Genomic DNA, 72,089 nt, shown 5'->3' on the forward strand with positions numbered 1-72,089 from the left:
GTAATGAATCACCTGATTCGTTATCTGGTTCGTCAGCTTATTCGTGATTTTGGTTCACTATCTAGTTCGTTATTTGAGCATAACGAATGGGTGAACTGATTAGTTGTTTGGATATAACGAATTGACGAACTGATTCCTTATCTTGCCTTAACGAATTGGTTAGTTGATTCGCTACCTTACACCAATCTTATCTGGACTTTGACTCAGGGTCAAAGTCAAAATCGCCAAGAACACCAATTGGTCAACGTTTCTTAAATCTGCAATTAAACCTTCGTTTCTTAACGAAACATCACGATTTTGGGATCAATGGATTCAGAATTACAGCGCCTACAAACCCTAATCGTCCATTCATCCAAATATTCACGTTTATTTGGTGTGATTTATGCATCTTTACTACGGGTCCTTTTAGGTTAACAATTAACCTATCAAATGGTAATCAATTTCAGAAATCTTTGTTTCGTTAGATTCGTTTTTGCCAAACTCAAACAGATCTATGATTTTCTACATGAATCCGAACCTAAATGAAAGATTTCTAATTATAAACGTACCTTGAACGAGTCGAACTACGAACACGGTCAAGTCTTGATGTAGGTTCGATTCGTGTCAACTTTCTAGCACTAATAATCTCGGATTTCGCCTTCTGATCTTGACTCGGGATATAGGATAGTGTTTGTGTGTGTTTTTGATGGTGTAGGTTATGGTGTAGAGATGGATCAAAATGGAAAGGATTAGGGTTTAAGGGATATTTATACTCTCTTAAGCCCATGAACCTAAGGCCCATTCCATCTCTTATTTCATCATTTTAAGGTCCAAGCCCATCATCTGATAGTTTATTTATCTAAACCGACACACGACACTTTATCGAATAAACAAAATTTCATTTATTTATTATAATCAAAAGTAGGATGTTACACATTTAGTTTTGGATTTATCTTTTGATTGAAGTTACATTAACAGGAAATTATAAGGTAAACTATTTAACTGGTTGAACCTCCTGGTATAACCACGTTCAACCGGTTGAACCATTTTTTAGCCCAATCCGGTACAAGTAAAATACCGGTTTTTAAAACATTGTTGTATACCGATTATTCTATGTAAAGAAGTTAATGCTATTAATAAAAACTATCTAATATCAATGTAAATTAGTTAATTTTTTTAAGAACATAGAGGTGTATTTAATATGTGTAATGTTAATGGGTTGGTGATGGAGTGACAAGGGAGAGACTTGTTGTTTCAAGTTACCTCGGTGTAACAACTCGGATTTTCAAATTAATATTATAACCATTACCCGACCCAATTTATGTTTGGGAAATTTGTATCGATAAAATATCACGTCTATCGAGTACCTATTATTTTATTAATATTTGTTTATTATATTTATTTAATATATAGTAAATAACTTTGATTTATATACATTTTAAACCCTAACCTAAACTTTAATCTCAATTTGTTTCCACTTCTATAGTACAAGGATTGTTTTGCAAAACCTGCACATTATAACCCATTAACCAAATAACCCGTTAACCATGTTCAAACACCGGCCCACATAGCAACCGGATACCCAATTAGGATTTCTTGTACCTTAAACCTCGCTCTAAACTAGGAATTTGTTTGTGGGTTTTAATCTTCTTGCTATAATCGGCCTACCGACTAATTTAATTAGGAAACAATGATCTTCACATTTCATTTGATGGTAAGAGGAGAATTGAAAGCTAAGCAATGCGTAACCTCATCATTCAATGTGTATTCCTGAATAATCTCATTTTTCAACATCTGTACTCAGCCACTAAATTTATTTTGTACACGACGGGGAGTAATATTTTTCTCTTAATGGGAGTTTTGGGTATCGGTGTATTTGCAATTCGTATTAACGTAATATACAAACTGTCTTTCAACATATTGGGATTATACACTTATAGGTCACATAAATCAAATTAGTTTCACCGGTGCAGCCTCATAACCAACACCAATCTACCTCCCTTAGAGAATTGGATTGATTGTACTTGATGTATCGATTATTCGCTTGCTCGTTGTCAGCCACTATATCCATCACTTAACATGTTGTTCATCATCGTTTAAGGTATCATGATACACATATTTGATCGTCATTGAACGCTCGTCAATAACCTCAGGTTAATTGAATTAAAAGTTAACAGATTATTCAATTGGATATCTAGGGTTTCTTAATCAATTGGGGTCTTATCAGTTCTTGTATATAATATATTGTTTTCAAGTATAAACCAATTGACACCCTAACACAGTTGGCCAGTGTGTATGTGTTAAAACCCTTGAGCCGGCCAATGACGCGGGTTCGAATCCCGGCCATGGCATTTTTGTTTTTGTTTTTATTTTTGTTTTTGAATGTTTTATGAAATTCAAAAGGTTTTATTAATTTAATATAGTTAGTATTAAATATTTAATAAACGTTATTCTATTAAAAATGACATATAAACCGATCATTTTTTTGAATTTTGTTTAAACGCTATATATATATATATGTATATGTAATATATTATTAAAGGTTTTAATATTTAAAAAGGATTTTAATTTGTATATTTAAAAGTTTATTGTTAATTCACGTATTAAAAATATAGTTCAATTATTTTATATAAAAGATCATATTATATACAAGTTTTATTAATTAAGTCCCCGTCTTGTCGTTGATCGATACGAGATCTACACTAAGTTTAGTAGTGCGGAATCCTCATAGACTCGTTTATGGTGTTGAAACGAAGAACACGATTATACACAAACATACACACGAATGGGATAAACAGATTTGTAGATCGCTTTATATATATTAATCAAAACACATTACATATTGAAAGAAAAAACATATTATGGCCAATCTGAGGTGAGCTCTACCTCTGGTCTACTCCACGAAACTATTCCAATCTGCTTCTTTCGTGTAAATTGAACAACTTAACAACTAACTAGAAACCCTAAACATGACACACATATATATAGATAAAAATCTTCGTGGGCTTGGGCTTGGGCCTAAAGGTGAAGTTGTTCTAACTTCACCTATGGTGAAGTTGTTCTAACTTCTCCTATGGCGAAGTTGGCTCCATCCCCAACTTCGCACCAGCCGGTCGGAATTGCATAGTGACGGTCAAAAAATGCACCAACAGACTCCTTCTTGACCGTTGCTCTCAATTCTAACAATAAAGCTCATCATTTACAAAACATGCACTAACATTATTTAATATTTATTACTTATTATTTATTATATGTTATTTACAATATGTATTTAAAAGAAATCGTTATTAAATAATAAAGTATACATAGATACATACAACGTATTTTTGGGTTAAATTAAACATTTAAAATATATCTCTTTACGTAAACTATAAAAACCTTTATAAATATTGGTTAAGTATTTTTATGTATTTTAATCAAATTATTTTTTATAAATCTTGGTTAAATAAAAGTGATAATAAAACTGATAAGAAATTAACATAATATATAACTTTCGCAAGAGCAGACTCGATCTTCAATTTCCAAATCCCTACAAGTTTTTAGACTCATATTTATTTCCGCAGTTATTGTAATTAGGATTCTCGTCGGTAAATCCCGACGAGCTTGACTTACTGTTCTTACCTATTCATTAGCTCTTTACTTAATCGCTAAGGTGAGTAATCACTCCACTTTTTACTTATTTTAAATCTTTTGGGGACATATGCGTAGTTTTATTTACCTATTATTTAATACTCAACTTGCATATGTTAGTCTTGTGTGTTTAACAATTTATACCTAACGTGTTATATTCTTATATGCTTTACTTGAATACATGTCGGAGAGGTCAACATATTCTCAGTCTAGTATGATCATACACCCGTCGTGTTAACCATCGTTTAGTTTCATCTGTTTCATCTGACATCGAGCTTACCGACAACATTATTTAATTGCTTATTGGTTAAATTGCTTATCTCACTTAACACAGTTTGCATTTTTTTTTATTATATATTATTACTGTTGCGTCTTAAACTGGTGTTTTACTCACTCAACATGTGTTGTTGACAAACATTTATATTTTATACGCATATGCAGGTTATTGTTTGAACTAGTTGCAAGATTTTGTGAAGACTTAGTGAAGAATTTAAGTTAGAAAAATTATAATCAAGATCATTTGTGATATAAGTTGTATAGTTGAATGGTTATGGATTTTGTACTTTGTACTTGAATTATTTGAATCATTTAATCAAAGTAAATAGATATGGTCACTTTTAAATATCGCATGATAGTACCTTGAGAGCTGTGAGCAATCAGCTCACGCCCCAACATTTCTGTCTTAGGTTGCGGTGTGGCACTAGGTTATTCTTGCCCCAGCCATTTAGTTTTAGCAACAGCCGGTGATGATGGGAGATTATATGAAAATGCAGCGATCGATATTTCAATCTTTGAACCGAACGAGTTACATCTCACAGCATTGTTATGCCTTCAAAAGATTATTCATAGGCATTGGCCTTAGTTGATGGTTTCAGTTGGAAGGTGAGTGTATATAGATGTGGTGCACGTAGCCCATTTGGAGGATTCGTTGGCTGTTAAAAAAATGATATGTGTAGTTCATGTCACACCACAACCTACGGCGGAACATGCCGAGTAGCGACATAATTTATATCATAGGTTAAAAGACACTAAATAAATAAACTTACAATAAATAATTATATTATCCCAATTAAAGTATACATTGTCTCAACAAAAAGAAAACAAATCCAACAATTACAACATCTCAGAATCAAACATTGTTATTTAGCGGGATCAACATGAATACCCTTGTCGTTCATGATATGGCCCAAAATGGAACTTGTTTTAGCCAAAATTTACATTTCGAGAATTTAGCATAAAGTTGCTCTTTCCGCAAAAAGTCAAGGATCGAGCTCGAATGATTTTTGTGTTCAATTTCGGATTTGAAATATATCAAGATGTCGTCAATGAAAACAATCACTAACTTGTAATGGTAGGGTTGTAAACTCGTTCATAAGATCTATGAAACTGCAGGTGCATTGCTTAACCCAAATGACATGAATCAAAATTCAAAGTGCCCGTATCGAGTTCAGAAGGCGATCTTGGGTATGTCATCTTCGTTGGCACAAAGTTGCTGATAACCCGAACGAAGATCTGGAAGAGCATGCGGTTATTTGAAGTTGGGAAAAAATATCACGATGCACGGGAGAGGATAACGGTTCTTAATGGTGAGCTTATGAGCTCGTGGTAATCAATGAACGTTTGCAACGTACCATCCTTCTTCTTGACAAATAAGACTGGTGCGCCCCATGGAGATGAATTCGAGTGAATAAAACCCTTGTCAGTGAGTTATTGAATTTGTTTGAGAGTTCTTTCATCTCAGAGGGTGCAAGATAGTAGGGTTCATAGGCCATGGGGTTTGCTTCGGGCACAAGGTCGATGTGGAACTCCACTTGGTGAACAAGAGGGAGTCGAAACATTATTGGAAAGACTTCAAGGAAGTCGCGGACGATCAGGATATCAGAAATCTTCTCTTCTACGCGGGCTTTTGTGGTGACATGGCTAAGAATGCGACAAACGTTTTGCGTAACATTGTGCTTCAAGGAGATACATGAGGATAAACTTTAGGAAGGGTCTTTCATAGGGAACGTTTAGGATCACTCCTTATCAATAGGAATCCGAATGAGATTTTCAATCGGTGGCGGTTAGGTGGGGTGGTTGTGGTGGTGGGGGTGGCGGTATTATCATTGGTAGTGCGATGATAGGGTGGCGACGACGGTGGTGGTGGCGGTTATGGTCATGTGGCGGTGGTTGTACCGCTGGTGGTAAGGTGGTGGTGGCGGAGGTGACGGTGACGGTCATGTGGTGGTGGTGGTGATTGTTGTTAGGTGGTGGTGGTGTTGAGAAAGTAGGGTGAGAGAGGAATGGAATAAAAAAAAGAAGGGAGTGGAAATGAATGGTTTTGATGGAATGGATTCCATGTGTAATGGATGATTTTGTTCCATTGAGTAACCAAACACCACTTTCTTCATTTTCATGTAATGAATCATTCCATTCCCCCTGTCATTTCTGCATACCAAACGCTACCTAAGAGTTTACAAGAGTTAAAGCCTAGGGTACAATTATCCTTTGCGTTGAGTGTCAGATCTAGGGTTTCCTTTTCAATCCCGCCCATATCCCACCAACCGATATACTCATACCTATTTGGCATATTAATACAAAATTCAAAATCCGGTATCCCCAATGATGTCTTATGTGGTAAATCCCGCTCACAACTCTTCCTTCAATTTTTGGCTCCAATTCACGGTTAAAATATTCAATTTTCTGATTAATAGTTTCAAGATTTAAGTTATGTACTTCAGGTTTGTTTTTGTATATTCATTTAAGAAATCATAGTTAAAATTTTTAGAACACAAAGCTATTGATGACAATTGAGGTTTAATTTATCATTAGTATTGTTTGCTGATTATCAGGTGTATATAAACCCTAGCAATGGTTGTAGATTTCTTCACTCTTATTGTGTATCTTGCTATTGATTCCAACACCACAACATCGATTCTGGGGTCGCCACATGTAGGTACGGGTTCACGTATATTTTATTATGTTCATGATTGTTTTGGTTTGTTTATATTTAGTATGATTCAGAGAAATCTCTGGGATTTTTTGTTTAAGGGTTCATGGTTTTTAGTTTGTATATTTTGAATGTGCGTTATGATTTTGTGTGATTATTTGTATCATTATATCTAATTACGAAACTTTCTGGTTCGTGAATATTTTTCTAAAAGAATGATATTTAATAGACATTACTAAGAAACTGTGTCTTGCAAAGCCGATATGAAAATTAGGTACTTAATACAAAGTTTAATTTGATAATGTCAAGGTTAAAAATATTGGTTACAATCTCAACTTTTTTACTTACGAACGAATAATCTGTGTTTAGTATGTGTGCACAATTTTAATCTTATTGGAATCACCCATGTTGACTTGTTGGTAAGTTAGACCATGCTGAGTTTATTACATGCGTTGATAGATTGTTATTGTGCCTACAGAAAGGGGAACTTGTTGGTTGCAAGCACCGAGAACTTGCAGAGCACTTCTGGCAGGTTCTTTCTCTTTCACACCTACGTTTGTATGTAAAGATGTTATTTTGTAAAAGCTTACGATGGCTTCACTTAAGGATGCAGGAAAGTGATGCTACGAAAATATTATATGGACTCATGATATTGAAGGAGCATGTGATTTCATCATTGTAATACAATCGTTTGTGTTTTTTTTTTTAATTTATGATTCTCGGTTTAGGTTACTGGATGTTTGTTGTCTTTATTTGTAAAGCATTGTTGTACAAGGACAGTAAAGTTGATTCAGGTTGTTATTGATGGCATAAGCTATACGCCTATACTAGTCTAAGGTAAAGTTGATTCAGGTTGTTATTGATGACATCAGCTATGTCATATTGTGATTGTATATTTAAGTTAAAGTTATTGATTTCTTTTCCTTGTTTATGTAGAGATATTCAGTCGGAACTGACAAGGATTGCTACGGCCAATTTGATTTCAAATATTCTCTTAGAGGATGAGGGAACTCTTTGCAAAATTGGATGTTGATGAAACAAAGAAGTTGCAGCAGTTAAACGTGAGGATGATAAAGTGCTTTTTGACAACGCTGCGCTTACGAAACAAAGAAGGGAAGTTGGTGAACGTGAGGTATGCCTCAATAGTTGGGCTCGATGGCTTGGTTTTATATTTTTTTAATGAACAAATTTTCAGTTTGGTTTGCGTTACAATATATTTTTTTGGTTCAGTTTTGATTTTTCTCACTAAAAAACCAAACTGGACTAAACTAAAAAAATCAAAAGCTGATTTTAAGTAATTTATAATGTATTAGTTATTGGCACATGGCTTTAGAATTCCTTTCATTATTAAATTACAAAAAAGTTTTAGACCTGGTATTATGTTCAAAATGAATTTCAATATTTGGGTCTTTTTTTTTCTTTCTTTTTAGGCCCTAATATTTCAAGCTCAAATGGTAAAAATCGAAACCGAATTGAGCTCTTTGTTAAAACCGAAAAAAAACCTAGTGGTTATTATGTTATCGTGAATTTTAGGCCTATAAACGAACCAAACGAACACGAACAAGGGCATGTTCGTGTTCGTACATTTAACTTTAAACCAACATGAACACTTATTCGAACAAATATTTGTGTTCATGTTCATGTTCATTTATGTTCGTTTGTTTAAATCTGAATGAACAGTTAACGAACATAGCTGAAAAAGATAAATGAACATATATGAGCACAAACAAACATAAAAGAACATAAATGAACACAAATGAACAAATATATGAGCGGCTTTTGGGTTGGAAAGTGAAAACACTCTCTGTCGGAGGTCGGGTTACCTTAATCAAGGCGGTCTTAGATAGTCCGGGAATTCGGAAAATCAAAAGATACATTGGGTCTCATGGGATCGCATTACTTTGAGCAAGAAGGCAGGTGGTCTAGGCGTCCCAAGGTTAAAGGAGTTGAATGAGTCATTGCTTTTCAAATGGGTTGTTCGTTTCAGAAAGGAATATGGTACCTTTTGGACGAAGGTGATTTTAGGCTGCCACATGTCTCGATCCAGATTATATTATTTGTCGGTTAATGCCCAACTTTGTAGTTCTTGGAAGACGATAGCTAAGGTTATTGATGGGTTATTAGTTGAAGATCGGCCTCTTAATTGGAATGGCCGAACCTCTATATTATGGAAAAGAAGAAGTTTTGCTTGGTTACAGAAAGACTGCAGCGAGAGAGCCATAGTTGGCGTCTTGAAAGGAAACACTGTATGGGCCCGTTAGATGAAAGTTGTACTTGGAATCTGACAGAACTGCAAGAGGCGATCTCGGATCTGCAATTACGGAATGGGATCGAGGATCAATGGACCTGGACCAACGGAGAAGTTGAGTGTTTCAGCGTCAAAGCTGGGAGACAACTTCTACAGAAAAACCAGCAGGGCTCGGTATTTGTGCCGAGATGGGTCAACTAGATTCTTTTGAAATTCATGATTTTAGCTTGGAGGGCGGCCATGGGTCGGCTTCCAGTTAAAAGCTTCCTTTAGGTCTAACGAAACTTCACATGATGCAACCCCTGGTAAAATGATGGTTTAGGTATAATGCAAAATTTTCAAGGTCTAATGCAACATTTTTAAGGTATAACGTGATATTTTTTCTTGGTTGCGTTAGCTTCATTTTATTATAGTGCTAGTTCCATGGTAGAAGCTTTGCTTATCAGTAACAAGTGAGCTGTGCTAGCAAGTTAGCAACTGAGATACAGTAGCATCTTGTTCTTCAGTAGGCACTTAGAACTTCAAAAGTAATTAAGTTTCTAACGTTGAAGCTTCTGATAGCACTTTACCTGTACTTTGAGTTGATTTGGGCTAATCATAAGTTTGTATGTACTTTGGTATTACACAGCTGTTACTAAACGATAAATGCTTATTTATAATCTAATTTTTGGATTTGAATTGTGTTGTTTTATTTTTGGATCAGACGTTGTTTCCATTCCTAAGACCAATATAAGTTGCCAACTTGCTTATGACAAAAGGTGAATTCACGCTGCACTCGATCAGAGACCAGGATTTTAAGGTTTGTAATCTTATTCTGAAAATTCTTCATTTGATATGAAAATTTTGTTTATTGCCACATCCACCCATGGTTACATGAAGAAGTGAATTTTACCTAAATTTCATGAATAAGTGAGATGGTTTATTATTACCTTTTTGTTTAATATTCTTCTCATATTAGCTGCTATTGTTTGTCAATTAGTGTACCATTTGGAGTTAGCCGTTTTCTTTTGGGCACCGGCACACTGTATCACTGATCCAACCATCAGCAATTCAACATGAGATAATAATTTCTTATGCAGATATATAAATATCTGGTGATGCAACTTTTTTGTGGTCATAGTTTTTTTATGTTTTAGTATGATGATAGATTTAAGTTTTATTTGAAGATGTATTTAACTATAATTTAAGTTTTATTATACATTGTAAAATATAACTTAAGAAAAAGAAATGATGCTTTCAAAATTATAATATGAACTTTTAGACATAATACTTATCTCAATTATAAACAATGACACTAATTTAAGTTATCTCAGTTTTCATGTCTTAATACATAATTTTAATGAGATGTTTTCATAAATCATAGCATACAATCCAGTTTTTTAAGTTTAACTTTCTTTACTGAAAACCGGAACACAATTTTGAGGAAATTTGCCTTTGTATATATAAGTCAAAGGGCAGTGCAGATGTCGGTTCCAAGCAAGATTTGCTAGTTGCACAAATCAGGTTCAATACTAGCAAACGGTTCCATGATCCGAGAGATCAACTAGTATCCGAACCGTTTATAAGCATTATGGTTGGTCAGCGGGTCTAATTTTTTCCATTAATTGGGTCTGGGTTGGTTTTAGTGGGTAAGACCCGTTTGATCACCCTTAATGATTTGAATGAGAACTTTGAATATAATAAAATGGCTGAGTTGACTCTTGATTTCTTTGACCTTTATACATTGGTTGTTTTGTAGATTGAAAATAAATTGGTTGTTTTGTAGTTTGAAAGGTAAATATGGTTATCAAGGAACTCGTCAAGGAAAAGAAAGAATAGAAACAACGTTAAAATGGAATTTTTGAGGAGTTGCGACTAAAAAGGACAAAAGATAAGGCGGAGAAAGATGTTATGCACAATAGGATGACAAAGATTGAAGTTATGTTAGTAACTATGGCTAAAAGATAGAATATAAACACTTAAATTTGAATGTTCGGATGTTTGGTATATTATTTGACATTTTAATTTGTAATTTTAAGTTGAATGTTTTATATAGAAACTTAATAAATGCTTAATAATTAAAATATGAGCATTATTAGCACAGCTGAAACGGAATAATATATATATTAAAAAAACATTTTGGCCATAAATTTGTGATCGCTTTTACGGTAGCAAGATTTGTGACTGCATTTAAGGTAGCAATTTTTGCGACCTCTTTTGTGGTAGCAATATTTGCGACAGTTTTTACTGTGGCTATTTTTGTGACCGCGTTTTTGGTAGCAGCTTTTGCAACCGCTCTCATGGTAGCAAAACATGTCTGATTTGCGACCGTTTTTAAGGTAGCAAAATCTGGTCGCAAACGTGTAGAATCGGTCGCAAGTTGGTCGCAATAGGCTATTTGCGACGTGTGTTTTCGGACTACAGTTTTGGTCGCAAAATGGTCGCAAAAGGGCAGTTGCTACCGTTTTTGCCACCGAAAATGCCGTCGCAAAAGTTCATTTTTTTAGTAGTGATATGCAATGCTTTAATTAAACCATCGTAATGGTTCGATTCTATATTGAAAAGGAAAATCACCTGGCCTGGTCTAATATGCGATTAATACGAAAGACCACCTATTTTCACAAAGAAGAAAATCTCGTTCTTGTGGAAACACTTTAGGTCTTATTAGATTTTTTGTAGCTTTTGACATAGCGTAAAACCGCAGTGTAAAACACTCGGAAGCTTGAAACATGTTACATTCCCAAATATGGAAATTATTATTAGTGTGGAATAGTAATAATGGTATTTGGTGACCGGAGGGCTACAAAAGGAAGCTCATCTGTATTGCAACAAAAGCTAAAGGATTAGGTGAAAATGGAGATCAAACATTCAAGACTAAAAATGAAGTTATGCGCGCATGTCAAGGTCTTGCTGCCCAACGAGGATGATATTGAGGTAGAAGCTTTAGTCTAGTAATTTGTCAGTAAACGTGTCATGCTTTCTTCTAAGACCATCTCTATGGTGGGGGGCATCGAAGCCCCTCCACAGTGCCACATCAGCGTCACGTAAGCACCGGGGGCATCAAAACCCCAACCAATAATGTCCTCCCGTATTATATATACACACACACATATATGTATGTGTGTGAGAGATTGAGAGAGAAAGGCGTCCGACGTTGTGAAGCCCCTACCCACCGCGCCCCCCTCCCAACAGTGTTTCGCGCCCCAAGGCCGCCCTCCACCACGCCCATAGCATGTGGTCTAAATAAAGATTGCATCTTTTTCTCATGTTTTATCTCATTTAATGGACAATGTAAAGATCTTAAATTATCTTGAAGCGAACAAGGTGAAGATTGTTACATATCAAACCTACTAGATAAAAATTCAATATATTCATTGTTTTGATAACCTAACATCCTATTAGCTCGATCATGATGGGTTATATTCCTAATAACATATAAAACGTCAAAAACATTTTTCAAGTTTCTAACTTGAAAATGTTTGAGTCATGCAACAATCGATCAACATTATTACTTGCTACAGGTACGGCGTAAGAATTAAATGCACGTACGATGAAGTTTTCTAGTCATATTTAGATATACACGCACTACAAAACTGATGGCTTTGACCGATTAACGCATCTTTTAAATTCCGTCGGTGAAGTGGGTATCCATTGGTTTTTCTTTAGAAATATGAAATGGGATTGATTACTCACGAAGAGTAACGAGTCTAATTGCGGTTACCATGACGGTTAATCGATGTGAATATTTATGTGTATTAGATAGGGTCTATATACCTTACAATAATGCATTAAAGTACGATAGGTACGCAAGACGTTCAAAGGCAAAACGCTCAACAAAAAATCTAAAACGCTCAACCGAAAACTAAAACGCTCAAAAACTGTTTTCGTGAAAAAGAGTAATAAATTGATCGATTAACGATCCAAAATTGTTTATTTCGGTGAACCAATGATTAATTGGATATATATTGACGATTTGAAGATCTTGTGATGTGATTTCATGAATCGATTTCATGAAATATAAGTATTCTTGTATTCTTGTACGTTAAGCAAATTATTGTATTGCATCTTGTCTCTACATTTGTAAAGAGATTTATTTTTAATTTTCACTTCTGGTGTCCATCCAACATGTAGAGATAAAGTAAAGGGTTTTTGGACTGATTTTTATCTTTTTTTAATTTTGTCATCTATAAGATTTGAATTCTCACCATTTAGAAAAGTATTGACTTATGTAATATTGGGCTTTAGTAAATTAATATAATTATGTTGTACTTTTTCACCTATAAATAGAAGCCCTCAGGTGAAGTTATTTTTATGCCAAAAGGAACAAGTGGATAAAAAGTGAGTGTATTTACAAGCCTTTAAATGTTTAGTATGGATTTTCTTTTTTTAATTTTTAAATTCTAATTGTGTTTTATGTTTTCTCTTATATTTGGTAAGTAAAAAAAGAGAAAATGGAAGAAGAAAGTGTCGAATACAAGCGTGAATTGGTCAAAAACAAAATGCTTGACCTAGAAGAAAAACACTTGCAGTTCTTGGCGGATATGAACAAGAAGATTTCAGAATTGGCTAATGTGGGAAAAACTATGGCAAGCGACAACAAAAAGATGAAAGAGCTTGAGGAAAAGCGTTCACAGGTTGAGTCACAGAAGAACAAGTCCCTTTTAGAAATTGATGCTTTGGAAAAAGAAATCACTGGAATTAATGAGGAAATGCTCGAATGTGAGCGCGAGTTCTATCGTAAAGCTACTGCACCCTTTTAGGCAGTTACAATTAGGCAGTTACAAGCAACACACCCGATCTGTTCTTTCTTTCTTTTTTATTGTTTGATTTATGCTTTTCCCTATGTATTAACGAGACCCAATTAGATTGGACTAAGAGATTTATGTGTTTCTTAGCCGTTAATTTTTCATGTTTTAATATGCGTAATTCAACTAGATGAGGAAATAACCAGCGAAATGCTAAAAGTGAGTACATGCCGGAATGAATTGTTTGATTATTACATATTAAGAGTAAACTTCTTGTTTTCGCAATTAGTTGTCCTAAAACTCATTAATTACTTAAGTGATATGATGGTAGTGATTTGCCATGTTTATCATGTTGCAATTGTTATAAATCCATATTCTAATTTAACACAACCCAACCTTGGCTTGTAACATATACATATACACACATATATATATACACATCTCTCTCTCTATATATCTATATCTATTATATATATATATATAATACACATATATAGCTTTATTTATGATCTTTTTCACTTGGATTAATAATAAATGTAATAAGGTGTTTTTATTTTCTGGATCCACACCAATAACATAGGATAATTGATAATTGTTGAAAACATTTTTCTTTGCTTAAGTGCTTGATTTTGATATGATTTCTTTTTCTTAATAGCACACATGTGGTTCAAAGAAAATGTTAATGATTTTATTTAAGTAGTTAGTTTCAACACAATCCATACAAAAACTAATAAAATAATGTGAAATAATGTTATATAATTTAATGTAATTTAATGCAATACGATATGATTTGTTAATATACGATATAATAAAATATAAGTTAATTTATTAAAGTTTTTTTAAGTTAAAAAATTATAATAAAACATAAAATAAAGAGACATTTAATTTTCTTAATTTCTTTTAAATTAACTATGAAGTTTACTATGTCATAATAATAAATACATTAACTTCATTAATGTGCATTATTAATTATTACAAAAAGAAGTTAAAAACTATAATTGTTACACTCTCTCTCTCTCTCTCTCTCTCATCTAATATTATAGGACACGTTAGGAATTGTTTTTATTTTAAAAGTTTTATAAATATTAATGCATACGAGGAAACACTTATGCATTCACTTTAAGTAATAAAAACGTTCTAACTAGGTAAAATTATCTTTTGAAACCACTAATAAATAGTATACTTTATTTATTAATGCATATTTAATTTACTATGTTAACGTCATACACTAATTCACATTTATTAATAATAATATTCATTATTATTTATATAATAATGCACATACATAATATACTGGTTTAAGACAAGTCAGATTAGGTTTAAATCTTACAAACTCGCTATAATACGCAGGTCACTAACTAGTTTGTGTGTGTATATATATACATATATAAAGCACTTTAGATGGTACGTTAAGAATTTTTGAATATCAAGAATCTTACAAATTAAATGCATATATGATACAACATTTATTCATTTACTTTAAGTAATTATTTTTAAGGGCTTAAATTGTCTTTTGTAACCACTAATAATTAGTATAGATTATTTGTTAATGCATATGTAATTCACTATATTATTATATACATAAAATAATGAACATTTAACTTTATTATATATATAACAATTTGAAAGGTTTACTTGCATTATATAGTGTACAATATGCTGTTGATATAGTACTCACCTTAATTGCTCCTTGCTGAATTCTATACACCTCTACCAATAATTCCCTTATGAGTTTTGGCCATTTGTGTTCATGCACTATTACTTTTATTCAATTTTAAATATAAAAATAAAGACTTTAATCAACTTAAAAAAAAACATGTATTAACTTTGATATTTATATAGTGATTATTTTACATTTAGTTTCGGTAACTGGGTATGACTCAATTTACGTCTACTCGCTGTCATAACGTCCGGTATTACCGACTGGTGTTTTTTGTTTTATTTTCGGTACGGTAACAAACGTAAATAAAATCGGCCCAGTGTAACATCGTGAAAGTTTCGAGTTGAAAATACCAAGTTCCAAAAGATGAAGGACAAAAATGTAAAAATCCAAACTCAAAGGTTTAAAATAAAATTATGATTTTCTGTCCCATAGCGATACGCGACGGGAAAAGGGACAAGCCCATCGCATATCGCTAAGGGCTTGGTCAAAATTCAAGAAAAAAGGTCAATGGCGATACGTGATCGTCAAAGAACCAACGTCATCGCGTATCGCGATGACGTGGTCTGACAGGCCAAGACACGTGTTGCCACGTGTCAGTTGGTGGTACATGGTCACGCCACGTGTCACCACGACCGCCATGTGGCACCACGTGGCAAGCCTATATGGCAGCGCAACAAGCTACGTCACGATACGCGATGGGCTTAACATAGGCCATCGCGTATCGCGATGAGTCTGCTGACTTGCTATATCCCACACCCAATTCAGCTCTCATTCATCTCCCTCACATCTCTCTGAACCCTTGGGAAGCGTGCCCTCGATCACCTCGTAAAACGTGTCCATATTCCTCGTTTTCCGTGCGCGTTTCCTCGAAGTGTTGCCACATATCGACGACGTTTCAACAAAGAAAGTGTTGCCATCCCAACTTTCCAACGAACCGCCTCGTGAAGCGTGCCGAGACGTAAAGAAGTATCGGTGTCCCTCTTTTGCGTCCCAAGGTGGTGTGTTGATCAAGAAAGCTTTGAAAGGGTAAAAGACGTCGAAGTGCTGCTCGATTGTCTAGGGTTATTATAAGCCAAGAAAGGTAGGCATAATGCCCGAATAAAATATTAACAGAATATTGAAAAGGCTTAAAACTCAAAGTCGAGGAAATACTCGATATCTCGATAATATAAAAGAAAATATAACAAAGAAAAGAAAGTAATATGAATATATATATATATATATGTGTGTGTGTGTATCAATGTGATATTTATATAATTCTTTGTTATAGATATTATTTAAGTAATAATGAATATTCTTAAATAATAAGGAAAAGATAAAGAATACGTTTCTTAGAGAAGAAGAAACGTAGAGTTTAAAAAAAATAAGATTTAACTAAAGGTTTATCTTATAAAAGAATATAAGTTAAAAGAAAGACTTTTAATTTATAAAAGAAAGAAAGAATACTTTTTAACCAAGGTTTTAAAGTCAATTTAAATATTATAAAGTCTGACTAAATGTCTTAAGTCAGATTGCATATCCGACTAACAAAAGGTTATACTCGTACCATAGGTGCTAGATAGCAACGGGAAAGATCCTCGGACAGTGTTTGAAGCTGATCCAAATCGAAAAAGGTGAATACTCCCCAAACTTTTAATCTTGTTTAATCGAGTCGAAAATGCTAAATTAAAAGGTTTACATGGGACTATGTGTCTCTAAAACATTATAAATAAAAGTATAAGCACTAGCCCTCATGCTATCGTGTACGTTTTTTTGGATCTTTACATATGTGGTAAATGTGGTGGGCACACCACACCACACCTGATCATATTACGCTTACCTGCGAGAAGTAATGACCATGTGTATACGAATAGGTATATAACTATGTCGAACGCTGCGGTGTTTAATGGGGTATTTAGTGTAGAGACTTGAGTTTATAATTGTGTTGTTTTAAATCTTGATTATTCCTAAGCCACGTTGGGCCGAGGCATACGTAGTCTCGAGGGGTGATTAAGTGAAAGAAAATATTTTTAGCGTCAGCATATTCACCAGCATGTGTTGCGGACGTATTTTCTAAACATTTTGCAGGTAATCAAGATTAGGACTTGGAAGTGCTCAAGATATCCGATGGCTCGGATCTTCTTGTCAAACTTTAAACTTATAAATGGTGGTTTTGTAATTAAACAAGTAATCTTTTGTAAACATTAAAAACGGGAAACTCTAAATCCCGTCTTTTGATAATATAAATATTCTAAATCCACATATTATAAACACTTCCGCTTTTATACCGCAACTCTGATATATTAACAGATATGGTACCAACATATGTGTCATACGCCTAGGCCGTGGTCTGGGTGTGACACCACGTCTACTCGCCTCCGACCAATTAATGTCTACTCGTCGTTATTATGCCCGGTGTTACCAATCAGTGTTTTAGTTATGGTACAATAACGAATGCAACCAAAACCAGTCCAATTCACGTCTACTCGCCTTCGTAATGCCCCTGCGAACATATGTCGATTAATTTTACATATGTTAGTTTTTATATCTCGAGTACTCTAGACCACATGTTGACTAATTTTTAAGTTTGATTATAAATTTCTTTGTTACATTTATGTTTTAAGTCGTGTTAGCACTTTTGAATGTTCACGGGTTTGTTTACTTTGTCACAAACCTAAACAACAAACAAATCGAAACACCCCCCCCCCCCACCCACACCCCCGCAACGTGGGGTTCAAAGTTCCAGTTTATTACTATTGTTAAATAATAACATTCAATTATAATCAGTATATAAGTCAAGTTGGGTTAGAGGTTCGGTTAGAAATAACTCTTATAAACCCGTCATGAAATGTGAGTCACGAACTAGTGTGTGTGTATATACAGGGGAGGGATATTTTGATAACTTGATGAGTTGTAAGAACTTTAAGAACTCAATATGGATCACACATTTAATTAAATGAGTATGGAATATATGGTTGAGAATAAATCTGATTAAAAAATTAATCAAGAGAGAGAATAAAGATTTTTGATAATTACATAAGTTTAAATGTTAGTTACACATGTGTAATAAGTCGATTCTGTATGTAAAAAAATACTATAACTTTTTTACGTTACTTACACTTACGTATTACATACTTGTAAAAAAATTCAAAAAAAAAATTTTTATGTTGAGTTTTTTCGAGTTCTTAAAACTTAAAGTGGTTCTCAAAATAAATCAATCACACACACACACACACACATATATATATATATGAGTATCATTACATAATTGTTAGTATATATTGTGGATAACTCAATCAGAAAGAGCTCGTGAAAACTTAAATTAAAAAAAATATTTTTAATTATTTTTTTCATCCTTATGATATGTTTTTATTATTTAACGTATTATATTTTTAATCCACGCCAATATATTTTTCGTATTAACCCATAAATTGACAAAAGTGGTACCGGTCGCACGCCCGGCCCCAAGATGGGATGTGACAGTATCTCTATGAATGATATGAGAAAAGTAATTACACAGTCATACACAGTCATACACGAGACCGTTATTGTCTTGATCACAAAAAATATTGTGCTTATAAGTTTATAAAAAATAAAAAAAAATCTATATAATATTGTGTTATTAAAATTCGTTTTTCAAAAGCTTAAAGGGTCAAACTAGAACTATAAGAGTGGGATATTCAGATAAGTCCTAAACACTCTGAATGTAAGCCGATGGCTTGTAAGTCCAACGTTCAACCTTGAAGCCTAAAATTTTGTTTGTATAAAGAAAATATTTTGATCAAACACTAGGGGATTGGAGTCAAACTGGGGTGATCTAGGGAAAGCCAAATACGCTTTGAGAAGAGATATGAGGCATCACAAGTCCATAAGTGATGTCCATTAAGATTTATGCCTAACTGAACATTACTCGTATCAATGACGCAATGAAAATCATGCTAAGTATCTTTATATCTGCTATCAACATATCTCTCTATGGTAAGATCTTGGATCTTGCGTGTTTGAGTTATCTTCCTTTTATGGTAAGGTTGAGAGGATAAGGTAGAAAGAGAGCTCAAAGAAGAGTTTTTCAAAATGTTAGTTTGTGCATTAGAAGCTTGCAATATTTATACTGCAAGTCTTATGCACCGTTCTTTATTTCCATCGACCCAATGGGCTTGTTTACATGAGGCCTCGGTCACAAACATACAAGCTAACAAAATACAACGGCAAATAAGCCTACAAATACAAAAGACTTAATACATTGAAATGGGCTCTACATTTGTAATTTTAAATGATCACTAATTTGGTAAACTTTTTGTCAAATAAAGAGTGTTGATATGGTTGATTGATCTGTTATGAATTATTTACCAAAAATTATGTTGAAGTGGTATGTAGTGACATGCGTCATAAGAAAACGTATGCTATATAGTGAACTAGATTTTTTTTCCACATGTGTAATTGCTCGAAATTTTTTCAAGTTATTGCACAACATAATAGGCACTATGACGAAATACTCGAAGAAATAGAATAATCGAAGCAATTGGTATTGAATTTTATTCAAGAACAATAAACGAATTACAACATAAAGAGAACTACAAATTTAGTGAATACCTAATGTAATTGATCAATCTTGCTATTTATGAACCCTAATCCCCAATTGTGTCGTTAGTAACTAACAACATATCGTTCCAGTTATGCATAACATGTTCTTCAAGTTACAGAAATATGTCACGTTCTAGCCAAAGTTACTATCACAACTTTAAACACTTTCACATATTGATCGACATCTTAGTTTTTGAACTATTTTTGACTTACTATGGGTAGATTATTAATCAAATCCGAAGTAAGTACATGTTATTTTGTAGAAGAAAATATACATATAAAATTCCTTTACAATTTCTAATGATCACTAATTTAGGAAACTTTCCGCATAGTTAAGAGTGTACGGTTAATTGATCTTTTATGAATAATTGACCAAACAATTATGTTGAATAGGTATGTAATGATATGTGCATTAAGAAAATGTATGTTATATAGTGAACTGAATTTGTTTTACTACATGTGTAATTACTTGAAAATTTTCAAGTTATCGCATACCATAACAGGATTCGTCAATAAGGATACCATGCTACATTTATATGTAGGGATGCAATCGGATATTGTTCCTCATTAAAGTCGGGTTCACTAAATTCCCGGGAATAATGAGTATATCTTCTTATTATAATATTAGTTGAACATAACATCAATGATTGGATCTCGGAACTCTAATGGTATTATGAAACATAATAATTAGGGTTCCATAACGTAGAACTTATGTGCATGTGAATGGTTTACATATCCAATGATGACATAAACATTGTTCTCTTAGTGTAATATCAGAATGTTTAATAACTTTGTTATATTTTTGCCGGTATGATTAAATTTTTTTTATTTGAGCATAATGCCACATGAATAAATCTAACCGCCGAGACACCCTGGGTTCGGGGTGTTTCACATAATTTTATAATTTTATTATGATATTATCAAATATTTTACAAGTTATATGTAATAACCAAAAATTCTAAACTTATTTTTTTTAAAACTCAATGTTACGTTGAAAAAAAAGGAAAAGAAATAATAAATAAACAAAACTTAGTACCTAATAATAAACATCATGAAATCATATTATATTAAAAGAAAAAAAGAGTACGTAGCAAATATGAATATGAATAATATCAAAAGTTTAGGATAAAATTTATAGAATACAGGTACATTGAGTGAGTGAAGTTAAAACAACTTCATCCATATCTCTATCTTAATGGCAAAGTAAGTTGAATATAAATAACATATATAAGTAACATATATCAAAACCTTAAATATCAATGCCCTCAAAACACTAATTCACACCATATGCTAAACTTCAACGGTGGTTCAAGTTTCCGGCAAGTCGTAACAAACCTAGACACCAAATCGTACAGTACTATCGTTCATCATCTCCGCCCTTTGTTTCCAACACGAAATAAGTTCTCGGCAACCACATAACGTACCATCAAATTCATGAATTCTAAACATTTGAAAGCATCGTATTAAACACAAACCAACTTTCCGGCGTACTGCACTTCTTCTGGTGACCCGGAGTGAACCGAAACACCAAAATAGTTTCTTTGTTTACCATCTCAACTCCATAGACAACCCTTGCTACCTCTGAACCACCACGCCACATCACAACGGAACCGACAATAACCGACTTACTTTTTGTTTACTACGACCGGTTGTAAATATTATCTTCACCGTGTTAGTTCGATCACATAGTTACGTTCCAAACTCTCTCTTAGTATTTTCTGGCCAACCTATACTTTTCCGGCGAAATATAAGAAGGAGTCCATTTTCCGGCAAAACTCCGTGATCTCGATCAAGTTGTTTTACTTCAAAAGGGTATAAAGATAATCAAGTACTCATATTTGATTACTTGTATATTATATATTAGAAACTAAATTTCCTATTATTGTCAGACGAACTTGCTTAATAACAATAATAATAATAATAATAATAATAATAATAGAAATGGAATTGGGTGAAATTGATGCTAAAGAAGACATAAATAGAAAACTAATTCAAGTAAATTGATGGGTACTAAAAATAATTAAAATAATAGTTAAACCAATAAATTTATATTTATTTATATTAAAAATCTTATTTTCGGTTGAAGGTTTGTAAACCATAAGAGATATCCAGAAATAAGCATGTATATATTAAGAGAGATCTTAATATAAGAGAAATAAGCATCTATATATTAAGAGAAATAAGCATCTTACCCTCCTCAGACCCTACTATAGCTTTGCTATTGGTGGGATATACTGAGTACGATGATGATGATGATGATATTAAGAGAGATCTTACATTTTTATAGTTATGTACCTCAAAAAACTTTTGTAAAATGAAACATGAGCAAACTCTCATCAACTAACTTTCTTTAAAATATAATTCTAAAAAGAAAATAATTTGTGTGTAGATAACTAGAACGCTTGTAAACAAGTTAGCATCGCTTTGGAACATAAAGGTACGGATCCTTACCCTCACTCATTGTTACTTCATATTCAAGTGATATAAACCCATTAAGTTTATATATATCTTAAAACTCCTCACTTCTTTAGATTATCAATTCATTTGGCTGTCAGTTGGATTACAATTTTGATTATAACATTGGATTTAGATTTTATGTCATGCGATAATATTATAATTAATTATACTCATTTTCGCATGTTCGGATATGCGAATAAGATTTGTATTCCGATACCCTGAGTACCGCTTCTCGTGGAGTGTCCCACGAGTATGTTGTTGCGGCATCGACAACATGTGCACCAACCGTGACGGTGAGATCAGTTCATGGCGTCTCTTAAGTACAAGTGTGGTACATATGGCTATTAGGAGGCATATGGATCGATCCTAGGATTAATATTAAGGAGATGGATAGTGGGTATGCCAACTCGCCATCTCGTGTGATAAATATGCAGCAGTAGCTACCTGTGTATTGTCACGTTTTATGTTCGCTCATGGTATATCCGTATGAAATGATTTACTACTTTATATAATAAGGTTACTTTGCAACGTATCATTTATAGTAAGTTAACTATTAATTTTATTTAATTAAATTATTAATTGTTTGATCCGTACTAAGCATTCGGCTCATTCCGTTATTATTAAAATTTTTACAGTTTCACTGGTTACTTCGGGCGGGATTAAGAGAGAGAAGAATAAAACACCAGTATCTAAACAAAATATTTTTCAAATGTGCTAGTGTGTAAATTACTCTTATGTTTTCTTTGCCTAATGCATTATACCTTTGACAAGTAAATATATGAAATTATGTCTTTTGTTCAGGAACCATGTATTGTGACACGTCAGTCCCTCTGGGCAGGGGTGTTACATTATATAATATGGAACTTTGTTTCCTTGGAATGATATACATATATAGTGATACAAACTATGAAATTTTCGAAAATATGTTAGTTACATACCATGTTTGTATGAGTTTAAATAAATAAATGGGATATATGTTTACTTCAAAGGAAGTGATTTATTGATAAGGGGGAGTAAATGTCATTTTCTCAAAAGATAAATATGGAAATCCTAATAAGAATCTAGCCTAGGTCATTTTTTCAAACCCAAGTTTCTTCCTAGAAGGAAGTAGAGAGAGAAACCAAGAGAAGAATCAAGAAGTTTACTTTTGAGCACAGATTTGGAAGGGCTATGTTTACCTATTGATTTCAAGTAGATTTTTCTGAGGAAATCATCAATGCATATCTTATTCATCTTCATTTTAGCATCAAAGGTTTCAGTTTGGTTTAAGGCTAGTATTACAAATAAAAGCATTGTCTTTCATGAAGATCTTTGGATGGGTCTGCTGCTAATCGAGTCCTTAGAATCAAGAAAGTAATAAATAGATTCGTTTTCATGATTATACAAGAATTAGCCGTAATCGATTAGGGTTTGTTCTTGAAGACCGGATAAATTTTTCTCTTATAGAAGTTTTCACATATAATTTTTTTCGCACAAACTGTGGTTTATGCTTAGGTAAGTATAGTTTTTGCATAAACAGAAAGTTCTCGCATAAGTTATAGTTTTCGCATAAGTTATAGTTTTCTCATACAACCGTATATAGTCTTCGCAAAAACAATTGTTTTCACATAAACAATGGTTTTCGCATTTGTAAAAGTATTTGGGTTTAAGCGGTGACTCTGGCATGCAAATATTAGAACGGTGCAAGCATTGTAGCATGAGTTACTTGACCTAAGCGAGCAGTAAAGCAAGTACTTTTGAATGTGCGTGTTTATTGATCAATAAACAGAAAGTCACAGAAAGAGTCAACATAATTAATTGAGATCAAATTTCGTGTTCGTGTTCTTGACTCGTGTAGGATGTCAAATTCCTATGTGATTGGAGCATCACGGGGTAATATAACGAATTCAGGTAATTGGAGTTACAAAGGACCCGCAAGAGCACATATTGTGTTTTCCAGGTGATTTTTGGAAGCTGGTGTCAGGTATATTGGGATCTAGATGCATGTGTGAACAAGCATCACTAGTGTATGAAGGCACTATAAATTTAACGGAAAGGGGATTTAACGGAAAGGGAGGGTATATTATGGTAAGTGCAGGGAGATAATATAATTACAATATGCATTCAAGCCAGTAACTTTTCTGTTAAATCATGCTTGTAAGATTTTGTTGTCACAACCCCGTCCTAGGTAAACAATTTCTTGTGTTGGAAACACGAAGTTCTTGATCTTTTACCCTTTTCGTGGGCCTCGAACATAAAATTTTATTAGATTAAGGAGTTGTTTTGAGCATCATGAATTGTTACAGAATCAACACGTTTATACCTTCAATTTGTTTTACATGAATTGTTAACTGAATATGGATCCAATCTTATATATAGTAACTAATTAAAATTGATTATAACCTCTAAAAACACTAGGTTTAGGTTTGATTAGGTGGTATGATATAAATTTTATAGGTTGTCAACTATTCGACATAAAATTCTTAAAATGATCAAGTTGGTTTACATAATAAATTGTCTTTTGGTAGTGTAATGGGGCATCCTCGTTCGTTAATGCTTAATGATTCAGTTCAGATTGTGTTAAGTTGGCTTCAAAGATACAAACATGCAACGGATGAGCAGTCTGTTTATGCAATTGCCTTTGTATATACGAAATTAAATAGGAAAACTAATAACAAAAAGTACACAAATCCGATTTCTACTACAGTTCTGAATTATGTTACGATCCACAATATATTGACCAAAAGGATATAATAATCTGTTTATAGAATCATTTAGTTGACCAAAACAATCATCCCAAATGTAGAAAAATAGTTAATCGATACCTAATGAATTGTATTATAGAATCAATTCACTTGAAGTGGTGGTGTGGTACCGATTTAAACATCTGGCAGTGCGTACTTTTGGGAAGGGAGTTTTCTTGCTTAGGGGTGCTCGTTTTAATCAGACGTGCGTAGCGCTTTCGTTTTGGGTTTCTCTTCTGCGCGTTTTAATCAGGCATGGTGCTCTTTTTCAATGAATTATATTTGAATATGGTGAGCATCGGGTTATAAGATGTATGTTAATTGCAGCTGAAAGTTTTAGCCCTTTGTCAGCTGAGCACAAATATCACATTTCTTCCACTATTTGAGAGTTTTAACTGATAAGTGAGATAGATTGCGTATTTTAAGTTGTGAGGTTCTTTTTATATAAAGATAATTTGTGTGTTTAGATGTGATTCTTGATCAGTCAAAGCCAGATGATGCATTTCTTTTACTACTCTACAAGGATGAAGCAGCCTAGTATTTGATCCAAATGCAATATGTAAGGAGATTTTTTATTTTAGTTTATTATTTTGTGTCCATCCCACATCGGTAGTTAACGATTTAAGTATTCTAATTTTTTTTACTTATAAATAGGAGTCCCTAAGTACCCTTATTTTTTGCCATTAGAAACAGCTTGCTAAGAAACGAAAAATGTCAAATCAATTTGTCAAATTACACCTGATAATGCATTTAGAGCTTTTGGTAGAGAAGTTAGAGTTGATTTCTCTGCTTATTCGTATGCTAAAATCTCATGCCCTGCTTCGTGCCCTCTATGAGAGCAGGCTTCAGGAGCTTGCGGAAGACTTTTATCTGACACAAGAGGAAATCTGTGCAACCCTTTGCATCTATAGCAGCCTGGCATCTTTGCCCTGATCTATAGCAGCCTGGTAGCTTATGGTAGAGAAGTTCGATTTGAAGATTCCTTTTATTTCTTTTTCGTTCTTTAATAATTGTAACAAGGGTGCCTGAAAGTTTAGTGTTTAATGAAAATCTTTGTTATATCCTTCCTTTTTTAGTAATTCATTTCTATTTCTAACATGTTTGAGCACAACTTTGTTGTTCCCTTCATGTTTTGGTACAATGTTTCGATCTATTAACCTAACAAACTGAACTTCTATTGAAACCAGTGAAAAGCTGGACGCGGTTACAAGCCAACGTAAACTCTACATAACAAGAAACAAAATAAATTAGTCATTTCTACATAATTTTTAATATATGAAATATGTTAAAAATGTATTGTTTTTTTATCTTTCCTAAACTTATTTCAAAGAAAAAAAACACGAACATGATTTGTTTCTTTTTTACCGTGCATATGTGCCAATCATGTGTAGGTTATATCACTTACACATAATCTAAACATACGTAGGTAAACCTTTATTAATTTCAGAAAACATATGAACAGTCTAAATGGTTTTTATGTAGATAGAATAAACATTTTTAGTACAAATAAATTAAAATTTGTAAAACCATTGATCAAATTTTTTAAATGATTTCATATTTTTTAATTTCTCACAACAATTTATATTCTATAATAAACCTCACCTACATATTAATTATTCTGTGCAAGGAATTTAACACTTTTAAGAAAAGTTAATGTACATTTTTTAATTTGTTTATTAAGTGAACATTTAGGTGAATTTAATGTACATTGTTCAACCATTAATTAAAATTAATAGTAATGAGGTTTACTTAAATTCTAAAATAAGATTACAATGCTAACTCACAAAGTGACTAGCTTATGTGCTTATAACATAACATAATACGAAATAACATGATATTGTGATATATATAATACGATGTCATGTGATATTTATATATATATAATACGATGAAATATGATATAATATAATACAATATATATATATATAGGGGAAAGTTATTTTGAGAATAATGATGAGTTTTAAGAACTTTAAGAACTCAATTTTGAACCACAATTTTAATTAAATAATATGAAATATGTGGCTGAGATTAAATTTAATTAAAAAATGAAGCAGAAGCAGGAGAGAGAATAAGTATTTTTGATAATTACACAAGTTTAAACGTTAGTTACACATGTGTAAAAAGTCGATTCGGTGTGTAAAAAAATACCGTAATTTTTTGTACATCATTTACACTTACGTATTACACATGTGTAAAAAAAATTCGAAAAAAAAATTGTTACGTTGAGTTCTTTTGAGTTCTTAAAACTCAAAGTTTTTTTTAAAAGAAATCAATCATATATATATATGTATGTATATATATAGTCACAAGTTTTTATCCATCGTATTACGAGGATTGTTTTATATTATTTGTTATAATATTTATTTATTTTTTGAATTTATATTTTTTCTATTGTATGAAAGTTAATAATATACTTATGGTTTGATGATAAATTGTTTCACAAATAAATGAGATGTTATAACCCGGTTTAAAAGCTTTATGGTTTTGATGAGACACAAGACCCGTTTATTTTTTTTACTATAAAATTGGTTTTTTTTAATTATAAATAATATATATGAAAGTTAATTATATACTTATGGTTTGATGAAACTCAAGACCCGGTTATTTTTTTAACTATTAAATTGGTTTTTTAATTTAAATAATATATATATATATATATATCTTTTTTAAAATAAATAAAATATTAATTTTGTAGTATATCCTATTTTATAGGATTTTTACATCAATAATTTGGTGTGAATAATTTTTTATTTAATGAGATGTTATAACCCGTTTAAGGAATATCTGGATTTGGTAAGACCCATACCCATGAATTCGGGTTAAATGCATGAGAAGCCTTTATTTAAAAATCAAGCAAATCTGGTGACTCCAAAAAAAAGAGAGCGACCACATCGCGACACGTAGGATTTTTATGTTATCATTTACATATTACATATATATATATAGGGAGAGGATCATGAGAGAACTCAATTTTATAGAGAGAACTAGAGAACTAATAATGAAATATTTTTAATTTAATTAAAAAAATATTTTCCAAATTTTTTTTCTTTCATCCTTCTTATATGTTGTTACTCTTCGTCACAAAAAAATATAAAAATATAAAAAAATTAACGTTGTAATGCATATATGCAATACATCGACTTTTTTTATAATGCATATGTGCAATAGTATGAACTTTGATATTTGAAATAGTGTTGAATAGCATATATATAGTTGTTTGTATCGTATATTTGCAATAGTGTTATATTATATACAAAAATAAAAAAAAATCGATATAGTGCATATGTGCATTAGTGTTGTATTACATATATGCAATAAAGTGTTTTGCATACAATTATTAGTGTTGTATTTGCATATATTCAATAGTGTGTATTAGATAATGTATTTGTGCTGAATTATATGCAATAAAACACTATTTTATATATACAATACACATTAATGCACATATGCACTACAGTACTACACCGACAAAAGTTTTTTTTTTTAGTATCAATGTCTTCTTATTAGAAGGAGGAAAGAAAAAAAAATCACAAAATATTTTTTTAAAAATAGTTAAAAATAATTCTTTACTAGTTCTATAGTTCTCTTTTTAAAAGGAGTTCTCTCTAGATCTCACCTATATATATATATATATGATTGATTTCTTTTGAGAACCACTTTGAGTTTTAAGAACTCGAAAGAACTTAACGTAACAAATTTTTTTCGAATTTTTTTACACATGTGTAATACGTAAGTGTAAGTGATTTACAAAAAATTACGGTATTTTTTTATACACCGAATCGACTTTTTACACATGTGTAACTAACGTTTAACCTTGTGTGATTATCAAAAATACTTATTCTCTCTCCTGCTTCTGCTTCATTTTTAATTAAATTTAATCTCAGCCACATATTTCATATCATTTAATTAAACGTGTGGTTCAAAATTGAGTTCTTAAAGTTCTTAAAACTCACCATGGTTCTCAAAATAACCTTTCCATATATATATATATATATATATATATATATATATATATATATATATATATATATATATATAAGTTAACACAATTCAATATTTGGGTTCTAGACACCACATACTTTGTTATGTGGACAAGAAGAAAAAAGAGAAACTATTAACTTTTTTAATTGTCAAATATAAGAAAATTGTTGAATTAAGTGAAATGTTTATTTATCTCCCATGACAAAAAAAATGACACTAATAGGTTTTGTTTATTTATAAAATCAACACATGTGCAAGTCTTATGTATGTTATATAATATTCACATAATCTACACACATGTAGATAAATGTATAAAGAGACACGAACAATCTTTAATGGTTTTTATGCACATAGCATATGCATATTACGCAAGGAGTATAATTTTAAAAATATGAACTATTGTTAAAACAATCTTAAATTATTTAAGTTTGTACAATTTTGTACATTTTTCCATTGTAATATATTATTGTTGTTTAATGAACCTCACTCATAAGTCTGCATACCAGTGTTCTAAAATTGGTCCAAACTGGTCGGTTGAACCGGTTAAATCGGATTTCGCATATCATGCCGGTATTTTGAGTCCAGTATTTTTCACTAGTTTGCTTGAACATCGTACCGGAGGTTTTTGTCTCAAATACCGGTTTTAATTACCAGTAAAACGGTTTTAAGTCCGAGAAATTTTTGATTTTTGTGGCCCATATTTTTCTAAAATTACTTTTAACCCAACAATTAACATTCAAATGTGTAAACTTTATGACTTAATTTTTTTTTGGTTAAATTAAGTGTTTCTGCATTATTTTTTAATATAGATTAATTAACTTTTGGATTAATTTTTGTTATGGAATCATTTAGTTTTGGATTTATCTTTGGATTGAAGTTACATTTACAAGAAATTATAAGGTAAACTATTTAACTGGTTGAACCTCCCGGTTTAATCCGGTTCAATCGTTTGTACCATTTTTTAGCTCAATCCGGTACAAGTAAAATACCAGTTTTTAAAACATTGTTGCATACCGATTATTCTATGTAAAGAAGTTAATGCTATTAATAAAAGCTATCTAATATCATGTAAATTAGTTAATTTTTCTTAAGAACATTGAGGTGTATTTAATATGTGTAATGTTAATGCGTTGGTGGTGGAGTGACAAGGGAGAGACTTGTTGTTTCAAGTTACCTAGGTGTAACAACTCGGATTTTCAAATTAATATTATAACCATTACCCGACCCGATTTATGTTCGGGAAATTTGTATCGATAAAATATCACGTCTATCGAGTACCAATTATTTTATTAATATTTTTTATTATATTTATTTAATATATAGTAAATAACTTTGATTTATATACATTTTAAACCCTAACCTAAACTTTAATCTCAATTTGTTTCCACTTCTATAGTACAAGGATTGTTTTGCAAAACCTGCACATTATAACCTATTAACCAAATAACCCGTTAACCCATGTTCAAACCCGACCCACATAGCAATCGAATACCCAATTAGGATTTCTTCTACCTTAAACCTCGCTCTAAACTAGGAATTTGTTTATGGGTTTTATTCTTCTTACTATAATCGGCCTACCGACTAATTTAATTAGGAAACAATGATCTTTTGCGATTCGTATTAACGTAATATACAAACTGTCTTTGAGCATATTGGGATTATACACTTATCGGTCATATAAATCAAATTAGTTTCACCTGTACAGCCTCATAACCAACACCAATCTACCCCCTTAGAGAATTGGATTGATTGTACCTGAGGTATGGTTACTCGCTTGCTCGTTGCCAGCCACTATATCCATCAATTAACTTGTTGTTCATCATCGTTTAAGGTATCATGATACATAGATTTGATCGTCATTGAACGCTCGTCATTAACCTCAGGTTAATCGAATTAAAAGTTAACAGATTATTCAATTGGATATCTAGGGCTTTTTAAATCAATTGGGGTCTTATCAGTTATTGTATATAATATATTGTTTTCAAGTATAAACCAACTGACACCCTAGCACAATTGTCTAGTGTGTGTGTGTTAAAACCCTTGAGCCGGCCAATGACGCGGGTTTGAGTCCCGGCCATTGCATTTTTGTTTTTATTTTTGTTTTTGATTGTTTTATGAGTCTAAAAGGTTTTATTAATTTAATATAGTTAGTATTAAATACACCGTATTAAATAAACGTTATTATATTAAAACCGACATATAAACCGATCATTTTTTCGAATTTTGTTTAAACGCTATATATATGTGTGTGTGTGTGTGTGTATGTAATAGATTATTAAAGGATTTAATATTTAAAAAGTATTTTAATTTGTATATTTAAAAGTTTATTGTTAATTCACGTATTAAAAATATAGTTCAAGTATTTTTATATAAAAATCATATTATATACAAGTTTTATTATTTGTAAGTCCCCGTCTTGTCGTTGATCGATACGAGATCTGCATGAAGTCTAGTAGTGCGGAATCCTCATAGACTCGTTTATGGTGTTGGAGACGCAGAACACGATTATACACAAACATACACACGAATGGGATAAATAGATCTGCAGATAGCTTTATATATATTAATCAAAACACATTACATATCGAAAGAAAAAACATATTATGGCCAAGCCGAGGCGAGCTCTACCTCGGGTCTACCCCAAGAAACTATCCCAATCTGCTTCTTTCGTGTAAATTGAACAACTGAACAACTAACTAGAAACCCTTAACATGACACACATATATATAGATAAACATCTTCGTGGGCTTGGGCTTGGGCCTAAAGGTGAAGTTGTTCTAACTTCACCTATGGCGAAGTTGTTCTAACTTCTCCTGTGGCGAAGTTGGCTTCATCCCCAACTTCGCACCAGCAAGTCGAAATTGCATAGCGACGGTCACAAAATGCACCAACAGACTCTCCCTTGACCGTTGCTCTCAGTTATAGCAAACACTAAAGATCATCTGTTACAAAACATGCACTAACATTATTTAATATTTATTATTTATTACTTATTATTTATTATATGTTATTTACAATATGTATTTAAAAGAAATATTTATTAAATAATAAAATATACATAGATGCATAAAACGTATTTTTGGGTTAAATTAAACATTTAAAATAAATCTCTTTAAGTAAACTATAAAAACCTTTATAAATAGTTGGTTAAGTATTTTTATGTATTTTAATCAAATTATTTTTGATAAATCTTGGTTAAATAAAAGTGATAATAAAATGATAAGAAATTAACCTAATATATAACTTTCGCAAGAACATACTCGATTTTCAATTTCCAAATCCCTACCAAGTTTTTAGACTCATATTTATTTCCGCAATTACTGTAATTAGGATTCCCATCGGTAAATCCCGAAGAGCTTGACTTACCGCTTTCTTACATATTTATTATCTCTTGCTTAATCTCTAAGGTGAGTAATCACTCCCATTTTTTACTTATTTTAAATCTTTTGGGGACATATGCGTACTTTATCTATTTACCTATTATTTAATACTCAACTTGCATATGTTAATCTTGTGTATTTAAAAAGTTATACCTAACGTGTTATATGCTTATACTCTTTACTTGAATACATGTCGGAGAGGTCCAACATATTCTCATTCTAGTATGATCATACACCCATCGTGTTAACCATCGTTCAGTTTCATGTGACATCGATCTTACCGACAACATTATTTACTTGCTTATTGGTTAAATTGCTTATCTCACTTGACACAGTTTGCATTTTTTTTCTTATTATATATTATTACTGTTGCGTCTTAAACTGGTGTTTTACTCACTCAACATGTGTTGTTGCCAAACATTTATATTTTATACGCATATGCAGGTTATTGTTTGAACTAGTTGCAAGATTTGGTGAAAACTTAGTGAAGAATTTTAGTTAAAAAATTTTAATCAAGATCATTTGTGATTTAAGTTATATTGTTGTATGATTATGATTTTGTACTTTGTATTTGAATTATTTGAATCAGTTAATCGAAATAAATAGATATGGTCACTTTTAAATATTGCATGATAGTACCTTGTGATATGTGAGCAATCAGGTCATGCCCCGGCATTTCCGCCTTAGGTTGGGGTGTAACAGATTGATATCAGAGCCGAAGGTTTAACATAGGTTATTAGTGGTGCCATAGTAACATGCTTAGGATCTCCATACGTGCTTATCTGTTTGCCTTATTTGTTCAAATTAAATTGTTTACAACTTTCTTAGAAAACTGATTAATGATTTTTTATTATTATATTGTCATGCACACACACACACAACTCCGAGGTCATGCCTCAACCTTAAAAAAAAAATTCTTAAATATTTTAAATCAAGTAAATTGCTTTTATTTTGGGGAAATTCCTTCAGAATTCCATAGTTTTGTTTTACTCCTTCATCTTATGGCTAGGTAGTATGACAAGTCCCTCTCGACCAAGGAGGAACACAAGTGTCATACGACCGACACCTTAGGTTGACTTTAAACCGATTTCATGGTGGTTCGTGGCTAAATTCAGTAAATTCTGATTATTGTATTTTGGTTATTTAAATGGTTAGTTGGGTGAAAAATCCATGGTATCCTTGGGCACTCCTACTATCCATTCCTCATATTGTTTTGGATGTTATTTTTGTTGGAGTTCATCACACGTGGTGGTTCACGGGATGCTCCAACTACTCATATTTTTCTTTCGTTTATTCGTTATTTAGTTTGGTCGGTTAAAACGTCATGTAACGCTAATGAGTCGACAAACTCTATTGTATTGTTAATTCGTTAATTAGTTGGGACTAGTTAAAATGTCATGTAACGCTCATGGGATGTCCAACTCAGTTACTTTTATTCGTTAGTTTCGTTGGGCCATTCAAACTGCCATGGAAAGCTCATGGGAGGCCAACACACAACTTATGTTTCGTTAGTTTATTGCAAAGTTGACTTAATCAAATAGAAATTAACTTTTAAACTGACCTCATCTTCTCGTGTAATCATCACACATTAATCATATCGACTACATCACCTAATAACTATTTACGCAATGTACCCCTTATATTGTAAACTTTTACTTTTATTCCCCATGATATGACGCAAATTTTCCACTTCTAAAAGTAAAATTCTTATAAGTTATCTAAGCAATTAATGTTTTGTTAGTAAATGATTTCCTCAACTTATTCTTATAAATCTTTGTTTTTGATCCTCGTAGAATGTCTTTCCTAAGAAACCGCCGTCAACCTCGACATCAATCTTCTGGTTCTCATGACCAACGCATGGTCGCCTGTATCGCCAAAGAGATAGCTGCTGTGATCCCTAGGATAGCGACCTAAATTCGAAACATCAATGCAATCGATCCAACCTTTTCCACTAATCCATCGTCTGGTAACTGCAAATCATCTACCTCCACTCGCTCTCATAACAAGAAACGTAAGAACCCCATCTGCAATTGTGACAATCGTCAATTTCAGATTAACTCCGTTAACTCAATTCCGTCAATTCAAAGCTTAAGATCACTGAATCTATAACACACACTTCATTACATTTAAACTAGGGTTTAAATGACGCTTAACACTTACTACATGGGTAGCCTTTCGGGATTTGCACCGAAACGCAAACGAGTTGACGCAAACGATTGATGAATAAACGAAAAACGTCAAAACAGTAATTATGTGATAATTATGTGTTAGACTTATGTGTTATGTGATAACATGATTATAAACGTTAACTCAAGATGTAAACAAGTTAGTTAGGCTAGAAAAGTAATACTTAGAAGTTGAGGGACTTGAATGTAACATGTTATGTTTATAAATACATCATTAACTAAACCCTAACTATTCTTTTCTTTCCCCACTCAAAACCGATCAGCCCCCATTCCCTTTGCTCCCTTGGCTGCCGTCGACATACACACACAAATACACCATCAATTTCAAGCTTTGATTGAAGAATTAGGTGCTAGGAAGGTATAATTGATTATCCTATACATTCTTATTACTTGATTTTGATGTTTGTTGGGTTAATTGTAAACCCTAGCTGCCGATTCTATATGTATATGTAGTTAATATGATTGTTGTTGATTAATTGATGATTTGATAACTAGTTTGGATGTTGTTACATGTTGATGGTTGTGTCTATGATTTGAGTTCAAACAAAAACCCTAATCATGTATGTAATGGGTAATTGATGTGCATGGATGGTGTTTGTGGAGTCTAGAGTGTTATATGAATGCATGATAGTTCATAGGTTGTTAATATATTGAGTTTGGATGCAAACAGTTCCTGGACAGAATGTGTATATGATGTTTAAGTGACTGTAACAAAGTGTAAAAGTGAAAATTGGTTGAGATTATTGGTACTACAGTAAACTATGTTGAGTCTAGTTTCTATAAAGTATAAATTTGTAATTTTTGGACAAGTAGAAGTTAACTTTTATGATTTTACAAAAACGTTGTGCAAAGCTGAGCTGTTAGATCTGCTGTTAGGTTGTTTTGTAAATGTTATATCTCATGAACTACGAGACCAATTGGGTTGGTTCCACTTCTGGAAGTTGACTTATTGAGTTAGGAACCTAACCCAAGTGGTCTTGCATTTATTGGATTTTTCGTTTAACGGGAATTGCAAATAACATTCTGTTGCGCATGAATTTGACTGTTATGAGTTTGCTGTAATGATTTGATGATTGTGAGAAAACTATGTGGAATAAAAATATAATAAAATATGTTCTGGAAACCTAAGACATATATTCTTCTGTGATGATTTTTGGTAAATTAATTGATATGCTATGATCGGTGGAATAGTACAATCTTGTAAGTAGAATTTCTGTCTCGGTGAAACTAGCTGCTGAGTTTTGTGAAAATGCATGAAATATGATACTTGCTAATTTATTATCGTGTTTTGACCAAATTGCCCTTCAGGGGAATGATTGCAAGATAATTGTCGTGTTTTGACTAAAATGCCCTTGCGGGGAATAACTGCTAATTGATTGTCATAATTTGACCAAATTGCCCTTATGGGGAATAATGGCTAATTAATTGTCATGATTTGACCAAAATGCCCTTACGGGGAATAATTGCTAGTAATGTACGTTATGAATACATGACACGTATATGATTGCTTACACATGTAATGTGTCACAAAAACACTTGTTAAAGTCACACACGATTCACAAACGAAACACGAAACATGTTATGTGCATAGGTATTATGTGCCGGGTCTAGAGACTCGATAATATTCCGACACTTAGAAAAATCTCTTTATTGTTTTAGAACGCTAGAGAGAGTTTTCCGGTGACGCGCATCTTGGTGATTTAATTTGGGAAATTCTTCGCAAACAGTGAGTTTCACTTTCCCCTCTTTAAACTGTTTTCAAGCGCTTTTCACTTGGGGGAGATAACATACTCCACAACGCATTTAAGATTTTGTTATAAATTATATATCACTTGTAAAGGCTAAGTGGCAAACGAAACATTTGAAGTCCTACACATCGAACCGGTTAATATTTTGAATAGCGAGTCACTGTTGAGTAGTACTACTGGGTTTGACAAACCCCACCCAACACTAAACTCGACTGGAGGTCGAGCGGGTGTAATTTTGGCTAACACGTACCATGGTCTGGAGGAACTGGTGACAAGGCACTTATTAAACGAGTCAGCTTCGGTGTCGAACACTTAGTAATACTTGTTGTATAGACTAGCTACCTATCGATATATAATTGACATAACACTATCTGTAACACAAAACGCTGTAACACAAAACGTTGTGACGCTGTAACGCTGTAACGCAAAATGCTGAACGCAAACGCTAAACGATTTATTTTTATATAACTTGTGAACTCACCAACCTTGTGTTGACACTTTTAGTATGTTATTCTCAGGTAGCCGAGGCGGGCGCGCGGTTTAGGAACATGCATTGTTTGACATATTCTAATTATGCAAAACTTATTTTTAACGGTTATCATTGGTTTTAAGTCGTCCTGCGTGACGTAACATTGTTTCTATGGTTTTACGCTTCCGCACTTATTTTCATTTAAACGTTTTTATTTAATTACTCGTAAACGTTTTCATGGTTTTTGAAACTTTATTTTATGGTTTGATTATAACTGATGATTCCGATTCTGTTAGTTCACACCGTCTGACGGTAAAACTCCGTTAGTGGATTTTGAGGGTGTGACAGCAATACATGCAACCATCACCACTCAATTATCATCTTTGCACCAATTTTAAATGTTATGGCCACCTTGCTAATTACTGCCACCAAGTCCGTAGTGCACCAACTTCTCCACAACAATTTGAGACGCCCGTTTTTCGAAACAGTACCATGCCATCTACTCAACCCGGTGTTTCTAATACCCGTGCTTGCTACCATTGTGGCCAAATCATCTCCTTGATTCGTGTCCTCATCGTATCCATGCTCACCAAGCTCAAACTATGACAGCACCCTACTACTTAACCCGTGCTCACCAAGCTCAAATCCATCAACCTCATGTCCCTCAAGCTCCTCCCATTAATCAAGGTCAACCTTACTTAACCCAACTCTATTAAACCCCACAACTACAAGCTTAAATTTACCGAATATATTATAACCAAACAACCCTCTTGCAAACCATTCAAGCTCAAGTTATTCAAGCAATGACACTATGTGAATATCGACTTTTAGCCACACATGTGGTCCGGGCGATTTGCCACACTTCGGCTTAAATGTGTGGCTAAAATGTCTTTGACCATGTTTGAAACCTTCCAGAATGTTTTGGCCACACATGTTATTCTTCATGTGACCATTCTATACCTACTCAGGTACTTTTCGCCACACTTTGAAAAAAACTGTGACAAAATCTAGCCACATTATAAAAACGTGTGGTGAAATATGACCTACAGTCATAGTTTGTTTGATCTTTGATACATGTGACCAAAAACACATGCATTAGCCACAAACTGTGACATTTAACTAGACACATGTTTTAATAGTGTGGCCAAATGTGACGAACGGCTACTGTATTGATAAGAGATGTGTCTAAAAGGTAAAAGATATAGCCATTTATATTACGTTGTGTGGCCTAATGTCACATTTGTTAGCCACATTTTTAATAGTGTGGCAAAATATGACGAACAACCAATGTATTTATTAGTAATGTGGCTAAAACGCTTAAAATATGTGGCCACTTATACGAGGTTGTGTGACCAAAGAGTAGTTTAGTTTTATATGGCTAAAACACTTTATTTTTCCTAAGTACCATCACCTTCACATCCTCCCAATTACAAACCTAATCTATAAACATCGATTGAAGCTCATTACTCTTCTTCATCACTTTGATTCTTGCTCCAAACTTCATCAACCATCCTGCGATCAAATCTAACGGGGTTTTCAACATGATTAATTAGAACCCTAGAGATGTCAAAAAAAAATGTTAGGGTTTGAGTTTTGTTGAGATCAGTTGGTTGACAGATTCATTCTCGTTTATTGATTGGTCTGTAACTTGATGTTAAACAACGATTCTGTAACATCCCAAATTTCAAGATTTTTATAAATATGGATTTTAAACCAAAGAGGGTCAAAGAGGAAATAAAATAAAAGGGTGGGTGATGTATATTTTTAGATGTTCTGGATGTGTGTGTGGACAGAAGAAGAAAACAAGCAAGAAGAAGAGAACGAGCAAGAAGGAGAACAGATGATTTCACTTCTCAAATCGATTATCAAATCGAGCATTAGAAAATACATAATCATCGTCTAGTAGATCGATTATTGGGTAAGTGTTTCTAACCCTAAAGTTGGGGCTTTGTTATCTACACTTCATGCATGATAATCTAGTACGTGTTTTATGTGATTTTTGATGAACTGATAGTGATAATATTGATTATGTGATCTATTACTAGTTATAATTGTTGATTCTATTATAGTAGTGTCAAACTGTGTTCAAAAGCATACCATATTTGATGAACACAGTTGATAAATTAGAGATCTTTTATGGATGTGGTTATATGATTATAATATGTACACATAAGTTGATTGTTGTAATGCATCAAACATAAGAGGTCATTGTTAAAATGTGTGAGCAAATAGGCATTTCAGATCGTGTGTAGAGATTTAAAGTAATGATTTCAAATGAATCCACACAAGGTGTTTGGGAAAATGTCTCAACCAACAAGGAATTAAAAGAGTTGTTAAGATGTGAAATTCATATTAATGCTGTCAATAAATTTCGTATTAAATCATAGAAAAATCGGGTGAATGTGTATTATACATGCTTGAAAACCTCTTTTGATGTACTAGGTTTCATATTTGAACACGATAAGCTAATTCAGACTTAAAACGGATCAAAAAAGTAGATTAAAATGATGACAGCATGTTGTTTGAAGTTAAATTATGTTGTTGTCCTGTTCTTTGTATAGTCATATAAAATAGTATAAAAATCCAAGAAAGATGTATTTTATATTCTTGAAAAGCTCCTTGAGTCTACTACGTTTTATATGTGAACATGAAAAGCTGTTTCGGATGAAATATTGTTCAAAATAGTTAGTTTCTAGAGCAATACAGCAGATTCAGCATACTGTTTTGACAGAAAATAGGTTGCTGACCTGTTTTGCTAAAAATCACATATAATAAACCGTAGCTCCGATAAAGGTGAACTTTATATGCTTGGAAACCTATGTGAGTTTACTACATTTTACATTTGAGCATATTAAGTTAGTTCTGACTTTTAACTGGTCAAAAGTTGAGGTGAATAGGTGCTGCACAAAAGGTGCAGCACTGAAAATAGTTTTTTTTTTCATGATAATAAATGGTATGCGCACTTGTTTAGAAGAGATTATGACATAACTGCTTTAATGTAAATTAATGCCATAATGTATGAAGTTGCTAAGTAGAGCATAGTCGTATATGTACTGAGTTAACCGTTAAAACGAGGGAAGTGGATAAATGACTTGAAAATGTTTAACTGATTAACTTGATGAACACATTGATGATTCTTGGCTTGTTAATTATTCGGTATGAATGAGAGTGGTATGAAAATATAAATAATACTAATGCCGAGTGTCCACATTATGTATTCTAATTTGTTGAAAGTTGACTTTAACAAGCTAGGTACGTTGAATCTTGGAAGCCAACGAGTCAAATGGACGAAGTGTAATCAAGCTCCTACGAACAAAGGTAAGTTTATCTTACATCTATTTTAAGAAGTTACAAGTCTTATTAGTATGTTTTGATTTATTATGAATATCAAATGGATACGGGCCGCCTTGACCCATTAATTGCAAGTTGATTCTTTTGACTATACTTAGTGCGTACTGGTTGTTTTAACCCGTTATAGTTTGAAGTTTACCCTACCAAATGTCTAAGTGGGAATTACTCGTGTCTAGAATATAAATAGTATTAGCATTGTTTAGTACGGTTTGATTTGGGTTTTGGACCAGCTTGTCGATTATAATAACAATATAGTTACTAGATGAAGATTTGACTCGTTGGTGAATATTAAATTAGTAGCATGATTTAATTAGAGAAATGATTCATTAAGTTGTTTAGACGGGTTGTAAATAATATGTTGAAAAGTTGTAACCGTTTCTAAAGTTGAATTTTAGTTGAGACGTGAAATAGCATTAAGATTAATTTAAATGTGTTGTAATTATGTTGATGGGTTATAATCATGCTGATTGAAACATGTACGCGAAGCTTATGATCAATCGGGCGAGTTAAGATACATAATAAATTGAATCTTTGGAGTTGCATAACGGTAGCCGGCATAGACTAGGTTGGACCTGGTTTGGCTTAATATTTTGACTAATGTTACTCCGGGTTTAATATCTTATTTATATATAATATTTAAATATTGGAAATAACTAATATTTGGTATTGGATTGCTTTAGGCGAAGCCCACAAATGGAAGCGAAAAGCCGAAGATCAAGTGCTCGGATTTGGATACCAATACACATCAAAGTGCAAGTTCTAATATTGATAATGAATTACGAATAAGTTTTAAAATATGTACTATCTTTGATTAAAAGACAAGTTCCTACGGATATTATACGTGATGTTCGGTTATTATACGTGATGCGTGGATACATGTTAGGACTTTTGGTACTGTTGACATTACTTATTATCACCAATGAGTTTTTTAACAGAGTCGTTCCGACCCTGACCTGTTTCGACCCTGATCCGTTCTGACCCATAACCCATTTCGACCCAACCCAACACATTTCGACCCAACCCAACCCATTTGCCATCCCTATGTTTAATGTATATTGACAGGTTAGGCGAGTTGTACCTCTTAAAAGACAATTTAAAAAAATATTCAGTAATAATAATAAAAAAATCATAAGTCAAATTATAAATAAAAAACGGAAAAAGTAAAAAAACAAAAACATTTCCTCCGTTGTCCTTGTTTAAAAAAATCGACCGAAACCCGTTTTGACCTGTTCCGACCTTGACCCATTTTGACCCGGACCCGTTATGACCCGAACTTTTTGACCCTGATCCATTCCGACCCGAACCATAACAACCCCTTTTTTAATTGACCCGTTTCAACCCATAACCCGTTCAGACCCATAACCCATTTCGACCCAACCCAACCCATTTGCCACCCCATGTTTAATGTATATTGACGGGTTATGCGAGTTGTACCTCTTAAGACATAATTTAAAATTATATGCATAATGGGCCATTAGAGATTTCAATGCCCAATATGATCCATTAGGACATGTATGTGTTGTTTTTGTGTATTATGGTCTAATATGACTCCCTATAACACGATATAACCCTTAAATATATAATGTTACATATCACATGCCATAATAGACTACTAAGAGATTTCAAGCCCTAATATGACCCATTAGAACGACTATGACATGAAAAAGGCTATAATGGGCCACTAACACCAACAAGGCCCAATAAGACCTATGATGAAAGTATCACACGTTATCGGCCATTAACATCTAACTATGACTAATGACATTCCTATACAACCTTCTTAGAGCAACTATGATGTGATAAACGCTTTAATGGGCCACAAACACCGGTTAAGGTCCAATAAGGCCCATTGATGAAAGTAAGACATTTTGTTAGGTGTTAACCAAACTATGACTCTCTAAACTCATATTCAACCATTTTAGACTACAATGGGTCACTAACAACAATTAAGGCCCAAGACGGCCCATTAATGCAAAGTATGACAACCAACTATGCCTATGGCTCACTACACTCATATACAACCCTCTTGTAGCAACGTGGACATGATAGATGCTATAATGGCCACTAGTACCATTCAAGGCCCATTGATGAATGTATGACATGTTTTGGGCGTTAACATATAAGTATGACTAATGATATTCATATACAAACTTCTTAAAGCAACTATGACGTAACCAAGGGACACTAATATCTAACTATGAGTCTATGACTAATGATAGCCAAATAAGGCCTATTGACGAAAGTATGGTATGTTTCGGGCGTTAACACCTAACCATGACTAATGACACTCCTATACAACTCTTTTAGAGCAACTGTGACATGATAGACGCTATAATGAGATACTAACACCGATCAAGAACTAGTATGACCCACTAATAAGCGTATGGTTTATTATTGGACGTTAACACTGATTACTACACTCTTATACAACTCTTTTATAGCAACTATAAATATCACTTGTATTTATTTTATATGTTTTTATATTTAAAATACAATTTGTTATATTATTTAAGATTTAATTAGTTGTTATATATACACACACACACACACACACACACTAACAACTCTTTATTTTAATTAAAAATAAAAATATTTAATTCTATTTATTTCCTATTAATTTTACTTCCCTCAAAATTTCAAATTAAATTCACCCCCTCTTTTCTTTAAAAAATTTTGAATTACCCTCTCATTCTTAAATCTAATTTCAAATTAACCTACTTTTTTTTCTATCTCTTCATTACTTCTTATTCTTCTTCTTCTTCTTCTTCATCTCTCTACACCCACCATCTTCATCTTTAATTCTCTAACTCACTCAATTTTTAACCAAATCCTTTGATTCTGGGCTCTAATCTTATTATTTTTGCGAGAGGAATTCACATATGGTGTCGGTTTCCATCAATTCTATCTCGATTTTTGCCGGATTGGTGTTGAGTGTGAAGAACCCTAAGAACCAAGTTTGGGGATTTTCAATTTTATGTGTTATTTCTTGTAATTGAAGCTTAGTACATCTTCTTTCATCGCTAAAAATATATGTATTTTACTTGTAATTGAAGCTTAGTACATTTTCTTTCAATGCTGACAGATTCGTTGTTGTTTATTTATTGGTATGTAACTTGATGTTAAACGATGATTATTGAACAATTGTTGATTCTAGGATACAGTACTCTAAGTCCAGTTTCCATAAATGTAAAGTTTGTAATTTGGACGAGTTTTGAATAGTTTTTATAATTTTACAAAAACACTGGTCAAAGCTGATTTGGGGAGTTATATTCTGGTCTAACTTTCCGACACCATAACTCCCTAATGACAAAACCAAACGGGTTGGTTCCAGTTCTGAAAATTAGTATTATGAGCTTTGAAGACAACCCAATTGGTCTTGCACAATTTGGATTAATGAGTTGATAGAACCATTAAAAAAGTGTTTGTTGTGCAATCTGCTGAATTGTTGGTACATATCTTTAATGCTTGAATTATTGTGAGTTTTGTATGCATGAGAAAAATATAATAAAAATTGTTTGAGAAACCTAATTCAAATATTCTACTGTGGTAAATTTTGTTGAATTTATACTTCATCTTTTCATAGTGAATAAAATCAGTTTGTACATGTTATAATCTGTCTCGTGAACTAAATGATCATAAGTTAAGTTGTATCATAAATGTTTGGTTGATTTTCCATGATACGATATGTGAATATATGTTAGGACTTTTTAGTACAGTTGTCTAATGTGATTGTGCGTGAAGGTCGTTGTGCTATGCTTCGATTCAAGTTTTTATTTTTATATTTTTCTCTATATATGTATCATATATTTTTCTCTCTTTATAGGGTTGGAACACAAAAAATGGCTAAAGAAGTCCGCGAGCGGGAGAAACAACCGCACGAAAGAGGGTAATGATGGCAGTATATCTAGCATACGGGCGGTTCAATAGGGTTTGATGCATACGGGCGGTTCAATAGGGTTTGATGAGCATCGTATCTGCTTGGTAAGCTAGTTTTATTTGTAAATTCAATCTTAAAAAATTAGGTCAAAAATTATAATTGTTTGTGCTTTAACGTTTATTACATTACTTCTTATTAGAAAAAAGAACATGGTCGAAAAGTTAAGTGGATTGAAGTATTCTTAGATACCCACCTTAGCAAAGAAAGCAAGAAAAAGTATTGGTTGGGCGAGCTTAACATTAATAGCCTTGTTGGATTTGATTTTTGTACGAAAAAGTCAGAACACGCATTTGTAAGTTATCTTTATCATTTTTCGTTTTGTTATATAATTAGGTATAACATATCAACCAGGGGCGAGCAAATGAATAGACCGTTTCATATTTCATATACATGTGGTAACATAAAAACTGCTAACACTATAATTTAATATACATGTGGTATACTCATAAACGGGTTGATTCGGTTTATAACTAAAAATTTAAATGAAAATTACATACTGATTTGGTGGGTGTAATATATAAACGGGTTGGTTTGGGTTTAGGTCCATGAAACCAAACCGTTAGTAACTGTTTGGTTTGGCTCGGTTTAAAAGTTATACGGTTTGGTTTTGGTTTACATAAATTAAAACTGTTACCAACAGTTTGGTTTTAAGTTTGACGAAAAACCACGAAAACCGGACCGTGAACACCCCTACTTGGCTTTGAGGTTTCGCCTTACATTAACCCTTTATTAGTTATGATGCTAATATTTTTAACAATTTTAGGTTCAAAAAGTTAGAGCCAAAATGGAAAAAGAACTAGAAAATGAAAAGAAGTCAAGAAACGAGTTGGAAGAACGAGCAACGAATGGAACAAATGGAAAAAGAACGTAAGGAAAATGAAGAAAGGAGGCAAAAACAATCTGATGAGCTTATGAGAAAGTTTGAGGTCAGTAGTAATTAGTAGTAGTTTCAAATATTTTGAATTTATAACTTATTAGTGAATGTTTGGTAATGTAAACCTGTTTTGAATTTATGTTGTTGGGTTTGTTAAACTTATGAAAAAACATGGTTTGAATTTATGCTAATGTGTTTAGTTACATTTTAGCCACATTGACAATAACCTCCAGTGTCTATATGATATGATTGGCCACACAATACATCACTATGTGTGACGAAAAGTTTGACATTAGCCACACTTTAAATTAGGAAAAGCATTATGTGTGACAAACGATAAGACAATAGCCACACCACAAACTACAAAAGAATGTTTGACTGGCAAGTTCACATTTTTAGCCACATTGACAATAAACTCCAGTGTCTATAAGATATGATTAGCCACACAGTACCTCCTATGTGTGACAAAAAGTTTGACAATAGCCACACTTTAAATTACGAATAGCATTATGTGTGACAAACGGTAAGACAATGGCCACACCATAAACTACAAAAGAGTTTTTGACTAGAAAGTTCACATTTTTAGCCACATTGACAATAACCTCCAGTGTCTATATGATATGATTAGCCACACAGTACCTCACTATGTGTGACGAAAAGTTTGACAATAGCCACACTTTAAATTAAGAAAAGCATTATGTGTGACAAACGGTAAGACAATAGCCACACTATAATCTATAAAGGAGTGTTTGAGTGGCAAGTAAACATATTTCGCCACTTTTAATGTAATATCAATTGTCTATATCATATAATTAGCCACTTTATTATTAAATTTAAGTGGCCATTTCTTTTCTATATCTACATGGTATAGGTCACAATGCAAGCTTAACACAACCCTATTGGCCATATTATTATAAAATTCATGTGGCTGAAATATTAATTCATGTGGCTCTATACGTGGAATGGTCACTCATAGTAAATAGTCATGTGGCCATTTTCTGCCGTTTAGCCACACTTATTGAAAAGGCTTCTTGATGGCCAGCAACTAATGCCTGTACCCTTTAGCCACACTTATTACCACATAAGGCCACTAAAAACTGTGTGTGGCCATATCATACCCACGGTGTCGCGACCTTTAGCCACATATGACCTGAACCAAATGTGTGTGGCTAAAGGCCTACGGCCACACTTTTTCGTGTGGCAGAAGGTTAATTTTCACGTAGCGTGACGAATCAATCTACCTCGACTACTCAAGTCCTTCGTAAATGCAACTCCTCAAGGTGCTTCATGCCAAATCAACTAAGCTAATCAAGGACCCCGAAGAGTTTTGCCGGTTCTCTTATCATAATCTATTTTGTCTTTTTCCTAATTATGAATTGTAACGCCTTTTTATGGCATTGAATTATTTCAGTTTGAACTATTTATCTTTCGCGTATCGTACCTTATGAATAAAGTTTCTCTTGTTTAAATAGACTATTTATAAAAGCCTACCTCTATTCTTACTTCCTTACCTTTATCCATCGTAACCCATTTTATTAACCTCAACTATTAATAAGTGGCCTCTTTTTAACTTTAAATACTTATATTTTTACGCTTAAAAGATGTCTTAGAAATTTCTTTGACTTATTAATATCCAATGCAACTTTTGAAAAGCCTTATACATTGGTTGTATATTTAAAACTCCTTCAAATTTTTGTTTCCTCAAAAATGGTGTATTTTCAAATGTTTGTAAACCCACACGATTAGACGAATCATGTGGACCATCCGACGATAACAGTAATTATGGTCCGGAACATAATTATTGAAGTCCTCGCATGGAAATCATAATTCGATTAATTATGTGTCATAATATAGAATTGTAAGTAGTTGAGATAACGGTACAAATGTAAGGATGATAAGGACATGGTGGATACGCTGCTGGTACATCCTATATATAAGTGCCCTTATCAGATTTGATTTGGAGCGTTGTTTCAACTATTCAAAGTTCTGTATTATAATAAGTTCTAAATCATATGTAAAATTTTCTTTTATAATTCTTAAAAATTTCATGGTGTTGTTATAGTATCCTTTAATTTCGGGATGAAATTTCCTAAAGTATGCGAGAATTTAACAACTCAGATTTTAAATTAATATTATAACCGTTACCCAACCCGATTTATGTTCAGGAAATTTGTATCGATAAAATATCACGTCTATCGAGTACCTATTATTTTATTAATATTTTTTTATTATATTTGTTTAATATATAGTAAATAACTTTGATTTATATACATTTTAAACCCTAACCTAAACTTTAATCTCAATTTGTTTCCACTTCTATATTACAAGGACTGTTTTGCAAAACCTGCACATTATAACCTATTAACCAAATAACCCGTTAACCCATGTTCAATCCCGACCCACATAGCAACCGAATACCCAATTAGGATTTCTTGTACCTTAAACCTCGCTTTGAACTAGGAATTTGTTAGTGGGTTTTAATCTTCTTGCTAAAATCGGCCTACCGACTAATTTAATTAGGAAACAATGATCTTTTGCGATTCGTATTAACGTAATATACAAACCTTCTTTGAGCATATTGGTATTATACAATTATAGGTGATATAAATCAAATTAGTTTCACCTGTGTAGCCTCATAACCAACGCCAATCCATCCCCTTTAGTGAATTGGATTGATTGTACCTGATGTATCAGTTATTCGATTGCTCGATGCAGACCACTATATCCATCAATTAACATGTTGTTCATCATCGTTTAAGTTATATGATACACATGTTTGATCGTCATTGAACGCTCGTCATTAAGCCCGAGGTTAATTGAATTAAAAGTTAACATATTATTCAATTGAATATCTAGGGTTTATTAATCAATTGCGGTTTTATTAGTTCTTGTATATAATATATTGTTTTCAAGAATAAACCAACACCCTAGCACAGTTGGCTAGTGTGTGTCTTAAAACCCTTGAGCCGGCTAATGACGCAGGTTTGAGTCCCGGCCATTGCATTTTTGTTTTAGTTTTTGTTTTTGATTGTTTTATGAATCTAAAAGGTTTTAATAAATCAATATAGTTAGTATTAAATATTAAATAAACGTTATTCTATTAAAACTGACTTATAAAGCGATCATTTTTTCAAATTTTGTTTAAACACCATATATATATATTTGTGTGTGTAATAGATTATTAAAGGTTTTAATATTTAAAAAGGATTTTAATTTGTATATTTAAAAGTTTATTGTTAATTCACGTATTAAAAATATAATTTAAGTATTTTTATATAAAAGATTATACTTTATACAAATTTTATAATTTAATATTTACTAATTACTTATTATTTATTATATATTATTTACAATATGTATTCAAAAGAAATATTTATTAAATAATAAAATATATATAAATACATAAAATATATGTTTGGATTAAATTTAACATTTAAAATAAATCTCCTTATGTAAACTTTAAAATCTTTTATAAATATTTGGTTAAGTATTTTTATGTATTTTAATCAAATTATTTATGATAAACCTTGGTTAAATAAAAGCGATAATAAAACTGATAAGAAATTAACATAATATATAACTTTCTCAAGAACACACTCGACCATCAATTTTCGAATCCCTACCTAGTTTTAGACTCATATTTATTTCCGCAATTAATTTAATTAGGATTCCAGTCGGTAAATCCCGAAGAGCTTGACTTACCGCTTTCTTACATATTCATTATCTCTTGCTTAATCGCTAAGGTGAGTAATCACTCCCCTTTTTACTTATTTTAAATCTTTTGGGGGACATATGCGTACTTTATCTCTTTACCTATTATTTAATTATTAACTTGTAGCTGTTAGTCTTGTGTGTTTAACAATTTATACTTAACGTGTTATATGCTTAGATGCTTTACTTGAATACATGTCAGAGAGGTCCAATATATTATCAGTCTAGTATGATCATACACCAGTCTTGTTAGCGATTGTTCAGTTTCATCTGACATCGAGCTTACCGACAACATTATTTACTTGCTTATTGGTTAAATTCTTTATCTCACTTGACACATTTTGCATTTTTTTTATTTATTATATATTTATACTAGTTGCGCCTTAAACTAGTGTCTTACTATCTCAAAATTTGTTGTTGACAAAAATTTCTATTTTATACGCATATGCAGGTTATTGTTTGAACTAGTTGCAAGATTTGGTGAAGACTTAGTGAAGAATTTAAGTTAGAAAATTTTAATCAAGATCATTTGTGATATAAGTTGTATTGTTGTATGATTATGGATTTTGTACTTTGTACTTGAATTATTTGAATAATTTTAATCAAAGCAAATAGATATGGGCATTTTTAAACATTGCATGATAGTACTTTGAGAGTTGTGAGCAATCAGCTCACGCCCCGTCATTTCTGTCTTAGGTTGGGGTGTGACTCTAGGTTAAATTCTTGGCCCAACCATTTAGTTTTAGCGACACCTAGTGATGATGGGAGACTAAATGAATATGCGGCGATCAAAATTTCAATCTTTGAACTGAACGAGTTACATCTCACCGCATTGTTATGCCTTCAAAAGAGTATTCAAGGGCGTTGGCCTTAGTTGATGGTTTTCCCGGTTGGAAGGCAAGTGTATCTAGATGTGGTGCACGTAGCCCATTTGGAGGATTCATTGGCTGTTAAAAAGTGATATGTGTAGTTCATGTCATACCGCAACCTACGGCAGAACATGCTGAGGAGTGAAATAATTTGTATCATAGGTTAAAAGACACTAAATAAATAATCATATTATCCCAATTAAAGTACACATTGTCTCAACAAAAAGAAAACAAATCCAACAATTACAACATCTCAATATCAAACATTGTTATTTAGCGGGATCAACATGAATACCCTTTTCGTTGATGATACGCCCCAAAATTGAACTTGTTTTAGCCAAAATTCATATTTCGAGAATTTAGTATAAAGTTGCTCTTTCCGCAATAAGTCGAGGATCGCGCGCAAATGATTTTTGTGCTCAATTTCGGATTTGAAATATATCAAGATGTCGTCGATGAAAACAATCACTAACTTGTCATGGTAGGGTTTGTAAACTCATTCATAAGATCCATGAAACCGCAGGTGCATTGCCAAGTGACATGATTCAAAATTCAAAGTGCCCGTATCGAGTTCGAAAGACGATCTTGGGTATGTCATCTTCGTTGGCATAGAGTTGATGATAACCTGAACGAAGATCGATAGTGGAAGAACACGGGGTTATTTGAAGTTGGGAAAACAGATCACGATGCGCGGGAGAGGGTAACGGTTCTTATTGGTGAGCTTATTGAGCTCGTGGTAATCTATGAACATTTGCAACGTACCATCCTTCTTCATGACAAACAAGACTAGTGTGACCCATGGAGACAAATTCGAACGAATAAAACCCTTGTCAGTGAGTTGTTGAATTTGATTTGAGAGTTATTTCATCTTAGAGGGTGCAAGATGGTAGGGTTCATGGCCATGGGGTTTGCTTCGGACACAAGGTCGATGTGGAACTCCACTTGGCGAATAGGAGGGAGTCAAAAACATTATCAGGAAAGACTTCAAGGAAGTCGCGGACGATCAGGATATCGGAAATCTTCTTTTCTATGCGGGATTTGGTGGTGACATGGCTAAGAATGCGACAAACGTTTTGCGTAAGTAACATTGTGCTTCAAGGAGATACACGAGGATAAGCTTTAGGAAAGGTCTTTCACAGGGAACGTTTAGGATCACCCCTTATCAATAGGAATCAGAATGAGATTCTCAATAAGGGTGGCGGTTAGGTGGGGTGGTTGTGGTGGTGGGGGTGGGGGTGGGGGTGGCGGTATTAGTGTTGGTAGTGATGGCGAAAATAGGGTAGCGACGACGGTGGTGGTCAGGCAGCGATAGTGTAGTGGCGGTTGTAGCGCTGATGGTAAGGTGGTGGTAAGGTGGTGGTGGTGGCGGAGGTGACGGTGACGGTGACGGTGACGGTGACGGTGACGGTCAGGTGGTGGTGGTGGTGGTGGTGGTGGTGATGGTGGTGATTGTTGTCAGGTGGTGGTGGTGTTGAGAAACTAGGGTGAGAGAGGAATGGAATGAAAAAAAAGAATAGGGAATGGATGATTCCGTTCCATTGAGTAACCAAACACCACTTTCTTCATTTCCACGTAATGAATCATTCCATTCCCCTGTCGTTCCTGCATACCAAACGCTACCTAAAAGTTTACAAGAGTTAAAGCCTAGGGTACAATTATCCTTTGCGTTTGAGTGTCAGATCTAGGATTTCCTTTTAAATCCCGCCCATATCCCACCAGCCAATATGCTCATACCTCTTTGGCATATTGATACAAAATTCAAAATCCGGTATTCCCTATGATGTCTTATGTGGTAAATCCCGCTCACAACTTTTCCCTCAATATTTGGCTCCGATTCACGATTAAAATATTCAATTTTCTGATTAATAGTTTCAAGATTCAAGTTCTGTACTTCAGGTTTGTTTTCGTATATTCATTTAAGAAATCATAGTTAAAATTTTTAGAACACAAAGCTATTGATTCCACCACCACAACATCGATTCTGGCGTTGCCACATGTAGGTAAGGTTCATGTATATTTTATTTATGTTCGTGATTGTTTTGGTTTGTTTATATTTAGTATGATTCAGAGATTTCTCTGGGATATTTTGTTTAAGGGTTCATGGTTTTTAGTTTGTTTATTTTGAATGTGCGTTATGATTTTGTGTGATTATTTGTATCATTATATCTAATTACGAAACTTTCTGGTTCGTAAATATTTTCTAAAAGAATGATATTTAAATAGACGTTACCAAGAAACTCTGTCACGCAAAGCCGATATCAAAATTAGGTACTAAATACAAATTTTAATTTGATAATGTTAAGGTTAAAAATATTGGTTACAATCTCAACTTTTTTACTTACGAACGAATGATTTCTGTTTAGTATGTGTGCACAATTTTAATCTTACTGGAATCACACATGTTGACTTGTTGGTAAGTTAGACCATGTTGAGTTTATTACATGCGTTGATAGATTGTTATTGTGCCTACAGAAAGGGGAACTTGTTGGTTGCAAGCACCGAGAACTTGCAAAGCACTTGTGGCAGGTTTTTCTTTTTCACACCTACGTTCGTATGATAAAAGATGTAATTTTGTAAAAGCTTATGATGGCTTCACTTTAAGATGTAGGAAAGTGATGCTAAGAAAATATTATATGGACTCATGATATTAAAGGAGCATGTGATTTCATCATTTTAGTACAATCGGTTTTTTTTTTTTTTTTTAATTTATGATTCTCGGTTTAGGTTACTGGATGTTTATTGTCTTTATTTGTAAAGCATTGTTGGACAAGGATAATAAAGTTGATTCAGGTTGTTATTGATGACATAAGCAATACCAGTTTAAGTAATAGTTAATTAAGGTTGTTATTGATGACATCAGCTATGTCATATTAAGATTGTATATTTAAGTTAAAGTTATTGATTTCTTTCCTTGTTTATGTAGAGATATTCAGTCGGAACTGACAAGGATTAATGCTACGGCCAATTTGATTTCAAATATTCTCTTAGATGAGGGAACTCTTTGCAAAATTGGCTGTTGATGAAACAAAGAAGTTGCAGCAGTTAAACGTGAGGATGCTAAAGTGCTTTTTTACAATGTTGCGCTTACAAAACAAAGAAGGGAAGTTGGTGAACGTGAGGTATGCCTCAATAGTGGGCTCGATGGCTTGGTTTTATGTTTTTTTAATGAACTAATTTTCAGTTTGGTTTATGTGTTATAATATATATTTTTGGTTCAGTTTTGATTTTACTATCACAAAAAAACCAAACTGGACTTAACTAAAAAAATCAAAAGCTGATTTTAAGTAATTTATAATGTATTAGTTAATGGCACATGGCTTTAGAATTCCTTTCATTATTAAATTACAAAAAAGTTTTAGACCTGGTATTATGTTCAAAATGAATTTCATTATTTGGGTCTTTTTTTTTTCTTTCTTTTTAGGCCCTAATATTTCAAGCTCAAATGGTTAAAATCGAAACCGAACTGAGCTCTTTGTTAAAACCGAAAAAAAACCTAGTGGTTATCATGTTATCGTGAATTTTAGGCCTATAAACGAACCAAACGAACACGAACAAGGCCATGTTCGTGTTCGTACATTTAACTTTAAACCAACATGAACAAATATTTGTGTTCATGTTCATGTTCATTTATGTTCGTTTGTTTAAATCTGAATGAACAGTTAAAGAACATAGCTGAAAAAGATAAATGAACATATATGAGCACAAACAAACATAAAAGAACATAAATGAACACAAATAAACAAATATATGAGCGGCTTTTGGGTTGGAAAGTGAAAACACTCTCCATCGGAGGTCGGGCTACCTTAATCAAGGCGGTCTTAGATAGTCCGGGAATTCAGAAAATCAAAAGATACATTGGGTCTCATGGGATCGCATTACTTTGAGCAAGAAGGTGGGTGGTCTAGGCGTCCCGAGGTTAAAGGAGTTGAATGAGGCATTGCTTTTCAAATGGGTTGTTCGTTTCAGAAAGGAATATGGTACCTTTTGGACGAAGGTGATTTTAGGCTGCCACAGGTCTCGATCCAGATTATATTATTTGTCGGTTAATGCCCAACTTTGTAGTTCTTGGAAGACGATAGCTAAGGTTATTGATGGGTTATTAGTTAAAGATCAGCCGCTTAATTGGAATATGGTGGCTGTGGTTTGGAATGGGGAATCTATTAGATTTTGGCACGACAATTAGCTTGACGGTGTGCCATTGAGATATAAATGGCCGAACCTCTATATTATGGAAAGAAGAAGTTTTGCTTGGTTACAGAAAGACTGCATCGAGAGAGCCATAGTTGGCGTCTTGAAAGGAAACACTATATGGGCCCGTTAGATGAAAGTTTTACTTGGGAGCTGACAATACTGCAAGAGGCGATCTCGGGTCTGCAATTACGGAATGGGATCGAGGATCAATGGACCTGGACCAACGGAGAAGTTGAGTGTTTCAGCGTCAAAGCTGTGAGACAACTTCTACAGAAAAACCGACACGGCTCAGTATTTGTGCCGAGATGGGTCAACAAGATTCCTTTGAAATTCATGATTTTAGCTTGGAGGGTGGCCATGGGTCGGCTTCCGGTTAAAACCAAGTTGATTAAAAGACACATTCATGTTGGTTCTACGCAATGTTCGTTATGCGAGTGGGTTGAAGAGACGGTGAATATATCATTATTTTTTATTTGTATAGTTGCTCATGAGGTTTGGAATGCCATTGGTTTTTGGTGTGGGTTAAATCCCATTTTTTCCTTTGATGTTCGAGACCTTTTGGAAGCGCATAAAATGGTGACAGGTAACAAGTGGAGGAAAAACATGGTTCATGGAAGTATTATTATTGCTTGTTGATGTATTTGGCGTGCGAGGAACGAAAAGATCTTCAGGGATACATGAGAACACCGAGTAGAATTGTTATCTATAATATTAAAAGTTATCCTTTTTTTGTTGACAAAATAGAACAAAGTTTAAGGTGTTGTCTTGGGACGAATGGTGTAATCTCCAATGTACATGTTTTAATTTTCCGACGGTCCTCACTTTGAGGCCCTAGTCGGGGTGTAGTGAATGAAGCTTAATTTAAAAAAAATAGATGACTCATCAATATTATATTAATTTATTATCTATTAATACATATACCAACATAAACGAACATAAATAAACGGGCATAAAGAAACAAACATAAACGAACATTCACGAACATAAATAAACGAACACAATTTTTGTGTTCATGTCGTTCGTTTATTAAGTAATCAAGCATAAACGGAATTTCATGAATAGCTCACCGAAAGCTCGGTTCGTTTAGTTAGTCGACTGCACCATTGGAATACTTGTTTTCCTGTTCGTTTTTTAAATCTAAATGAATAGTTCACAAACATAACTGAACATATATGAGCACAAACAAACATAAAAGGACAATATTGAACACACTTAAAAGAACAAGAATGAACAAATATAAAATTTCTAAATAGATGACTCATCTAGATTATAATAATTTATTCTCTATTGATACATATACCAACATAAATAAGCATAAATAAACAGGCATAAAGAAGCAAACATAAATTAACTGTCACGTACAAAAATAAACGAACACAATTTTTTTGTTCATGTTTGTTCTTTTACATAAGAACAGCAAATCAAACTAAATAAATGGGTTGGCAAACCGATTTGGTTGATACAAACACAAACCGAATCTGTTTAAACCAAACTCAAACCAAAGAATTTCATGTAATATTTTATTTGGAAGATTTGTTATGCACTTGTTTAAAAAGTATGCTTGAAAATGGTTACATTACTTTGAAAGATTTCTTTTGCACCTGTCCTGTAGCATTAATGAAAACAGTTGTGATTTTTGTAGGAGCAAATATGATTTTGCATTTGGATAGGCTGCAACATTGAAGAAACCTTTTCACATAGATTTGAGTCTGGAGATGTGGATGTGGTGAGTAAATTTTTAAACTTTGGTGTTTTTTTTAGCTTTTTATTGTTTATTGATTTGAATCATAAATCTTTAGCACTATATTTGTCGTCTGTTAATCTGTTGTTTATTTTCTTTAGACATATCATAAGTCAAATAAGTGGGTTCGAGCTCTTGTCGATTGAGGCAACATTTTCTATATTACTACTTTAGATTCTCGAAAATAATGGATAGGGCAAAGAAAGGCACTACACAACTTGTAAAATAGCTGAGGTTTTAATTGTTTTCATTTGAAAATTTGTGTATTCATGTTTGTTTATTATTGTGATGCTTCTGATCGATTGCATTTTGTGCAATGATAGAGCGCTTTTGGGTTACTGTTGAGGTATTAATTAACGTGAACACCGGTCATTGTATATTAGTCAACTTTGTGAGTTAAAAAAAAATTCTTTCGGATTTTTGAATGATTTCTAAGAATAAGCACAACATCTTGTTGATGTTGTTTGTATTGATTTATATCTCAAGTTCATTTAAAACTTTACTAAGAAAATTGTCACTTCCATTGTGAATTGTAATTGTCAATGCCAATTCATGAGATACAGATATGGTGATTTGAAAATTCGTAGGGTGTTGTTAAGGTTTTTAAGGTTTTGCGTAAGTGAAGAGTGGAAGTGTGTTGTCCAGTTATGGTGATTTGAAAATCATTGAAAAAATTATGAGCGGGTAATCTAGACGTGACCTTCACATATCAACATGGGAAATATAGACAAATGGTCACAAGTGAAAACCAAATATGTGATGTTCACAATACAAGAGATGTTAGTTCTATCTACAACTAAATAAGCTTTATATGCATAACCAAAAATGTATCTTGCATTTCTATACATACTAAATTTTTCATCAAGTAAAATCATTCACAACCTAGTCATAGCCTTGATCATTTCTACATACTAGCATCCTCAAGGCCTAAATAAAAAACTTGCCGCTGCATCAAGAAAGCGTTTATACGAGTACAAAAGAAAAACCGCGCTGTGAATTGTTGTCCCGCCACATCGCACGAGTTCCTATTAGTATAATATAACCACAATATAAAGTAATTGATGTAATGTAATAAATAAAACAATAATGCAAAATGATATAATGCGATATAATTTGATAATATGTTGTAATATATTATGGTGCAATGTAGTGTTGTAGTATGGTTTATAATTTTATTTGATATGATATATTACAACATAATTTAATATACCATGATGTTATATATTATATTATAATAGAATAATATAGTATAGCAATGTAAGCAAGGAGACAATGAAACCCGAATCTAATGAGAAAATTAGAAACTTGAAACATTTATGACGGGAACTACCCATCCCATACCCAAATGGGATAGGTTTGTGATTACTTTTGAAATTGTTTACGAGTTTGAGACGAGTTTGGGCTTTGTAATAAGCCCAATTACCCGGTATCATATGAAACTTGGAGCATTATTTATATGTCAAAAGTTGTTTATAACGATTATTTGTTGTAAATGATTAGCTATTGTCAACATTACATGACAATCATTGTTTATAACTGATTAATTAGTAACTTTTCTGATGTAATTGACTAGTTATAAATTGTCAAAACTTGATAGATGCATGACGTGTTTTCGATCCGGGTATACCCGAAACCCGCTGTTTACACGATACCCGACGGATTTGAGATGAGCTCTATTAACCGAGTATGGGTTCCTTTGGTGGAAATGGATGTATCATATGAAACTTGGAGCATTACTTATACGTCAAAACTTGTTTAAAACAATTATTTATTATAATTGATTAGTTATTGGCCATATTTTATGGCATTCATTGTTTGTAACCGATTAATAGTTACTTTCACGATGTTAATTGACTAGTAATTGTCAAACGCCATTGATTCTCGATGTGTTTTTGGTCGGGTATACCCCAAACCCGTGGGTTTACCCGATGACCGGCGGGTAATTAACCGATTAATACCTTACGCATTTGATATGGCCCTACTAATCTGGCATGGGTTTGGGAATACCTATAATAGCCCAACGAAACCACACCATGATCTTGCCCGTTTTTCTAGGATGAGCTACCATTACCTCACAGATATAAAACACGTAATGATTCAAGATATTCACCTTCTTATAAAGAATGTTTCGTTCTCCTCACTAGCCGATGTGAGAAATTATAATCCACCCCTTAAGGAGTCCATCGTCCACTCTGGCTCTAATACCATTTGTAATAGCCGAGCCTAACCAAACCATGATATTATACACTTTGCGGGACAAACAACCATCATATCAAGGATTTGTGTCACGATAGGGAAGTTAACCACATTTTCAGGGTTGTCCAATGAAGAAATTCAAACTTGTTTGGGTTTTCGTCATTGTTTGACCGAGTGTTCGAAGCTTATTATTCTATTTACGTTCGAGAAGTTGGATCCGAAAGGTGAACTTCGAATAAATTAATAATCTTTGTCATTTGATCGTTTAAGCCGGTATTTCAAGAACGATTTGTGGATATTCAAGCTCATCTCAACCTATATTGCTTAGGATCCAATACAATGGATAAAGAAGCGAGAAATCCTTCATGAAATTAGGTGGGTCATACCTTGATGGGGTGAATTGAAGCAAAGCGGTTTCGGTTTATCGAGTGATTCATGATGATGTTTGACATGGTTAAACAATTAATATCATAAGTCAAAGGGGTGATTGTAGGGTCAAATATTGTGACTTGCGATATCAATGGCGAAAGTCGTTAAATATATTTGGTCACGTTAATAATAAATCCGACGAGGAAACCCGACACAAAATGAGAGCTTCGAGACGCACGTTTAACTTTAACGGGAGATGCTTCTAGAGTATTTCTTTTTATCTATAAATAGGGAATATTGTTGTTCTTTATTTGTGTGTGTTTTATAAGGTGTAAATCATCCACCCAAGGGGAGCTCACCTTGGGTGGGTCGGTTCTTTATTTTATATATCAATCTTTTAACCGACAACGAGATCATTCATATATCTTATCTTTATATTTATGTTGGTCGTTTGATTTACCGCACCCGTCTCGACACTTTATAACAAGAGAAAAATCGTTCGTGTGGTCGTTTTGAGACCTACAGTAGTTACTTTCACGATGTAATTGTAACACCCCGTAACCGCAGCGGAAACGTAAACGGGATGCAACAGAACATCTGATATCAACAGCATTGCTTATAAAGAAAACACCACTACATTAATTTACATCATATTACATTGTTCCGAGTTTAGTTCCCGTCTAGGCGATAGCACATAAGTTTTACCAACATTACATTATCATATTTAATACAAAATGATCACTAAACTTCCACAAATAGCAAGCATCATCAAGCATGTAGCACTTACTCCAGTTTGGGAGTACCTAGAAAGCATGTAAAGAAAACGGGTCAACTACGAATAGTTGGTGAGTTTCACTAATTTAAATAAACAGTGATAAATCATTATGATAATCATATATTAGAGACATCTGGGGACACTATTAACCCAGTACTGTACCCATTCCGGGGCAATGTTAACCCGGAAACACTTCTAGAGACATCTGGTGACACTGTTAACCCAGTACTATACCCATTCCGGGGGCAATGTTAACCCAGAAACACTTTCAGGGACATCTGGGGACACTGTTAACCCAGTAATGTACCCATTCCGGGGGCAATGTTAACCCAGAACACTTTCAGGGACATCTGGGGACACTGTTAACCCAGTAATGTACCCATTCCATACGATTCCCGTACAATCAAATATTTATAAATACACGCAAATCCGTGCGTTCAGTATGTACTTAAACATTTAAATAATAACATGCTTTCCGCCCCGGGAAAATATTTGAAAACAATTCAGAAAAAGGGGCTCGTGAAACTCACCTTATCGTAGGCAAATTAGTAATACAACACTCCAGCTACTAGTCCAAATCTGTAATACGATCCCTAAGTTCGTTACTATACAATCACTATTAACATAACTTTAACCGTGTTAACCGGTACATCTGGCCGTTCTGGGGGCAATGTTAACCCAGAAACACTTTCACCGGACTCAGATTGTGATATCGTATAGAGTTCACTAGTCATATTTACTATTAGTCATTTTTCCCGTTTTTTTGCGTGCCTAGCACGGTTATCCATTTTTATGTTTCAGAAATGAGTTTGGTCACACACGACCCGAAAATAGTTTTTAATTGATAATTTAACTAAGTTGTGAAATTAAGGCTCGGTTTAGATATCCCGATTGGCCGCGGGACCCGTTTCCGTCGTTATCGTACCGGAAACTGTTAAATAGGTTAAAAACACTCAAATCATCCGAATTATTTTCGGATGATTCATTTTTACTTGTTTAATCAATTATATGAAAATAGTTCATTTTTAGGGTTTTTATACACCAGTCAGCTCGCTTATGCGAACTTTACCGGTTTACGCGTTTTAAGCTTTAAAATTTTGTTTTGCACAAATAATTATCCGTTTAGTCTCGGATCTTGAAATTTTGCACAACTCACTTTTTGACAGTGGAGAATTTTATAAAAATATTTCCAGAATTAATTTTTATATTTAACATTTATTTATCTATTTTTAAACACCATTTAAAAACTAAATATGTCGTAAATACCAAACGATCTTGGAAAAATCCCAAATTTTTCCTGGATGACCCTTGCCATCTCCATGGTCCCCTGTAATTTTTCCAGAACCAAAATCCTTTTTTAAATGCCATTTTCACTAAAACCGAACTAGAAAACCCTAGAACTCGTTTAAACGAAATGCCTACTTAGACTTCTCCAACTGACCTAAAATTTTGTGTGTAACTTAAAAATGTTATAAAAAGCTTATCTGAAAATTTCCAGAATTTTTCATGATATTTAACTATTTTTCACCATTTTTGGCCAAAACCGAGCATTAAATTCACCAAATATTCATCCTTTATCCAAAAATTACCAAAAATTCACAGAACTCGAATTTTCATGTGTAGATCATCCCTGTAAAATTTCATGACCTAACTCTACACGAAACACAATCTGTCCAAATATACAAACATCACACAAAACCGAACTACCTTGAGTTTCTAGCTTTAAACCGCAAGAATCTCGCTTTCTAGCCCTTGCTAGCAACTAGATACAACACCTACAAGCACAATAACACCACACCAAGCAAGTTACACCCACAATCAAGCCATTTCTTTCATGGTTTCGATTATGCTTTAAAAACAAAGATTTAACCGTAAAAATTCGTTTTTGGTTCGTTTAACTCCTTTCTTGGACCAAGATCCCTTGTATAACCCGTATACATCACTTGATCATGCAAGAATCGGTTCCATCTCGGGTTTTCACCCTTTTTCACTTGGAAACCTCATTTTCTTGAAAGAGAACTCAAGAAACGAACATAAACACGTACATAACACAATTTTACCTCGGTTTTTCTTGCTAGAATTGTCGGTTTTTTGATGGAATTATTAAAAGAATAAAGGGATTGATGGATAAGTTGTTGTAAAAAAAAAATGAAATGAAATGAAGCAAAGTGGTCCGATCGGACCATTTGGATGGGTGGGGGGACCCACATCTTCATTTGTGGCCACAAGTTCAGATTCTCGTAATCTGGATAATGTTTTGGATAATCTGGTTCAGTTCGTTTTTCGGTTAAACGTTTAATTCGGCTTAAAACGAGGCTAAAACGGTCGTTTTTCGGCTTAAAAATGAAATTTATATAAAACCGATTTAAAACTTAAACCATGACATTTATTGACTTAAAACATCATAGTATTAATAATTGTGCATCTTTTTCGGCTTGATCGATCGTCTCTTGCTCGGTTTGGTATTAAAGGTTTCGTTTAACGTACCGACGTACCATTAAATCGAAATCCTTTTTCTGTGCTTTAATTCACTTATCCCGAAGCTTTAATACTTCGCAAACATCTCTAAATAATATATATTTCGTCTATAATGCAATCCCCGATCGTTCAGGCTTCAATAACCGTTAATCGGTTAATCGTATTTCCAATGCGATTAACTGTATAATCGAGTATAATTCATACTATGAATCATACATACTCGTATAAACGCATCATAATTCACATATTCATTATTAACTAACACATAAGTAGTATATACCGGTTAGAGTATACCTGATTTTGCCGGAATCGTTACATTCTCCCCCGTAAAAGAAATTTCGTCCTCGAAATTTTTACGCGACGACTACTTCTTTTGAGGAAATAGATTGGGGTTTTTCTTCCGGAATTCGTCCTTCCGCTCCCAGGTATATTCTGGGCCTCGTTGCGAATTCCATCTAACTTTGACCAACGAAATCTTGTTGTGTCTAAGTTGCTTGATTTTTCCGTCTACTATTTCTACGGGTTCCTCTACGAAATTGAGTTTATCATTTATTTGGACACCCTCTAAAGGTAACACCGATGTCTCATCCGCCATACATCTTTTCAAGTTCGATACGTGAAACACGTTGTGAACTGCACTCAATTCATCGGGTAGTTCTAATCGGTACGCTACGGGACCGATTTTTGCAGTAATATTGAAGGGTCCAATATATCTCGGGGCAAACTTCCCCGCCTTTCCAAATCTGACTACACCCTTCTAAGGTGATACTTTCAAATACACTTTATCACCTTTCTCAAACGACAACGGTTTTCTACGGGTATCGGCATGACTCTTTTGCCGATCCCACGCGGCCTTCAGATTGCTCCTAATTTCAAGGATTTTGCTGGTCGTTTCCTGGACCAGGTCTGATCTAATAACCTGAGTGTCGCCCACTTCAGTCCAACAGAGTGGTGATCGGCACTTCCGACCATACAATGCTTCGTAAGGCGCGGCCTTTATACTGCTATGGTAACTGTTATTATAGGAAAATTCAACGAGTGGGAGATGTTGATCCCAATTTCCCTTAAAATCCAGTACGCATGCACGAAGCAAATCCTCCAAGGTTTGGATGGTCCTCTCAGACTGACCATCGGTCTGAGGGTGGTAAGCTGTGCTTAGATCAATACGCGTTCCCAACGCTTCTTGCACAGCTTGCCAAAGCTTGGAGGTGAAGTGGCTATCCCGATCGGAGATGATTGAGATGGGTATCCCATGACGAGACACAATTTCATTAATATAAATCTGCGCAAGTCTCTCTGTGTTATAATTATTTCTAATCGGGATAAAATGTGCCGATTTGGTTATTCGATCCACGATTACCCAAATTGCATCATGTCCTCGGGACGTTTTAGGAAGATGTGTCACAAAATCCATCGTGATTTGCTCCCACTTCCATTCGGGAATTTCCGGTTGTTGTAACATTCCCGAGGGTTTCTGGTGCTCTGCCTTAACTCTCGAACAAGTCGTACATTTACCGACATACGTTGCGATATCCTTTTTCATACCTGGCCACCAATAGAACTCCTTCACATCCTTGTACATCTTATCCGACCCCGGATGTATGGAATATTTTGATCTATGTGCTTCGTCCATGATTAATTCACAAAGATCACGGAAGGTCGGGATCCAAATCCAACTTTTGAAATAGAGAATTTCGTCCACGCGCTGTTCGAAATTCTTCTCATTGTCGTAAAGTCCCTCCTTTTCCAATTGTTCCTCTTTCAACGCCTCACGTTGAGCGACTCGAACCAGGTCCGAAAGGTTCGACTGGACTATCATCCCCAACGCTCGCACTCGCAATGGCTTAACCCGATCTTTTCTACTCAAGGCATCGGCTACAACTTTAGCCTTGTCGGGGTGATAACGGATGTCACAGTCATAATCGCTCAACAATTCGACCCATCTTCGTTGCCTCATATTTAGTTCTTTCTGATCAAATATGTGTTGCAAACTTTTATGATCGGTGAAGATGGTGCACTTTGTACCGTAGAGATAATGTCTCCAGATTTTAAGTGCGAAGATAACCGCTCCCAGTTCTAAGTCATGAGTAGTGTAATTTTTCTCGTGTACTTTTAACTGTCGGGAAGCATAGGCTATAACCTTATTATTCTGCATCAACACGCATCCTAACCCTCTAAGCGATGCGTCACAATACGCGACAAAACCATCGTCTCCATCGGGGAGACTTAAAATCGGCGCTTGGCACAATTTTTGCTTTAACGTTTGAAACGTCGTTTCCTGCTCTTCTCCCCATTCATACTTTCGATTCTTTTGAGTCAGGAGAGTTAAAGGTTGGGCTATGCTGGAAAAGTTCTCTATAAATCGACGATAATATCCAGCTAAGCCTAAGAATTGGCGGATTTCCTTTGGCGTTTTAGGCGCTTGCCAATTCTTAATTGCTTCAATTTTACTCGAATCAACGTGTATTCCTTGATGGTTTACAACGTGACCGAGGAACTGCACTTCCTGTAACCAGAAGTTACACTTGGAGAATTTTGCATACAACTTCTCCTGATCCAGAAGCTCTAAAATTATTCTTAAGTGTTGCTCGTGCTCCTCTTTACTTTTCGAGTAAATCAGAATGTCATCAATAAACACGATGACGAATTTGTCGAGGTAGGGTTTACAGACTCGATTCATGAGGTCCATGAACACTGCCGGCGCATTTGTTAGCCCGAAAGGCATAACTAAGAACTCGTAATGGCCGTAGCGAGTCCGGAATGCGGTTTTTAGGATATCCTCTTCCTGAATTCTAACCTGATGGTATCCCGATCTAAGATCGATTTTTGAGAAATAGCTCGCACCTTGCAGCTGGTCAAACAGGTCATCAATTCGAGGAAGAGGGTACCTATTTTTAATGGTTAACTTGTTCAACTCCCTGTAATCAATGCACATTCTAAGGCTCCCGTCCTTCTTTTTCACGAATAATACAGGTGCACCCCACGGGGAATAGCTAGGACGTATAAATCCTTTATCCAACAATTCTTGCAACTGATTGGATAACTCTTGCATCTCGGATGGTGCAAGTCGGTAGGGTGCTTTAGCAACAGGGCCAGCTTGAGGTAATAAATCGATTCTGAATTCGACCTGTCGGGTCGGCGGTAATCTAGGAAGTTCTTCTGGGAAAACTTGTGGAAACTCGCGTACTACCGGGATATCCTCCAACCGTTCCTCCTCAGAATCTGTGGCCGTCAAGCTTGCTAAATATGCCACGTATCCCTGGCGTATATATTTTAACACCTTGAGGTGGGATATAAACGGTATCATTGTGCCCGACTTTTCTCCTTGCACTAACACTTTTTCGTCATCCGACACCCGGATCTTGACGATTTTCTTTTCACAGTTTATTTCCACCTTGTTACGTGCTAACCAATCCATTCCCACTATCACGTCAAAACTACCTAATTCTACCGGTAATAAGTCAATCAGGAAGGATTGATCGTTCAAAATAAAAGGGCAATTCCGAACTATCTGATTAACTATCATGGTTTTACCGTTAGCGACTTCTACGGTATAAGGTTCTATGGGTTCACTAATCGGAAGGTTTGCTAACGATAGGAATTTAACAGAAACAAAACTTCTATCGGCGCCTGTATCAAATAATACAGAAGCGTAATGATCAGAGACGAGGAATGTACCTGTCACTACGCTGGGGTCCTGCGTGCTTCGTTCGCCCCCATCACGAATGCTCGGCCTCTCGCCGGATTGGACGACGATGCCTGACCCATGGTTTGCCTCCCATTTCCTCCCTGGTTCAGCTTCGGACAGTTTCTCTTGAAGTAATCTGTGCCGCCGCATTCAAAGCAAGCACGACTAGTGGTCATCATTTGGTTTCCTTGTGGGTTTTGTTGTCGGGCTGGTTGGGTTCTAAATGGCTGCGCACGGATAGGTTGCGGTTGTCGGTTCAGATTGTTCAGGTTTGTCCTACAACTCGGTGCGTAGTGCCCAATCCTGCCACACCGGTGGCACACCACCTCTTTGCATACGCCACCATGGTGGTAACCGCATTTCCCACACTTAGGAAACGTTCCCTTCTGCGGTTCTTGCCTTCCGCCTGAACTAGTCATGGCGTAGTTCTGGGCAGCGGGCCTAGCACGTTTGTCTTGCTGCTTCCCCGGGGTCCTATTATCATACGTACCTCGCTTTCCTCCGGCAGACTCTCCTGCCACCTTCAGTGACCCACTTCTCACGAAATCGTATGTGACAATACCAGCTTGCGTCACCGCACCCTCAAACGTCTGGTGTCCCCAGCGTTGACTATACTCCTTACTACTGGAGTTAGTCCCCATATATAACGCTCCACCCTCTTTGACTCAGGGGTGACCAACCACGGCACCAATCGCGACAATTCATTAAATCGGTTTGTATAACCCAAATGGTCTGCCCCCTGCATCTCCAAGTTCCACAACTCGTTTTCTAACTTCTGCAGTTCGTTTTTCGGGTAGAAATGTTCCAGAACAAGGGCTTTGAGTTCTGTCCAAGTCATGCGGTTTGTCGCTGCCTGACCGCGAGTTTGCACTATTGTGTTCCACCATGTCAAGGCATGGTCCGTGAACGTGCAAGTAGCATACTTAACAATGTATTCCTCAGGGCAGTTACTGATGTTCACAACCGACTCTATTTTCTCAATCCACTTAACCAACCCATTGGGTCCCTCAGACCCGCTAAATTCTAGGGGCTTGCACAACATAAAATCTTTAATTGAACATCCCCTTGTTGCAGGAGTCGGTTCAGTGCGGTTCGTTTCTACACTGGGTATAGGGTCATTACTGTCTGTAACGACCACCCTAGGCGGCGCGTCATTACTCGGAATTGGGTTACCGCTCGGTGGAGGATTAACATTTTGTTCCCCAGCATTATTGGTGGTCGTTTGATTGCTCGCAGGGTCTGGATTGGTCGTATTGTTAATACTGGCGGAGATGCGCGATACTATATCCGGTATCGCCGCCTCTAACTGTCGAGCAATCAGACGACTCACATCCGCTTCTGACATTTGAGCTGACCGTTTAGGTGCCATTCTACACAACATTAAGAAAAATACATATAACTAATACACATTCCAATCTCGATACACAATACATATTCCATTCATTAATAAACATTAGTACATTTTACATAATCATCAGTACACATTACATTAACGTCAGCCCATAGATTACGTTTTCATACATCAGTTCTACATCGGCATCATTTCGACATAACCTGCTATGGGTCAGTGCTTGAATGATACATCAAAATATCTACAATGGTATCCCCAAAAAAAAGACCCCTATGGGCTAGTGACTGTATTAAAACTACCCAAGATTCACTCTATGTTAGCATCGTCACTAACTGCTAACACAGAGTATCAAAAAGCGGACCCTGTCTACTACCACCCTACATGATCTAAACACAGTGGTATACCAACCACACCAACACTGCCACCATCCCCACTAACACTGCCATCAAACCCCGGATCCGTGTTTCCATCCGGTCAATCATCCACTGGGAGTAGGCGTCCTCCCTCCTCAGCTGCGCGATCGCATGCTGGCTGTCCTGTATGCAATCCGCCAAGTGATTCCTCCTCTGAATACCCACTGTCAAGGCGGTGGTGTGCTCATTCAACTGCTCGGTGAGTACCCGGAGCCATGCAGCCTCAGCGGAAGGACGCTCATCCCTCACCGGCCCGGGGGTACCCCACACGGGTGGAGGCACAGGCCCGGTCTGGGGGCGGGAGGACTCGCCCCTGTGGTATGTGGACCTGGGTGGGGTAAAGGTAGGTGGGACGTAAGGGACACTGATCCGCGCCGTGAGGCGGGGACCGGGTCTTGGAGGGGTAAGGGCGACCTGTGGTGCGGGTGGGGTGGGAGATCTGGTAACCCTAGCAGGGGAGGACAAGCTAGCACTCCTATGGCTAGTCTTAGTAGGCTCGGTGCTGGAAGCTAAACGTACACTCCTAGAGTCCCCGGAACTGGCCTTCTCCGGGTCCTCCTCTACTGATAAACTTCGTGATCTTGACATGCTTACCTGTACACAAGTTAGCAAACATATAGTCCCTTTCATAATGTAAATCATAATTAAATTAATATACACACATTTATACAACCTTGTCACATAAAAATATTATCATATACTTACACATATGTTGCCGATTTTACCTATTAATGTCCCCCGTGACTTCCCCTGAATTCCCTCGCGCGGGCAAGTCTGTTATTATGTTCCGGACCATAATAACTCACTTGTCCACCCAAGTTCATCCAGATCTCGTCACTATATATTATTAGTTGATATTCAGATCCTATAATACTTGAGCTACCGGTTATATTTAAGGTATCTTTTAAAGACATCCTAATTCATTTATAACCAATGGCTCTGATACCAAGTTCTGTAACACCCCGTAACCGCAGCGGAAACGTAAACGGGATGCAACAGACACATCTGATATCAACAGCATTGCTTATAAAGAAAACACCACTACATTAATTTACATCATATTACATTGTTCCGAGTTTAATTCCCGTCTAGGCGATAGCACATAAGTTTTACCAACATTACATTATCATATTTAATACAAAATGATCACTAAACTTCCACAAATAGCAAGCATCATCAAGCATGTAGCACTTACTCCAGTTTGGGAGTACCTAGAAAGCATGTAAAGAAAACGGGTCAACTACGAATAGTTGGTGAGTTTCACTAATTTAAATAAACAGTGATAAATCATTATGATAATCATATATTAGAGACATCTGGGGACACTGTTAACCCAGTACTGTACCCATTCCGGGGGCAATGTTAACCCGGAAACACTTCTAGAGACATCTGGGGACACTGTTAACCCGGTACTGTACCCTTTCCAGGGGCAATGTTAACCCAGAAACACTTTCAGGGACATCTGGGGACACTGTTAACCCAGTAATGTACCCATTCCGGGGGCAATGTTAACCCAGAACACTTTCAGGGACATCTGGGGACACTGTTAACCCAGTAATGTACCCATTCCATACGATTCCCGTACAATCAAATATTTATAAATACACGCAAATCTATGCATTCAGTATGTACTTAAATATTTAAATAATAACATGCTTTCCGCCCCGTGAAAATATTTGAAAACAATTCAGAAAAAGGGGCTCGTGAAACTCACCTTATCGTAGGCAAATTAGTAATACAACACTCCAGCTACTAGTCCAAATCTGTAATACGATCCCTAAGTTCGTTACTATACAATCACTATTAACATAACTTTAACCGTGTTAACCGGTACATCTGGCCGTTCTGGGGGCAATGTTAACCCAGAAACACTTTCACCGGACTCAGATTGTGATATCGTATAGAGTTCACTAGTCAGATTTACTATTAGTCATTTTTCCCGTTTTTTTGCGTGCCTAGCACGGTTATCCATTTTTATGTTTCAAAAATGAGTTTGGTCACACACGACCCGAAAATAGTTTTTAATTGATAATTTAACTAAGTTGTGAAATTAGGGCTCGGTTTAGATGTCCCGATTGGCCGCGGGACCCGTTTCCGTCGTTATCGTACCGGAAACTGTTAAATAGGTTAAAAACACTCAAATCATCCGAATTATTTTCGGATGATTCATTTTTACTTGTTTAATCAATTATATGAAAATAGTTCATTTTTAGGGTTTTTATACACCAGTCAGCTCGCTTATGCGAACTTTACCGGTTTACGCGTTTTAAGCTTTAAAAGTTTGTTTTAGCACAAATAATTATCCGTTTAGTCTCGGATCTTGAAATTTTGCACAACTCACTTTTTGACAGTGGGGAATTTTATAAAAATATTTCCAGAATTAATTTTTATATTTAACATTTATTTATCTATTTTTAAACACCATTTAAACACTAAATATGTCGTAAATACCAAACGATCTTAGAAAAATACCAAATTTTTCCTGGATGACCCCTGCCATCTCCATGGTCCCCTGTAATTTTTCCAGAACCAAAATTCCTTTTTAAATGCCATTTTCACTAAAACCGAGCTAGAAAACCCTAGAACTCGTTTAACCGAAAAGCCTACTTAGACTTCTCCAACTGACCTAAACTTTTGTGTGTGACTTATACATGTTATAAAAAGCTTATCTGAAAATATCCAGAATTTTTCATGATATTTAACTATTTTTCACCATTTTTGGCCAAAACCGAGCATTAAATTCACCAAATAATCATCCTTTATCCAAAAATTACCAAAAATTCACAGAACTCATATTTTCATGTGTAGATCATCCCTGTAAAATTTCATGACCTAACTCTACACGAAACACAATCTGTCCAAATATACAAACATCACACAAAACCGAACTACCTTGAGTTTCTAGCTTCAAACCGCAAGAATCTCGCTTTCTAGCCCTTGCTAGCAACTAGATACAACACCTACAAGCACAATAACACCACACCAAGCAAGTTACACCCACAATCAAGTCATTTCTTTCATGGTTTCGGTTATGCTTTAAAAACAAAGATTTAACCGTAAAAATTCGTTTTTGGTTCGTTTAACTCCTTTCTTGGACCAAGATCCCTTGTATAACCCGTATACATCACTTGATCATGCAAGAATCGGTTCCATCTCGGGTTTTCACCCTTTTTCACTTGGAAACCTCATTTTCTTGAAAGAGAACTCAAGAAACGAACATAAACACGTACATAACACAATTTTACCTCGGTTTTTCTTGCTAGAATTGTCGGTTTTTGGATGGAATTATTGAGAGAATAAAGGGATTGATGGATAAGTTGTTGTAAAAAAAAATGAAATGAAATGAAGCAAAGTGGTCCGATCGGACCATTTGGATGGGTGGGGGGGACCCACATCTTCATTTGTGGCCACAAGTTCAGATTCTCGTAATCTGGATAATGTTTTGGATAATCTGGTTCAGTTCGTTTTTCGTTAAACGTTTAATTCGGCTTAAAACGAGGCTAAAACGTTTTTTTTCGGCTTAAAAATGAAATTTATATAAAACCGATTTAAAACTTAAACCATGACATTTATTGACTTAAAACATCATAGTATTAATAATTGTGCATCTTTTTCGGCTTGATCGATCGTCTCTTGCTCGGTTTGGTATTAAAGGTTTCGTTTAACATACCGACGTACCATTAAATCGAAATCCTTTTTCTGTGCTTTAATTCACTTATCCCGAAGCTTTAATACTTCGCAAACATCTCTAAATAATATATATTTCGTCTATAATGCAATCCCCGATCGTTCGGGCTTCAATAACCGTTAATCGGTTAATCGTATTTCCAATGCGATTAACTGTATAATCGAGTATAATTCGTACTATGAATCATACATACTCGTATAAACGCATCATAATTCACATATTCATTATTAACTAACACATAAGTAGTATATACCGGTTAGGGTATACCTGATTTTGCCAGAATCGTTACAGTAATTGACTAGTTATAAATTGTCAAAAGCCATTGATTCCCGACGTGTTTTTGGTCGGGTATACCCCAAACCTGTGGGTTTACCCGATGACCGACGGGTAATTAACCGATTAATACCTTACGCATTTGGTATGGGCTTTACTAATCATGCATGGGTTTGGGAATGCCTATATGTAATAGCCCAGCGTAACCACACCATGATCTTGCTCGTTTTGCTAGGATGAGCTACCATTGCATCACAGATATAAAACACATAATGATTCAAGGGATCCACCTTATAAAGAATGCTTCGTTCTCCTCACTAGCCAATGTGAGAATTACAATCCACCCCTTAAGGAGTCCAGCGTCCTTGTAGGGCTGGCATCAATTGTCCACTTTGGCTCTGACACCATTTGTAACAGCGAGTCTAACCAAACCATGATATTGTCCACTTTGTGGGACGAACTACCATCGTATCAAGGATTTGTGTCACGATAGGGAAGTTAACTACATTTAAATAAAGACGGTTTTGTTCTCCTTCGAATCGATGTGCGATATTACAATCCGATAATAGCCAACATAATAACACTGAGATATTGCCTGCTTTTTCAGGACGAACCACTATCGCCTCACAAGTTTAAAACATGCTAGCATATGGAGATATCCACCTCCTTATAAAGAATGTTTTGTTCGGCTCCTCAATCGATGCAGGATATTACAATCCACCCCTTTAAGGGACCTGCATCCACACCGGATATCTAACCACCGGTTCAGCGCTGGCTCTGATACCATTTGTAATAGCCCAGTGTAACCGGGCCATGATATTGTCCGCTTTATCGGGACAAACGCCTTACAGATTTAAAACACATCACGGATCTTTGTACTAACTACACTTATGTTTGTTATTTTTATTTTGGGCAGAGTCAATTACGCCACAAGACTATCTATTGGATCTATGTTATTAGTAAAAGATAACGTATATTGCTCTTTGATTTGGTCCAGCTCATATTGCTCCATGATATTCTCTACAACTCACATTCCATATTGGCTATTTTCCATAGTTATTGCTATCTTGATTTACTCATTGATTTGCTCAAATTTATTGTAGCAAATTTTGTATTATATAGCCTAAGAGGCTCTGCTTGTAATATTAGCTTTTACCATAACGAATTTTGTTATGGTATCAGAGCCTACCAAAAATCGATCATACTACCAAAAATCTTGACCAACTAATTCCTAACCCTAGCCGCCATGACCAGTGGTAAAAAAGCATAAGCAAAAAACGATGGAGGGGTCTCAGATCACACCTCTTCGTATTACATACATGCTTCAGATTATCCCAGACAGTTTCACGTCAATGACATCCTAACCGATGGCAATTACAACGACGGGTCCAAGAGATGCTGAATTTTTTATTTGCAAAGTCGGCTTCATTAATGGGACGATCAAGAAACCAGAATCAAACGCTCCTACCCATATGGCTTGGATGAGGTGCGACACTATGATTAA

The sequence above is a fragment of the Bidens hawaiensis genome, unplaced genomic scaffold, assembly GCF_021521415.1.
Source record: "Bidens hawaiensis isolate Kalapana, Puna unplaced genomic scaffold, B.hawaiensis_p1.1 tig00005823_1, whole genome shotgun sequence".
NCBI lineage: Eukaryota > Viridiplantae > Streptophyta > Magnoliopsida > Asterales > Asteraceae > Bidens > Bidens hawaiensis.